The sequence below is a fragment of the Rhipicephalus sanguineus genome, unplaced genomic scaffold, assembly GCF_013339695.2.
Source record: "Rhipicephalus sanguineus isolate Rsan-2018 unplaced genomic scaffold, BIME_Rsan_1.4 Seq332, whole genome shotgun sequence".
Taxonomy (NCBI): domain Eukaryota; kingdom Metazoa; phylum Arthropoda; class Arachnida; order Ixodida; family Ixodidae; genus Rhipicephalus; species Rhipicephalus sanguineus.
The window spans coordinates 1-60,001 of NW_023615036.1; the positions used below are offsets into that span (position 1 = coordinate 1).

The window sequence follows — 60,001 nt, forward strand, 5'->3', positions numbered from 1 at the left end:
TCACTGCCCGGGGAAATACAACTCGCAGGATGTGAAACCGATCACGAAAACTCACTATCTCGTCGCGAAATGCAACTCATCAGTAGAGAGATGTCATAGGTGATAGACAGACTTTCTTTAGGGGGGGGGGGCAATGTCCTTCCCTGCTCTTCGGCAATCGTGAACTTGGTTGACCCCCGGCGAGCCCGACCTAGATATGTTGGCGTGGCTTAAGCATGTAAGCTGTACAGTTTAGAGCGGGAGCAATTATAAAATATTTCTTAGAGAAGCCTATTTTTGGCTACTGCTCCTCTTTACATTTATTTGCGTCACCGGCACGAAACCTTCTGTTCCGAGCTTGCTCTAGGACCTGTTGTTTTGCACTCAGCTACTCATTTACGCAGACCCTGTCTCTGTGGCGGTTAGGTGATTAATAAATATAGCCATATTTATCCTCATAGAAACACACATCGTAAGACGAGCACTCGCGCGAGAAGTTACAAATACAACATGGCGCTTGTATTGCTAGCGTTCATTTGTCTATGTGATTTGTCAATTTCATCCTGTATTACCAAATATCTCAAGTAGAAATGATTCAATAATGGACCCTATACTTCAGACCACTGAATTTAGTTCTCTATGTGGAGGGGAAGGCGAATTTGAATTAAGCTTTCATTTGGCATGGCAAATTTTCATTCTACGAAGTATTTTACAATTATTTTTTTTCGGTTGTGACCGCCATCTACCTCTTTAAGTGCAATGAAATGCGGTGTGGCAAGCATTCCAGCAGTTCGCTCCGGATTACTCAAAGTACTACACGCGCTCTAAATTACTGCACCAGTTGTTACTATAGCATATCAAGAGAATGACGCTGCCTACCTACGGCACCATTCGCTGTCAAGGTAAACAGCACACGAATGGCAGCGATACTGGTAACGTTTTCATATGCCAAGGAAAATCGGCAGATGACGAACCACGCTCTCAATGAGTGCCCAAAAACAAGAAGGTCTATGCACATCTCATATTTCATATATTTTCGCATTATAAATAGGTAATTTTAGCAGTAATTTTGTATGCAGCGTCGAGAAATTGCTCGCAAGCACAGTTCACCATCCACGCCAGTTGTATTCATTGTATCGTTGACTTAAAATTGTTGGTGCAAATTGTGCTGTTTCCCATGAGCAATTGGTAAAAAATAAATGAACATTTGAAACAGTCAGTCATGTCTATTATTGTCTATTTACGGATGTTCAAATTTTTGAAGGCATTTCACGTAAGCTATTCAAGCATGAAGTAATTCTGATTAGAAACGTATGTTCAAAACATAAACTTCTTTACGTCCACGACGGTTCTTGAAACCTGAGCATTGAACTTAGCAAAGCCGAGCATGCCATTTATCATCTGAACTACCTTAATGTCGTGCGAACTTATCCTTAGGGCTGTCATATTTTTAAAATGACACACTGATATTTTAACTAAAATGTCGATTAACGAACCTATCTAAAGTGCAAGCGTTTGCTAAAATTTGAGGTGCGCACGTCAAAAGGTATACCAGGGCTCGACTTTCGAAGCATCACATTTTCGTCGCGACAAGGTCAATACAACCTGGTTTTCTATCACAAGGGCAGCGGTTCATTGTGGGCCCTGTTTTACGTAGGTGTATTTTCTTTTGCAAAATTTGAAAGGCCATGACACCTAATACTTCGCTCGAATCCAGTGTACAAGTGCAGTGCTGCCATATGTCAGAAGATGGGCCCACTGCTTGTGTTCTTCGGTGATTCCCAAGAAAGAAACAACTTGTTTCTCAACGAACTTGTGGTGTTTCTCTGGAAGGACTTTTCTTTAGAGGAAGTCTGAAACAGTTCCCAAATTCATACTACTTATGTGCGAAAGCAACATGCGGCTTATGAAGGGCGACATATTAGAGTTCTCTGGATAAGTGTTCTGGACTTATTATTCTTTAATGTTATTCTTGAAGTTACGCGATCATTTCTGACCGCGCACACATCGACATTTGCCGCTCGCGGCGAATGACCTCACATGGACCGTCACACTCAGCGATTGAACACTCGCTATTTCGACCCAGCTATGGTTGTCATTCGGGGACAGCGCTCTGTATATTTTGTACATATGTTGGCGAGAACTTCACAGCAAATGTTTCAGCAAACTTCTCTTGAGACTATCTAGAATAATGTAACAACCACATCCTTTCTTAATCTTTGAAGAGCTTACACAGTCACGATGTTTGCAAAGTCGTGACATAAACGCTCGGAGTTTCATTCTGCGTCATATGCACGCCAAAACTCCGAGCGCGTATGGGCCATAGATATAGGGCAGGCCCTCCTGCTCACCACTGGTCTACTAAAGATGAAGAAGAGCGGGTCTGAATGCGGAGCGAGTTCGAAAATAAAAACAACAGTGAAAGCTGGTACTAACCATTGTGATTAACGCGCTACTAAGCACTATGAACCGCTAATTACACTTAATGACGGTGATCACGCGACGCGCAATGTGCGGAGTGTGAAATAAACGCTGCGATAAACCCAAGCCAAACGTGCGTGTAACCTCACTAAGAAACACAGTAAGAGTGATACACCGTCGGGATTACTCCAGTGATAAACAACGGGGTCACACACGTGAGCAATGACTCAACTTCACAGAGTGCTTGGGCTGTCTTTTTTTCAGTCCCGTATTTGCTACCCACAGCAATCGCGTAGCCCGTGGTGGGACGGGGATTGGGTTAAGGGACTTGTTAAAGGATGATTGTTAAGGTAGCATTGTATACCTGCACTGATTACGTACAGTTTATTGTGCCACAGAAAGTATGTTAGCGATATAAAATATGCGCGCGCGTTATTCTGATGTAAACAAAAACGTTCGATTGATCTACGCCATTTTCTTTTTAATGTCCATAGCCACTTGAGGACTGTTCGTACTGGTCCTTCTTCAAGGACATGTGCCATACAACTGACTTGACGGCTGATACACAGCTTATCTCCTTTCTGCCCTGTAAAAAGTATAACCCATATACACAAGCAAAACATGCAGAAAGGCGCTGCTTATGAGGGCTTATTTTTAGCAGATGTGTAAATTATACATCAAGTTGACCACATGTGCGACGTGAGCAACGCCCGATGTAGTGTTTCGTTTTCAAGACATTAGCAACAAAATTATGAAAGTGGATGACCTACAGACTGCGCGCGTCGTGTTTGCCTTCTTGTAAACTTTGGAAGGCCTTGCCCTGGCATTTGGGACAGCGACAAACGTGGTGCGACTTTCAAAAAATTCTTGCCACGAGCACATTGACATTTCCAAAGGATATATCTGAGCTTTTAAAAACAGCATTACTGACAATAGGTGATAATAAGGTAAGGAAGCCATCCAATCACGACAGAAGTTGAAGAGAACACTGTGGTTTCAAGTTGTCAAGCTCGCATTGATAGAGCATGCGTCGCTAAAACTCGAGCGACATTGCATTTTCAACGATTTCTAGGGACGTCATGGAGTGGGGGGCGTAAGCATTTACACAGCTGATAGCGACACATGCTGGCATCTCACATCAGGAAGGCCAAACCTACAGCTCACACAACAATGTTTTTTTTTTCCAAAAAGTTTTCAACTCTGGCACTACATAGACGCGGCAAGTTCAGTATTTCAGGCAGCTTAGATTGGATATGCCGCGCGCTCATTTGCTATTATTATATACATCTAGCTGATATTAAATATATCTGTTTCAATAAAACTCCTATATTTAATGATTCCTTTCTTGTAAATGTGACGATTTTCACTGATTATACAAGTGAACAGTGATACCTTGCCTTCTGGTTCGAGTAGATTACTCTATATAAAATAGTAATCATCAAATAACTGCAAATAAACACACAACAGCCGTTGTGCGCGACGTATTTTATGGAGTGAGCCAGACTCAGAGTGGTGCACCTCATTAAGGGCAATGTTCAAGCGCATAGCCAATGTTATCATAAAGTAAGATTAGCCATTGCCGGTATTATGTGAGTAGTTACGGTAGGCTACTCACAGAAAACTTTGCACAAACTCATACACATTCAATATTTTAATGTATATCTTTCTGTTATTATGGCTTTGTACGGTACCTGTTACGTCCCACTGTACATTACTGGAACTTTTCTTTTATGTTTTGGTCATAAAGATGATTGTATTACTCTGACCGAGAATAGCGGTCGGAAAAATACATAGCATGAGAACTAACAGACAATAATCCCAAGGAAAGCATAGGGGGTGTTATTTGTAGAAATTAGGACATAAATGTGAAGTAAGTAAAGTGGGCAAAAAGATAACTTCCAGCCGGCAGGGACCGAACCTGCGACCTTCGAATAACGCGCCTGATGCTCTACCACTGAGCTGCGGCGGCAGTAATCCCATCGTCCACTTTATAGGGTATATGTGTGCATTTAAACCTGAGAGTGTTAGTCAGCGCCGATCACAGCCATGGCGGCGAGTGTTCCACACTCGCCGCCACACTCGCCGCCGAAGCGTTATTCGAAGGTCGCAGGTTCGGTCCCTGCCGGCGACTAGTTGTCTTTTCGCCCACTTTACTTTCTTCACATTTATGTCCTAATTTCTACAAATAACACCCGCTATACTTTCCTTGGCATTATTGTCTGTTAGTTCTCTTTAATATTGTGCCTAATAAAGAAAACATTGGCCGCGTATCTGCGTGCTCCGCTGCAAATGCTTTGTAAAGACGATAGAGGAGGCACTGCGTCTACGCTGCGTTAGAGTTACTGTATATGCTACCTTTAGGTAACATCTAAAGATAGCATATACAGTAAACTACGCTGCGTGAGATAAGGACGCCATCTGCCAATACATAGGGAAACATGAGCTTGTGCAGAGGGTTTCCTTCCTCCGTGGCAGAGGGTGTTTGTCGGCGCGCATAGCCTGGCATTTTCAGCGCAGCCGCAGCCGCAGCTTAAGAAACTGGGGTCTTTAGAATTATGTATCTATGTATTTTCTATTAAAGGAATACACCACCTAATACTTACCTAGTGATGTTGCGCCTCAGATATGCGTAATATTTACTTTTTCATCGACAACGTTCACAAGTATGAACAGCCGTACTAGTTCATGATGGGTGGGCAGTAAGCAAGTGGTTCAACTTTGGCCGAGTGGCTGGATCGGGTGACAGACAGACAAACAGAATGACAGGCCAAAATTTCGGCGTTTAAGTTCCCCAAGAAAGAATATCGTCTTTAAAAACGAGCCCTTAAATGTCAGCATTTTTCCTTCATTCTATATAGCATGAGTACTATTGACTCCACATGAAAATGTGAAGCACCAAGAGTAAACAAACGTGCGCATTATTCATCAATTTACTTGCATCAGATCACTTATCCTTGCGAAAAAATTTCCCTAGTAATGTTTATAGAAAAATTTGTCAGGCCGGTGTTTTCATTGTTTTCGGTCAACGCGTTATACATAGCCCTTCCTGTTCTTTCACCAAATAATTGCACACATGGACGTCTTTATATCTGCTGGCTGGTTTAATCCGCGCTCTTAATAATCACGTTAATAGTACCAGGATGCATAAACTTCCATCCCGTCTTGCACATTCCCTTTGTAAGTCTACAAATGCGCGCACAGCTTATGTGTACGTTGTCTTGCTGTTGAAAATATAAATTTTAATCACGTCTCTGAGCGCGCTTGAAGAATATACATTGACTTCCGTAAAGCCCAACATATTTATTAAATTACATCACAGGTTATCACTGAGGCAGCCGGTGCTGAAGATTGCCGTGGGTAGGTAATGAAATCATAATAGTACGCGAAACAAGGCATCACAATACAATTTTTCTTTCTGAGAATGATTTAAAGCACGACCGGTTGTTGTTTGCGGTTATAGGGACCACCACGTGGAAACACATTGTTTTGGCTTGTTTGATATAAGGAATCTACTAAAATTCATAGGGGAGACATTTGAGCTGCGCAATGTGCACGTGTTCACTGCCAATCAACTGCCACTTGAGGAATTTGGTCACGTCACACAAACGGCTAAATGGTCAGCCAGTGCGATACATCAAACAAGAGAAGCCTATTAACTGCGCAATTGCTTTCGTGCGACGTTCGCTTCAAATCCGAGCGCACTGCGAGGAAGCGAAGTCATTCCATCATACGTACGACCTTGAGCCGACGGATGTGTTGGAAAGGGGGCAGAAAAGCTGTTGAACTTAATCAAAACAGCTGGTCTTCGTTCGAAAACACATCTCACGTGAACGAGCCCATATGGAATGTGCACATTTGGCAGCGGAATATCGAAAACCCACAGACTGCCGCAGTTTTCAATTTGAGGCTTGTCTTTAGACTGAACAAATGTAAAGTTACAATGAGGTTTCAGTCCATGAACGTAGGCAACGGGCAAGCGACTTGTTGCAACCCCTCGTGCATTGCACTCAGGACTTCACTTGACGACAACCCGGATGGCCTCAACACACTTAACGACGGGGATGGCACAAATAAATAATTTGCGCTTGCGAGTAAACAAGGTTGACCCGCTACTCCTTGAGCTAAATATTGGGAAATCGAATGCTCGGGATCATCGACTGACATGCATGCGTACGTTCTCGTGCAACGAGACACCGGGAAACTGAACGTAATTAGTACGCGAATGAGTTCTCCGCCTACCCGCGTCGCCGTTGGGGGGTCGCATACGGCCCTTTCGCGACGCTTTGTTGCTTCGTCTGTCTCCTCCTCTCACTTTGCCTCCAGGTGTGGCACTGCTTGTGGGGACAAGCTCCACGAGGACAATATGACAAATGGGGCATTTACCTTTACGTGTCAAGCGGATAAACAAATAAACCTCTAATTCTCAGTCACGCACTGTCTTTGCTGGAAAGTGAGATGGCGGGCATTCGACTGTTTACAACGCTAATAATATTCTAAGCCGTCGCTGTTCTTTTCGCAATGTTTTCCCGTCAGGAGTACACTCTTAATCAGGTCCTGGCTAAATGCTGACTATATTAACTGGCCGTATTAACTACAGCCCTAGAGATCGTTCAGAACCGTGCAGCTCGTTTCGTGCTTTCCAATTACAACCGCTACGCCAGTGTCTCTTCAATGAAAGCTACCCTAGGTCTACCAACACTTAAGTCACGCCCTAAGTACTTCCGCTTAAACCTATTTCACAAAATCTTTTACACGAATCCAACACTTAAAAATGACCTTTTCTTTCCCCCAGATTATGTATCACCACGGTTCGACCATCGTCTCAAAGTTAAAATTCCCATATGCCGCACTAACACTTGCCACGCTTCTTTTTTGCCGCAGACAAGCAGTGACTGGAACCACCTTCCTGCCTCCATTGCTGCAATCGAAGAATCTGCCGCCTTCAAAATAGCAGTTATAGATGTATTGTTCTCAGACCACTCCTCTCTGTAATGCCTTCGGGCCCTGAGAGTATGAAATTAAATGAATAAATAAATAAATAAATAAATAAATAAATAAATAAATAAATAAATAAATATCCAGGAAACTAGATGAAAAATATCCGGTTTCCTGGCTATATGTAACACTTTAAGTGGGACCGGTTTAAGAGTGTATCTGCGGTGGGAAGGCTATTCCACCCAAATATGCGTCGTTCCATCAAGCTTAAAGGGGCCCTGCAACACTTTTCTAAGTAGCCGTGGAATCGCTTCACTAAAGGACCTTATTGCCTCACGAATCGACCACCGCAAAAAAAAAAAAAAAATCCGTCCAGTACGAGCGGAGTTACAAAGATTTGTCGTACGCTGTAGTTGCTTTCTGTGTTCTCTCAGCCCGACGAAAGCACTGGGAGCTAAGCAGGGCGGGATGGTGCGGAGGAGGAAGGTACGTCACGCGCGCCTCGTGACTTTGCCTTTTTTTTGCCTTTTTGCCTTCTTCGAACGCGCGGCGAACTTTTAGTGCGATCGCGCGAACGTGCAAATGGTTGGCTCCCGCGGCGGCCGCAGTAACTACCGAGCGCGCCATGTTGAAATCAGCCAATGGCGTGGAACTTGAGTCAGCGGTACAGTGGTTTTGAGTAAGTGGCATCATTTGTCGAGAGAAGAGGAAGCGATTTTTAGCTGACTTTGAGAACGTATTGTAAATCCCAGGCCGCGTGCTGCGCTATAATGCTTGTATCGCGTGTTCTCGGGAGCCTCGACTACTGATGGCAGCGTTTTCCGACCATGCTGAAAAAGTGTCGCAGGGCCGCTTTAAGATAAACAGCGCAAAAAAAGCATGGCGACGGGAAGAAAACGCACAGGACATGCGCTGATTCCCAACTAAATTTTTATTGACATGACAGCATCATATAAGTACTTGCGGTAACAATAAGAAAAAAGAACAGGAGAAAAATGCAGTGACAAGAAACCACGAAAAACATAAGCAATCACAGTGGCCTGCTGCGCAAACCCCCGCATTCTAAGAAACAGAGCTCTCGATCAGATAGTGCAACCGATGCTTTGCTTACGCACCAGCTCTTTCCTCGCACCATCTGAGCAGCCTCACTGATTACGCGCGCTTCCTCATCCTTTATCTTATCCACAACTGTGGTCCTCTGAAACTGCGGAGTGCACTCACACGTGCTCACATGCAGGGCCAGGAAGCCATCTTTGCCATTACGAACGTTATTGGCGGGCTCACGTGAGCGCTCGTTTAGGCACCGGGCCGTCTGGCCCACGTAACACGCCCAGCAAGACAAGGGAATCCTGTACACCCCACCTTTGACGACACATTGTTTTCCGCGTCTCTTTACGGGACAGGTCCTACTCGCCAGCTCGGCCAACCTTGTAGGGAGCACGGAAAACAATTTTCACATTAATGCGTTGTCCTGTTTTCTTAAGGCGATGGGACACAGAGTGCATATGCGGTATGACTGCCACTCTGCCCCGCTTTTCAGCCGTCGTTTGTTATCTGTCGCCGCCAGTGCCCGCACGTTTCCTTTTTTTGTCCACTGCCTCAGCTACAGAAATTAGCAAAGGGCGCAGGGTACCCTGCTTCTTCTAGGCGTTTCGACTGTGCCAGGAGACTAGCTTTCGAGACGTGTTGGCAGGACCTCTCCAAGGCGTTCGAGAAAAACGACTCTACAACGCCACTCTATACTAATTTACTCTGAACCGATGTGAACGGAAGGATAGGCTTCTAGGAACGGGGCTCGTAACGCCAGCACGTGTGGTCCTCTGAGAATGAAATCCTCAGATCTAGGAATCAGATGCTGTCTATTTCCGGCACCTCGTAAGTCACCACGAGCGGACAGAGGCACCCGCGAAACGTTTCTAAAATCTGCATGACCTGATAATGAAAAATCAGTGAATCACATTGCATATATATCAGATAATCATCCACATCTAAAAGGATAATTTGGTAAGCCGTTCATTCAAGGCCTTGTCAAATTTTTCAAACAACAGGCCGCTCAGAAAAGGGCTTTGGAAGACACGATGGGGACGCCTTCTTTTGGAATGTATGTCATCTCATGCCATTCTACGGAAGTTGACGTAAGCCACAATGATACGAGGTCTAAAAACCTTTAGAAGTCACACTCGCAGTGTTTTGAAATGGCAACACTGCAAAAATGCAAATGCAATCTTTTATGCACATTAGGGAATCTTTGTTAGGAAGGGAGTTATGGGGGTCTTTTATATCAATCGAGAAGTCCTTCAACATGGTGTCCGATTGCTGCTTCAGAAATTCAACGACTTCTCCAGAATTTTTTATTCTGAAAGGGTCATCTACTAGGAAAAACGTGAGCTTATCTTGTACAAATCGCTCTAATGTTGCGGGCCGTTTTACGTGGGCCAGATGGGCAGGTACTTACCTAAATGAGCGCTTACGTGAGCACGCCAGTAACATTCGTAATGGCAAAGATGCCTTCCTGGCACTACATGTGAGCACGTGTGGGTGCACTCCGCGGTCTCAGGAGACCACAGTTGTGGATAAGATAACAGGATGAGCAAGCGCGCGTAATCAGTGAGGCTACTCAGATTGTGCGAGAAAGGAGCGGGTGCGTCAGCAAACCATCGGTAGCACTATCTGACAGAGAGCTCTGTTTCTTAGAGTGCAGGGGTTTGCTCAGCAGGCCACTATGATTGCTAATGTTTTTACCGGTTTCTTGTTCCTGCATTTTTTTTTCGTTCTTCTTTCTTATTGGCACCGCAAGTACTGATGTTATGTCAATAAAAATTGATTTGGAAGTCAGCGCTTCTCCTGCGAGCGTTCTTTCCTTCGCCGTGCTTTTTTGCGCTGTTTATCTTAAGTATATGCAACCAACTAGCCCAGTCAGCTACTCCACCAAGCGCTCAAATTGTTTATGTAGAAAGAATTCTTGCTTGTACAGTACTCACGGATCCAAGCGCGACACCAATTTTTTAGTATAACAACTTGTATGCGCAATTTCTCGAGATAACCACGTCATGTCGCGACGGATGGGGCCTCTAAAGGTAATGTTGGCTCTGATCTACGCGTTCGAGTCGAAATTACGTCGATATGACCGAACTGAAGTCGGTAGAAACGAAAACATGTGCAATACTTAGCCCTAAATTGTCCTATTTCAATCCGTGAGTACTGCACATGAACTGGAATTATTAGTGGCGGTGTTACGTTGCTACCGTCAGTAACAAGTCTGTATTTTGCGCTGAAGCTCGTACATTTTGTCACCGTTTCTTTGTGATAGGTTTGAGCGTGAGCGATGGTGGTAATAATTTAAACACCAAGGACCTCGTCCAAGGTATGCTGTACAGTGGCGTCAAGTTCGTTCCACACTGCAAATAGTCTTTGCAGGTTGCAAAGAAATACATTACACTGTTTGTTTTATCACTCAGGCGTTACGCTTTTTTTCCTCCGTCGGTGCATATGTTGATGCTTTTCCTGAAAATTGGTTGATTTTTAAGAGATGTGATGAAATCTAATGTGCTGCCATCACCGAGTTTCGTGCAATAATCACCAGAGAGAATTTCGGCGCTACCGTCGTTCAGCTACCGTGAGAACAATGCTCAGCACGGGCCCTCGCCTATGAGTTCAGACTTTCTTGTTTATTTCGTTACTACCACATGTCGGCCCTTATTTTTGAAAGTCCTAATGTAGTCATCTTTTTTTATCAAAAAAGTAACTAATACGATGCGAATATATGTTTATTGCTAATTCCACCGTTATAATCTCTTACATTGGTAAAAACAAGCGATTCACAGAGCAATAAAGCGACATGGTGTCAGAACGATGACCGTTAAACGAATTTATTTTCTAATCACCACTTCCATGATGGCTATACAGCCACGACCCACTCTTTGTAGCTCCTGAGCCCTCTACAGTATTTTTATGCAAAACTGGGCGCGGAAGTCCACGTGTAATAATGTCCGATGTGGCGATGATTGTTCTTCATCGAAGAATAAGCCAGCAAAAGCCTTCGCCAGTCTTATTACCTTTACCAAGCGTCAATCTCGGCTTGAATGACTTTCTTCGTGGCGCAAATAGAATACAGGACAAATGTAAGCACACTCAGACCTTACTCCTGTCTTTGACTTACGGCACGAAGAATCCCTCTTAAAATGTGTCACTAGGAAGCCCGCATTGCATCCATCGTGAAATCAATCGCGGTCTAGTAACGTGCAATATAGTGGCGCAAAAGTGCAGCAGATCAAATGAGAGAGAGAGCGAGAATAGGAATAAAAGAAAGGCGGGGAGGTTAACCAGGGCTGAGCCCGGTAGGCTACCCTGCACTGGGGGAGGGGGGAGGGGGAAGGAAAGATAGAGAGGAGGAGAGAAAAGTCACTCTTTCAGCCGGCGTAAGAGTTCTGCGTTTGACATCACAAACGGCGAATCAGTCCGGTGTCCTTCAGAAAAACGCAACAGCGCTTTCGTTGCCTTTCGGAACTGTGATCGGCAGCCCCATGGTCCCAATATTTTCGCGACAGTGAAAGCGCTTCCGTCCATTTGATTTAGTGCAGTGCTGAGGTGAAGCCTCTCGGTTGCGTATGTCGGGCAGTAACACAGAAGGTGCTCAATCGTTTCCTCAACGGCACAGTCGTTGTACTCGGCGTTGTCGGCCATCTCTATCTTAAATGAGTAGGCGTTGGTGAACGCTACACCCAGACGCAGACGGCACAACACTGTATCTTCTTCCCGGGAAAGACCAGGTAGTAGCCGCAGTCGTAGAGAGGGGTCGAGAGAATACAGTCGATGGTGTGTGAACTGTGATGTTTGCCACTTTTGCAGTGTCATGTTCTGATCAAATGAGATCAAATGAGGGTTTGGTAAAAATACACATAGCTGATTGTACAATTTCTTTACTGAAATAACGCAAAATTAAGGTTTATTCGTGAGCACGTCCATGACGGACGTGTGAATGCGACTTCAAAGGAACACGCAATGATCTACCTACAATGCACGCTATAAGCGCTATGTCGGATACAGCGACAGGCTTCTACATTCATTGTATAGCGCATCCATGTTGATTGCCGACATTGGAGAAAAAAGAGTGGGAATTTCAAAGCGTGCTGTGATGAAATTGTCTAAAGTAATAACTTCTAAAAGAGAATATCTCATTGCGGACACATTCTCCAAAGCACAATTGGACCTTTTATGCCTCCACTCACCGGAAATCACCTGTCGGTCGGCGGAGCTCATGCTTCGGAAACATTAATTATTTTGCTGTCGCCCGTTCACTGCAGGAAAGAGCGCTAATGAAAGGCCAGGAAACCGTAAAAAAACGTTATCCCCGTTATCTATGTATATGGCCGCACGGATATTTCATTCAAAGAACAGCTGGGTGTGTTTAGATTAGAACGTCGGTGCATGTGCGATGACCCCCTTTTATTTCGCTGGAAAAAATATATTTTGTTATACGAGACCCGAGGACCACAACACCAATCTTCGTTTTGCGACAAGGAAAAGCTTGCTTTCGTCAAATAAATTCGGAAGTCTCCAATGAGCCAGAACAGGTTTTTGCGCATTGAGCGAAAATGGCATTTTGACGAGATCCTGCAAAAAAAAAACTATTGTACCCGCAGCACTCCACATTTCTCTTGGCATACTATGAATAGCGTGAGTTTACAAAGTGCTGTTATCTTGTAGTCTCGAGGTAGTCATGTTAGAAAAAAAATCACACCATCTCCCGCTAAAGGGGACCATGAGGCGATGCGAAGCAGTGTTTCGGCATGTAGAGCCCGCGTTCCAGAGGTGGAGTGGTGACGGGAAAGGGGAAAAGGGAAGTGGAGAGGGGGAAATGAGTGGGGGAGGGGAAGGAGAGAGGGACGGGAAGAGGTGATGTCGAGAGGGGGAGGGCAGAAGGGTAAAGGGGGAGGGGAGGGAAGAGGGGGAGGTGATGTGGAGAGGGGGAGAGGAGAGTGGGAAAGGGGGAGGGGAGAAAAGGAGAGAGGGAGTGGAGAGGGGAAGTGGAGAGGGTTTGCGCATGCGCAGTAAGGGTGGTCACGCCGCACACCACCACCACCACCACCGGATTGAACTCCGCTATAATATGCTTCACATCTAAAAGAATCGCGAATATCTCACATTCTTCAATATTGTCCTAATTTCCGACTTTCTTTCTCCGCTGGTATGACAGTCAGTATGTTCAAAATTGTCCTCGGCGTTCCCCTCCGTTAGGTTAACAATTATGCGAAATATGATTGTGGAGTGCAATGTGAAACGCAACCTAAAAATCCTTGAGTAAGGGTATAACTCTAAAGATGCAATATTTTGAAAATGAAATATAAAAAACAGCCGCTTCCGATTTTCTTAAAACAATCAGAATTAACGCCAAGCACGTGTTTTAGCTTAATCTCTAAAAATACATGTTACAATATTTTTCTAAGATTGACGTTACAAAGGCGCTCAAGTGGCCAATACGGCCACTTGAGTGCCTTGACTCTTCGATCCATGGAGGGCCTTAGATAGAGCATATAACAGTATTTACCGCTGTCATGCTCTTTAGGTGGTAAATATCGTTTCTCCTGTTCACGAAACAGCAAATTGACAGAAAAAAATAAGAACTGCTTTAAAGTACAAACTTTCGCATATGCGTGTTTCTACGCGTCGCAGTAGTACTCCTAGATAAAGCAATTATCGGAAAACTTCCAGATGTCTACTGGTGTTGGCTTTCTATGTGCAATTATTCATTCATCTCTAATGTACACAGGGTGGGAGACAGGCTATAAAGGATGAGTGGGTCCAGGCAGATATTATCCTGGAGACGCCCCCCCTGGATCTCCGTAGTCCTGTGTCTGGCATAGAACGCCTGAGAATGAGGTTTCCTCTTCACCTCCATCTGCAGAGGTGAAATGACTCTTGAGTGAGCACATGCTAAGCTCCTGTAAGGCGGTTTACGCAGGAACACCATTTTTGAACCCACAGACTCATGTGGAGATTTTACGGCGATTTGCTTGAAGAAGCTAAACAGTTCTGACACAAAGTGTCGGTTTCTCGGGTGGATAGCGAGGGCGAGAGACAAATAAATGTAATGCGGAAAGGAAGAGAGGCTAGCCGGAAGATCAATATCCGGTTTGCTACCCGGCACTGGGGAAGGGGTAAGGGGAGACAGAAATGTGAGGAAGAGAACAATGAAAAGGGGAGGGAGATAAGAAGGAACACACACACAAGGAAATGTAATAATCGTCCAACAAGGCGAGTCACTTGCAGAAATTCGAGAATTCGTCGCTTTCTGGTCCGAAGCTCTAGCTTTCTGCTGTTACGAAATGGATTGCTCAGAAAGCAGCTGGTCGTCGAGGTGCGCAAGTACTGCTGAGAGGGACTGTCTCCAGAAGCCACATTCTCCAGGAGCACCGAGGCAGGATATGTTCGATGATTTCTTCGCTGACGCAATAGTATCAGGCAGCACTCTCTGCAATTCCGAGGCGGCAAGCAAAGACGTTTGTAAATGACTCTCCAAGCTACATGCTGCAGAGAGCGGTCGTCTCGGATCGAGGTAGACCGGATGGAATTTTCAGTCGTAGGCATGAGTCCAGGTGATAAAGGCGGGTGTGGAGTAAACCGGCCGTGTTCCACATAGATCTTGCAACATCACTCTTGAGCGTGCAAATCTTTGTTACTGCGTGCCTTTTTGACAGTGGAATGGGTATCGTCACTCCATTTTCGCGAGATTTCTTAGCCGCATCATCGTCACGATGGTTGCCGATGATGTCGCAGTGGCCTGGTAATCACTGAAAAGTTATATCATGTCCGTTGTCTATTGGTTGCTGTTACAGTTGTCTTACTTCCAGCACTAACTGATCTTGTGGTCCGCAATGTAGAGCAGTTAGAAGGCATTGCAAAGCTGACTTTGAATCTGTAAATATGCTCCATTTCAGTGGTTCTTCACGTTCAATCCTGCGAAGCGCGCTGAAGAGAGCGGAGAGAGCTCCTTCTGGCATAGGGCCCATCAACAAGGCGATATTCAAATCTCTCATACTCCGAAAGTTCCGCCTTTACGTAATAACGCTTATACGAAAAACGTTTTCTGCATCTGAATGACTTCGTTAGGTATGCCACAGATAAAAAAATTGCACCTAATGACTGCAGATAAGGAAGGCTTCTTTGTTGTAGCACCGGAGAAAATGTTCTCCCAGAAAGCACTGGAAGCCGTGGCAAAAAACTTTGATCCAGCGTCCATAAAACCTGGAAAAGTTATGCAAAGAGCATTGTCGTTGTTAGAAGCAAACAACCTCGAGAAACTTGCCACAGCCGTTAAAAAGTAAAAAAAAACCTTCACTTGGATAGTTTCCTGGCGGCAAAAACCCACAAAGAAGACATTCCCTTTCGAGTAATTTTGACCTTTCTGCAAGCTCACCTAAAGGTACCGTCTATCTGTGACCCGTTCAGCATATCAAATTCTGAAGAACTTGTTAGTTTTCTTAAAGTCTCAAACCCAAGCAACCGGAACTTTCTTAGTGTTGATTAGAGCACTGCACGGGCCGGATTTTACGGCCCGGGCCCGGCCCGGGCTCGCTTTATGAAGCCCGAGCCCAGCCCGGGCCCGTGGTTCCAAGCGCGGGCCCGGCCTGGGCCTGGCGTACATGACCGAACCCAGCCCGAGCCCGGCCCGGGCGTACTTGACCGTACCCAGCCCGAGCCCGGCCCGGGCCCGTCTTTCCAAGACCGGACCCGGCCCGGGCCCGGGCGTTCATTACTAAACTAATCCAGGGCGCGCTTGTTCATGACCAGGCCTGACCCGGGCCTGCTAGAGGATGTTTGTTGTTGATGATGATTATTAATGGTGCCGTGCGCTTTGTAGCGGGCGATCGGACGGAAAATCCGGTGTGTACATGCATCGAAATGTTGCTTTTCCCACGGTGGTAGCTCAGCGGTTAAGCTGTTTCGCTGTTAAGTCCTAGGACACGGGTGCGATTTCCGCGGCCACGGCGGCCGCAATTTGGTGGGGGCGAAATGCAAGAACACCCGTGTATATACTTATCTTTAGGTGCACGTTAGAGAACTTTAGGTGGTCGAAATTGATCCGGTGCCATTACGGCGTGCCTCGTAATCATATCGTGGTTTTGGCACGTAATAACAAGGAATATAAATTAAATGTATCGTATGTGTCAAACTCGAATAAAAGACCGAAATCTTTATGCCTCCCATGGGAACAACCGTGATGTGGCCCATTGTTAGTGCTGTTAATATATATATATATATATATATATATATATATATATATATATATATATATATATATATATATATATATATATATATATATATATATATATATATATATTATATATATTGTAAAGGCGTTTATTGACGGCGGGATCGACGGCGACGATGCGCAGCGACGACAGTAACGACAGAGAGCAGACTCGCAGACCCTCACGAGGAAGAGCACGAGGGGCGTGCTCTCCGAGAAGAGGCGAAGAGGGCGACACACTAGAAGGCGCTCAAGAGGATGGCCCATTACAGCGTTCCATTGCTTCTGTACAATTACCCCGGGTACGCAAAGGGAGCCGCCCGGCGACCTAACAGCTGGTCACTATGAGCGGGTCATGGTAGGGCTTGAGGCGCTCCACGTTCGCAATGTCGCGCCCTCGACGGCGCATGTCCGAAGATGGCTCAGTGGGTTCAATCAGGTAGTTGACCGGGGACGTGCGTTCGACGACACGGTAGGGGCCTTCGTATTTGGGCAGCAGTTTGGAAGAGAGGCCAGTTGCAGCGGTCGGGACCGAGAGCCACACGAGCGCTCCAGGGAGGAACGTGGACTCAGAAGTGGTGGTGCCACCGCGAATGCTCTTCTGCCGCTCTTGTTCGTGCGTTGTAAAGGTCTTCGCAAGCTCGCGACATTCTTCAGCAAGCCTGGATGTGTCCGAAATAGGCGCACATTCAGATCGATCCGGCCTGTAGGGAAGGATGGTGTCGATTGTGTGCGACGGGTGCCTGCCGTACAATAAGAAAAATGGCGAGAAACCAGTAGTGCTCTGAGAGGCGGTATTGTAGGCGTACGTGACGAAGGGCAGAATGGCATCCCAATTTGTGTGGTCGGCTGCGACGTACATTGAGAGCATGTCGCCGAGCGTGCGGTTAAAGCGTTCGGTGAGGCCATTCGTCTGCGGGTGGTAAGCAGTAGTTTTGTGGTGAACGACGTTGCACTCTTTGAGAATGGCTTCGACGACTTCCGACAAGAAGACACGGCCTCGATCACTGAGCAGCTCCTGGGGCGGACCGTGACGCAGCATGAATCGGTGGAGCAGGAAGGAGGCCACATCGCGCGCTGTAGCCGCTGGGAGGGCGGCGGTTTCGGCGTATCGCGTTAGATGGTCAACAGCAACGATGGCCCAGCGGTTACCAGCCGAATTCAGAGGAAGTGGTCCATACAAATCGATGCCCACGCGCCCAAAAGGACGGTTAGGGCAAGGTAATGGTTCTGGACCTGCTGGCGGCACGTGCGTTGCAGGTTTTCGGCGTTGGCAATCGAGGCAGGAGCGAACGAACTTCTGCACGTAGCGGTACATCCCTCGCCAGAAGTATCGTTGTCGAATGCGGTGGTAAGTTTTGGATACCCCAGAGTGCGCGCATTGCGGGTCAGAGTGGAAGGCCTCGCATATTTCAGAACGCAGACTGCGTGGTATCACTAGTAGCCACTGGCGGCCGTCGGCGTTATAATTGCGTCGGTGCAGTAGGTCGTCACGAATGGCGAAATGGTGGGCTTGACGACGCAACGCGCGAGTGGATGGTGTTGCCGACGGATCCGTCAGCAAGTCGATCAGCGAGGTGATCCATTTATCCTTGCGCTGTTCGGTAGCAATGGTATGAACGTCGATTGAAGCAACAGCTATGTGAGATACGGCTGGTGAACGTACTGAGGTTGAGCAAAGTCCAGCAGAGAGAACTGGCGCGCGATTTCCTCGCGCACGAATGACTTCACCTCTGCGAGCGAATGACTTCACCATCCGAGCAAGGCGGAGTGGTCGGATATGGTCGACAAGCCAGCGAGCTCGGCGTCGCGGGATGGAGAGCGACGGGTCATCGACCGCTGCCGGCGCAGCTCCTCGTAGCTCTGGCAGAGCGTGATGACCTCGGTCACAGTGCTGGGGTTTTTGGCGAGCAGCATCGTGAAGGCATCGTCGTCGATGCCTTTCATAATGTGCCTCATCTTGTCAGATTCCGACATGGTGGCGTCGGCTTTCTTACACAAATCGAGGACGTCTTCAATGTAGCTGGTAAAGGTTTCGCCGGCCTGCTGAGCTCGTTCTCGCAAACGCTGTTCGGCCTGCAGCTAACGAACGGCAGGGCGGCCAAACACGTCGATGATGGCGGTCTTGAAAGCGGACCACGTCGGGGAATCGGATGCGTGGTTGTTGTACCACATGCCGTCCACACCCGCGAGGTAGAAAACCAAGTTGCTCAGCTTGCCTGCTTCGTCCCTTTTATTGGGGACACTCACCCGTTCGTAAAGCGTGAGCCAGTCCTCCACGTCGGTGCCATCCGCGCCGGTGAAGACAGGAGGGTCGCGGATACGGGGGACACCGGGACAAGCGGTCGGAGCAGGAGGCGGCGTTTGCTGAGCGGCATCTTGCGGCATGGTAGATGGCACGGTACGGGATCGAAGCTCCAGGGGCATCAGATGGAGACCGAAGCTGTGGGGACGGTACAGCACCTCCACCACTTTGTAAAGGCGTTTATTGACGGCGGGATCGACGGCGACGATGCGCAGCGACGACAGTAACGACAGAGCGCAGACTCGCAGACCCTCACGAGCAAGAGCACGAGGGGCGTGCTCTCCGAGAAGAGGCGAAGAGGGCGACCCACTAGAAGGCGCTCAAGAGGATGGCCCATTACAGCGTTCCATTGCTTCTGTACAATATATATTGTGATGACGAAGGGCAGCAACGGGCTTGGGCGCATGCTCGGGTAGCGCGAGGAAGAGAAGGACGAAGGCAGAGAATAGAACAGCCGGCCTACGAACGTGCGTTGTTTCTTGTTTCTCTGCATTACAATGGCGCAGTCGCGAAACACAGAGCCATCAGAAGACGTTAATCCGCCTGCCTCTATCATCCTTCGAAGCGGTCGAGTGCTTTCGGACTCGCAGCCACTACATTCCGGGGAAGGCGTCCAGGCCTCCACGGCGGCTCAACCACAGGGTGGCGACTCCGAAATGACGCGTTTCTTGGACGTGTTGACGCAACGCCTCACCAACATGGCAAGCAGTTCCACTACCGCCATTGGATGCGCCGCACCTGGGCCGCTACCTGAGACTGCTATTCCGGAATTTCACGGGTTTCAGCGCGATCCGACCACCTGGGTCTCGACCGTCGACTCTGTCGCCACGAAATACTCTTGGCCAGAGTCTAAGAAGAAATCCGTCGCGGAAGGGCGGCTTCGAGGAGCTGCACAAGCCTGGCATCGTCTTCAGGGAAGCAAGTATGCCTCATGGACTACTTGGTGCGCGGCCCTCACGTCCACATTTGCACCGCTTCCGGGAGCCTATGACACTCGCTTCATGGAGATGCGGTCGCGCCGGCAAGCCCGGACTGAAGACATTGCCGCATACATCTGCGACAAGTTATGCCTCCTGCAAGCTTGCGATATTGCCTGGCCCTCTGCGGCAGCCAGGCAGTATGTCATCGATGGCATATACGATTCGACGCATGCGGTCATACTGCCTGTGCAGACAGTCCATCAAAGCATCGATGCTTTTATCCGACAGGCAGCAGAGTTGCAGGAAACTGCAAGACGCCGCGCTCCTGCAGTCTCTCCACAGGAACCCGCTACCACGCGGTGCGGATGCTTTTCCTGCGGGCGCTTTGGGCATAGATACAAGGACTGCCCACAAACGCCACGCCAAGCCATCCAGTTCCAAGCGCGGCCACTTCCAACTGTTCGGGTCCGCGTCGACGGCATCGGTGAGCTCATGACACTCGTGGATACTGGAGCCCAGCGAACGGCGCTGCTTCGCCGACACGCCCCAGTCACCCTCCAGCCTTGGACAGAGCCGCCCCTACGGGGCCTCGGCGGCAGCGTACTCCCTGTAGGTGCGGTTGGCCTGCAGCTTCACACCGAAGCCGGGAGCAAGTTACTTTCCGCCGTTCCCGTCTTCGAGGACCTACCCGTTGACATGGTTCTGGGAGCGGACTACATCATGTCAGGTCAAGTGCAGCTCACCATACAAGGCGACGGCGTCCACATGCGTAGATTGACCCCGAGTACTTCTCCGGATAAAAGCTCCCAAGGTGAGCCAGCAACGCTGCACTCAATCTCAGCCGTGCTCGAAAGGCACGCATCACTTTTTGCCGATAGTGCTGCGCAGCTCCCTGGCACTAGCTTACTAGAACATCGTATACCGACTGACAATCATCCGCCGGTGTCTGTGCCGTTACGGCGATATGCAGAAAGAGAGTGGGCCGTGAATGCCGAACAAATAGAAGAAATGCTAGCCGCTAATGTAATCAGGCCGTCTTCTAGTCCATGGGCTGCGCCTGTCGTTTTAGTCCGCAAAAAGAACGGTAGCCTACGATTCTTCGTGGACTATAGGGAGCTAAATAAGCACACCATACCCGACTCATACCCGCTGCCGCGTATTGACGACGCTATTGACACCATACGAAATTCAAGATTCTTTTCATCTCTGGATTTGAAAGCGCGGTATTGGCAAATCAACGTCGCCGAAGAGGATAAGTGCAAGACGGCTTTCCGTACGCCTTTTGGCTTGTACGAGTTTAACCGTATGCCTGTCGGGTTGCGAACCGCCCCAAGCACGTTCCAGCGGGCCATGAATACAGTACTGGGTTCGCTGAAAGACAGGGGCGTAGCCAGAAATTTTTTTCGGGGGGGGGGGGGGTTCAACCATACTTTATGTACGTTCGTGCGTGCGTTTGTATGTGTGCGTCTATATATACGCGAGCAAACCTGAAAAATTTCGGAGGGGGAGGTTGAACCCCGCCAACCCCCCCCCCCCCCCCCCTTGGCTATGCCCCCGCTGAAAGCCTAAGCCTGCGTTGTGTACCTCGACGACATCCTTGTTATCGGTGTAACTGAAGAAGAGCATCTACGAAATCTCCACGAAGTTCTGAAGAGGCTGCATGACGCTGGATTCCGCCTTAACCGGGAGAAATGTCAGTTTGGCATCATGACAATATCCTATCTCGGGTATACCATATCCCAGGACGGCGTGCAGCCCCTTCCTGAAAGAATTCAAGCTGTGACCAACTATCCCGTGCCAACCTGTATTAAACAGCTGCAGGTATTCCTCGGAATCGTGTCGTACTTGCGAAAGTTTGTCCCCAACTTTGCGTCAACAGCTGCACCGCTCATGGACCTGTTAAGGAAGGGACACAATTTCAGTGGGGACCATCTCAGGACGACGCCTTCCGGACCCTTAAACATCAATTGACCCATAGCCCTCTCATGTGCCACTTCAATGAAGAATGGACTACAGAGGTACACACCGATGCGAGTCAAACTGGTATAGGGGCCATTCTCATACAGCGTGACCGGCACGGACGTGAGCACGTCGTCGCCTACGCCAGCCGCAAACTGTCTGACGCGGAGCGCCATTACCACTCCTATGAACTAGAGTGCCTGGCTGTCATCTGGAGCGTTGACGAGAAGTTCCGGCACTACCTGTTTGGCCGACAATTCACTATTGTCACGGACATAGGCGTGCGCAGGGTTCCCCATTAGGGGGGGCGAAGGTTCATCGAAGCGCCCCCCTACCCTACTAAGTCAATATATGGGGCAGAATTTGCGCCCCCCCCTCTTAGGTGACTAGAAGGGTCAATGTACAGGGCAGATCTTGCGCCCCCCCTCTTGTGTGATTAGGGGGGCGGCCGCCCCCCCTGCCCCCCCTGTGCGCATGCCTATGGTCACGGATAACTCCGCTGTGGCGTGGATGTTCGCTAAACAGCACCTCAAACACAAGTTTGCGCGGTGGATAGTTCGGCTGCAAGATTACACTTACAACATCCGTCACCGCGCAGGAGCACAAAACCAGGTTGCGGATGCCTTATCGCGAAACCCAACCGAGGAACGCTCCCTGCAAAACCGCGAAGACTGGATCATATTCTCCCAGGAAGAAGTTTCGAATGCCCAACGCATCGACAAAGATTTAGACACCATTATGAATTCCCTATCAGACACGGGACGCAACGCCAAATTTGCTTTACGCGACGGCACGCTGTATCGTCGACGTTGGGTCGAGGAGCAAGACGAACGCCACCTTTTGGTCATTCCTACTTCCTTACGTTCGAGTATTCTGCGTGCCATCTACGACACACCCGAAGGAGGCCACATAGGCTACCGAGCAACATTGCGCAAAGCACAAGAGCGCTTTTGGTGGCCGAGAATGAACAGGAGCGTGCGTTCGTAAGTTGCAAGCTGTAAAGTGTGTAAACAACACAAACGGCGTCCGGGCTGTCAACCTGGATTACTAACACCTATTACGCATCCGGGGACAATTTTTCACACTGTGAGAATAGACCACATCGGGCCTTTTCCAACATCGGCAGCAGGCAACAGATATATTATAGTCGCTGTGGACTGCTTGTCAAGGTTTATAGAGGTCGCTGCCGTGCCTTCCCTTGCCGCCAGTTGCGTCATAAGCTTTCTGCTGGACCACTTCGAATGGAGACACGGCCTCCCTAAGAAACTCAGCCCCGACAGGTCGACCACTTTCCGCAGTCGTGAGCTCCGTACCTACCTTCCGGCAAGCGGGAGTTGAGCATCATTTTCGCGGTAGCCTACCATCCACAAGCCGAACGGCCTGACAGAGAGGTCGAACCAGACGCTACAAGCTCGACTGGCACCGTATTGTACGAGCAACAAGCCGGTGAGGCCGACTGGGACGAGCATCTCAAAGCAGCTGCATACGCAGTTAACACGGCGTTGCAAAGTTCAGCCGGAACCTCTCCCTACGAAATCGTCTTACGGTCAACTACCAAAACTTGGCGCTACACACTCCTTGGACACGCCTGTACAACCTGGACGTTCTGCTGCACGAGGGACACTTTGCCGCAAAATACGAACCGAGGCGCGCAAGAAGATAATGCATGCCCAACGGGAGCAAAAGCGACATTACGACCGCCGCCACCGTCGGGCACCGCCATACCGTATCGGCGATGAGGTGTGGGTGCAACGAGGTACACCGTCCCTGCGAAGAAACTATGCGCGAAGTTTGAAGGGCCCTTTATTATTACGCAACAACTGGGCGAGAACACTTGGCGAGTGCGGTCCTCGGATTCTGACTCGCGCGCAGACAAAAGGAGGCGCAACAATTTTGCCGTGCATGTGTCGCGTATTAAGAATTGTGTCCGTAGAGACGTCTGAAATGCCGAAATCTGCTTTTCTTTCAGAGGTGCACCTTTCGCAGCGTGGCCGAGTGTGATGACGAAGAGCGGCAACGGGCTTGGGCGCATGCTCGGGTAGCGCGAGGAAGAGAATGACGAAGGCCAGAGAATAGAACAGCCGGCCCACGAACGGGCGTTGTCTCCTGTTTCTCTCTTGACAATATATATATATATATATATACATATATATATATATATATATATATATATATATATATATATATATATATATATATATATATATATATATATATATATATCGGACAGAGTGAGCGACGCCAGCCCCCCGCTCGCGAACGAGTTGGTACGCCACTGTACGCGATCGTCCGGAAATCGTCCGCGATCGTCCGTCACCGCCGGGCGCGGCGCGCGCGCTTCGACAGATCGCTGATATCGGCATTGCGGTGCGTTTGTGGCCGACTTAATTGATTTAACGATCAGAAGCGAGTCTGAGGATGCTGCTTTTTGGTCGGGCTTGGGCTCTGAAAGCAACGACGATGGAAACAAGACCGGAAGACCGGTCAGCTCTGCTTTCTGCTTCGGACCGTCTCCGTTCGCGTTTCAGAACCAGCCTACCAGGATGAAAACTGTAAAAAATGCAAGTGCGACTACAAAACCAAGCAGAAAACAAGAGATTGCTGCAAGACACGCGACGTTGAGCTATGCTAGCATAGCTCAACGTCGCAGTTCCTCGATGTAAAGCTAGCTTTACATCGAGGAACTGCTTTGCCGCATGATACGCCCAACTGTAATGCTTTCAGTAAGATTTTCGTTGCGAAAGTCCTGTTCAATGAAAAAGTTTGCATTTTTCAGAGATGGTGCCTGTTAGATGGTGACACATTTGGATACCTTAATATTCCTGTTATACTTTTTTCTTAGAAGAGAGAAGGGTCTCTTTACAAGCTCTGTTCAATTTTTTCCTGCAACCTTGAATCTGGCAATTTATGTCACTCGCGTAACATATATCTCGTTAATGAAACTTGGATTCGTGAAAAGTTAATTCATTCTGCGTTTCGTCGACATGTATTACACAAAATATTAGGTGCGTTAGTTCCTTCCGCAAGAAAGATTTCGTGTGACCTACAAAAAACACCTATTTTCCCCACAGTAAGGAAAGAGTTCAGCAACACTATGAACTCTTGTTCTGGACATACATGTATGTATTATGTAACACTGTTTACATTATGTAATACATCTTGATCGCACATGCACCGAAGCCTGTGGCCAAGTCAAGCAACGCATAATCATTGTACACTTCCCCTCTTACATATTCTCAGAGAAAAAAATAAATGAAGAAAGAACAATAGCTTATTTGTTTCGAATATTCCGAGACATCTCAGTGCTCTATAGTAATCAAAGGGGCAAGAAAAGAAAAGATGTTTGACTGACAACCCGTGAAAGCATCTTTTTTCTTGCAAAACTGCTTCACTGGAAGTGAACGCAGAGCCACAGAGCATGCGGTTTGCGCGCTTTTAGTTTAGGAGTAGATGAGTGAATACAACACGTTTCTGGAGGCAATCAGGAAAACTTGACCACAGGTTACCTCTGCATTTGATATGGCAACGTCGACATAGCCCTTGAAAATGTACTTTGGACTCGGGGGGGGGGGGGGGGGGGGTCGGCCTCAGGGGGGTTACTACCCCCGAACCAACTGAAGTATGCCACGAGAAACCTGCTGAGGTGCGCCAGTGAGGTACGTATTTTTTAAGCTGTGTATGAAGTGAAACAGCCTACCAGGTAGTAGCACTAATTACGAATTCAGCCTGTGAGAACGTTTTTTTTTTACAATTAAAGAGATCTTTTATGCTTGTATCATGACTGGTAAGACAATGTGTTGTACATGTTCACTGCTGTTTGTATGCTATATACCGAGTGCCTTTCTTTTCCTATGTGTTTTCTTTTATTGCGATAGCAATTATAGGGACTCTCGGCGGGTTTTCGCCGTCGCCGTCATGTTCGGTATATATATAGGGTTGAAACTTGGGCTAGTTGGTCGTACATCATAATGGAACGAGAGCGCAACCACACACGGACTAAATAAGGTACACAAAACGCAGCGCTATATATATATTCGTGTGACATTCCAATACATATATATATATATATATATATATATATATATATATATATTGGAATGTCACACGAAGAACGGCAAGCAGCTCAAAACTTGCAACGAGCTGCTCAAGCACAAAGGACGCACGAAAAGAACACACACAGGACGAACGCGAACTATCAGCGATCACAGCTCGACACTTGCAGCGCGCTGCTCAAACACAAGGAATGATGCTGGAAAAGAACGCACAGGTATACACAGGTCGAGCGCGAACTGCCGCAGTTGTTTCTTTGCGTTTGAGCAGCGCGCTGCAAGTGTCGACTATACACAACCACCTGGCCCCTACTTCGGCTCTTTTAGCTAGCATCTTACTCCTTTCGCAAACGCGGCCGCTGCAGTAAGCGAAGTGACCGTGCTTCAACGCTTTGCGGTGAAAGCACGACTTACAAACCTCGCCCCTCACGATATAAGCGCGCGAGCACAGGCGACTAAGCCCTGTAGGTCAAAGTACCATCCCAACTGGGGCTAGACACAAGCTGGGCGACGGCATTTAAAGCGCGCCCTTTGTGCCCTCTCGCGGGTGATGGTGAACACGCTGAAGCTCCTACGATCTTTGCGCAACGCCAGCGGTAAGTAGTGTATGTAAATAGCTTGCCGTTAGTGAAATAGAGGACGTATGCTGCGTGGCGGAATTGTCTATCGCAGCGCGCTGTGTAGCCAGGGATCGCAGGTTCGAATATATATATATATATATATATTATATATATATATATATATAATATATATATATATATATATATATATATATATATATATATATATATATATATATATATATATATATGTATATATATACATATATATATATATATATATATATATATATATATATATATATATATATATATATATATATATATATATATATATATATATATATATATATATATATATATAATATATATATAGATATACCTTTACATGGTTAACCTCCCTGCCTTCTATATTTCTGCTTCCTTCCTTCCTTCTATACCTTTACAACTTCCAGTGCCTCGCTACCTATCAAAAAGCGCTGTTGTCTTCCGAGACTGTTGCACATTACCTAGTTTTCTGCATATCAGTTTTCAGACCTACCGTTCTGCTTCCCTTGTCCAATTCAGTAATCATGCTTTTTGCCACCACTGAAATGTGGCCACCATAACCGGTAATTGAAACCACAGCATCATGCTTAGCAGCGTGAGACCGTAGTGATTAAGCACGCACGGTGGGTTACGTTGCATACGTTCACGTCACCACACACTGATGACATGTCCGAAGTATTATTTATTAAATAAATAATAGAAACCTCACAATCATTACAGAATATGTGAGAAGCCAAGTAATGGGCGCAGTTGTTCACTAGCTGTCGCTGTCCATCTCAAACAGACTCCTCAGCCTTTTAACGGGGATGCCAAAATCGGTGTCGTCCCAGCGGGCCTCTGAGAGAAGCCTGCAAGCCTCCTCAAGCTTTTCTTCATCTTCCAGAACTGGGTACAGCAAGAGAGATTCGCACAGCCGGAGCGCAGTTGCCATGCGCACTTTGCTCCAACGATGCTCCAGAAACTGAAAGAGCTTGACGAGAACTTTCTTCCTGACGTTTCCTTCAAACTGGATCCAGGTGGCAAGAAAGCTTGACAAGGCCTCGAGTTTCTGAAAAGACTTTGACCTAAAGTGAAAAGAATAGACGTTACGACACTTGAGAACATTATTATTTGTTTTTATATATTTTATAATACCTCTAAAGGTCACTGAAGGGACATTACATGGGGGAGCAGACACATGAAGCAAACTGACGTTCCCTTACACAATGTCAGACAAGATTATGCAAAATAACAAAACCGAGCTAAACACACAAATAAAACAAAATACAAAATACCTTGAGCAAATAAAAATTAGAGGAGACATACAAAAATGACAGCAGCAGGCTTCTGTGAATTCAAACACTTTCTCTGTGCATACCAAACACCCATCTGACTGATTCAAATCACTTCATCTAACAAAGAAAGAAAGAAACATTTACCATAAAATTCGAGCAAGCACCCCCCTCCCTTTTCGGGGAGATTTGAGATATCCGCCAATGACCAAGCAAGCACCCCCTCCCCCACCCCCAATCTCCCCTCCCGCCATTATCAATGTTTCATTCACTGTTTTTATTCGCTTAACGAGGGCGAATAATGACAGTGAATGCATGCGTATTCAATAAGGCATTTTGCAGGAAGCACTCGCGGCTCTTCCGCCGCCATCTATAATTTTGACCTGACCTGTGACCGAGCAAGGCCCCCCATCCCTTCAGGTCTTGTCAGATTTGAAGGGGCCGCAGGGGGGAGGGGGTTGCTTGGGATTTTACGGTATAGTACTATTTGAGCCACGGTATACAAAACAAACACACCTCATTTAGCCATTATATTTTTGTAATGAATAATACTGTCGACGACAAACTTATTTGCAAGGCAGATGTAAGTTTGCTTGACAAGGTTCAGAACTTTATTATTGCTATAAAGCCAGTGAAAGATAAACACCTTTCCTAGAGACATCCGGTAACTCATGTATGGAGTTAACCTAATGGAACTTATGTACACTCTTTGCAACTACTACAGGGAACAACTAATGGGCATTCAAACTGGTATTTCAGTAAATATGTAAGTCCCACCTCACTTACTGCTATATTCACTTTACAGGGGTCTGAGGTTTAGGAATTCACTAAAGGAGCTATCTATGTTTCAGAAGATGAAGAAAAAGAAAAGTGGCATCTTGACATTGCTGATGCAAAACCAGTTAACACGCTAATGGTACTATTGATAGCTTAGCCATTATTGAGCCATACGTAGTACAATAACTATCAATACTACCATAGACCCTGTCGGTAATGCACAATCACTAGACATACCTCTTGTCTAACATTCCTACATAAACTTGACATCATTTCGCTGCTCTAGATTGCACTGACCTGAGTTTTACTGAAAGTCAGTTACCACAAAATTGCTGGCAATATATTGCTGTAAAAGAGTTATAAACTGTTGGTGCTAATAGACAGTTATAGTTTAGCGTTAGCGTGATAGCGGGGGTTAAGGGAATAGCGTTACCGTGCAGCAAACGTTGGTTGCGGAAAGAGTGTTTTAGTTTAGCGGGATAGCGTTTACGTGCCCAAGCCGGGACGGTGGCGCCACCTAGCGAAGGCTGAATGCATTAAAAAAAGTGAAAAGAACAAAACCGAGAATGCTCGCCTGTGTCCCCGCACGATGCAATATTACTCCTCTTTTTGGTGAAAACAAAAGTAAATAAATATGGACCAAGCACCAAAAGCGAAAATTTTCATGTTGCAGACTTGTTTACACCGATCTTCTAGATAGGCCTAGGGACGTTCGAAATGGGAAGCGATCTCAAAAACTACGCCAAGTTATCCGCAATACCGTGTCGTCGAAGCTACCTGAAGGCAAGCGAAGCCATTTCGCACAGTCGTTTGCTACGAAAGAAGTGGATCCGTCCACATCAACGCTAAATTCAGTTCGAAGCGGGCGTCCAAAACCGCCGCCATGTTTTACATACACTACGTTAACCACGCAAACACGGTAACGCTAAATCTGAAAAATAGCCTGCGTACGGTAAACGCTACGGGTCGTTTACGGTACTGCGCATGCGCACTTCGATCCCGCTATTCTGGTAAGCCCGCTATTCCGTTAAACCCGCTAAACTATAACTGTCTATTAATAGCAATCTACTGCAATACTACTGAGAGTATTATCAGTGGTTTTGTGGTGAAGTATTGTAATACTTTTAACAGTCTTTTTTACATTATTCATAGCTTTAAAACATTACCTGTGTCATCTACAGTACATGCACTGATAATTTCAAATTGCTACTTTGAATATAGATGTGGTGTTATCAAATCACGTGGACCAACATTTGTTCATCATCTTATATCAGTGACCATTTCTTACTGTCTCCTTGCGGTTGTTTCAACCAATGCTCGCAAGCAAGTGGCATATTGGAGCCAAGCACCAAACCCCTTCTTCTAAAAGTGTCATCATTGCAACTCTCAGTTACATTATTCTTGTGTGTGTTTCTTTTTCGATTTGGTGATTCTGGGCACTCTGCTCTTCAAGAGGATCCCAAGGTTGTTCATTTATTAACTTCTGGGGTTTTACATCCCAAAACCACGACATGATTGCTAGAGACACCGTAGCGGAGGGCTCCGGAAATTTCGACCCCCTGGGGTTCTTTAACGTGCACCTAAACCTAAGCACACGAGCCTCTAGCATTTCACCTCCATCGACATGCAGCCGCTGCGGCCGGGATTCGATCCCACGACCTCCGGGTCAGCAGTCAAGCACCATAACCACTAGACCACCACAGCGGGTGGCCTGTCACCGCGGTGGCAAAGACGCAAGCAAGAAATTATGAATTTTTTAATGCACAGTGACTAGTCTTCGCAAAATAAATTTTGTGAATGCTGTGCAAAAAAAAAAACCATTGTAATCGCATCTGCTTTCTGTGAAGCTATCAGCTGCATTCACCTTCTACTGCTTCGAGTTGCTCAAAAGAGGGTGCATGCAAATAGTACTGAACCTTCGCACATCTTTTTCAGTAAATGCAATTCTTTTTGACGAACTAATTTCTTCAGTATTTTGCAGAGTTGTTTATCAAGTGTCTACTGTGCACATAAAAATTTTTCTCATCCGAAGTTGGAGAAAGTTCGCGGTATGTCTTATACAAAGGCACATGAACTGATGTCCCTTTGTGTGGAACTGATGAGAACTGATAAACATCAAAATCGCGTCGATAGTTACTCATAAGGCATATCAGCAACCATATTGGTATTTCTATATGCCATCTACCGCTGCCACGAATATCAGCCAGTGTTAGTTACTGTTTCATCTCCACTATCTCTTTGCATTTATTGGGGACCATGAACATCGAAAAAACCTCTGTGAACCCCTCAGAAGAAAGACCTCTGATGCATCTTGTGTAAGTATTCAGGGACGCTGTCTGAAGATGCCAAAACTTACCTGTGTGCTTTAAGCCAGGCCTCCCGCTGCAGCACCTCAGTAAATTCAGGTGGAGCTCCTGCGAAGGCACCAGAAACTGCGAGGTGGTCCATGGCTTTGAGATACTTCGCCAGTGCCCTGTTCACGAATGCTTGGTCTCTTAACAGTCCAGTGAGGAATCCATACACCGACTCTCCAAGTGTGCGGTCCTGTCTGACAGTGCCAAAGAACGACAGCAGAGTTTCCTTGCCAAAAATGAACTGTAAAAAGAAAAAAAAAACGCAATGCAGCTCCACTACTGTGAAACCTGAGGAAGTGCGCAGCACAGGCACCTAGCGATTCCCGTTCGTAGAGTTCCGACTGCTCCATTCACCAAACCGTCAATGACACCACTTTTTCCTCCTCAAATGCTTCTTTCTCCGTGGCATGAGCATCTCAATAGACAGTTATAGTTTAACGGGTTTAGCGGAATAGCGGGCTTAGCAGAATAGCGGGATCGAAGTGAACATGCACAGTACACTAAAAATCCCATAGTGTTTACCGTACGCACGCTATTTTTCAGATTTAGCATTAGCGTGTTTGCGTGGTTAACGTAGTACACGTAAAACATGGCGGCGGTTTTGGACGCCCGCTTCGAACTGAATTTAGCGCTGATGTGGATGTATCCACTTCTTTCGTAGCAAACGACTGTGCGAAATGGCTTCACTTGCCTTCAGGTAGCTTCGACGACAGAGTATTACGGATAACTTAGCATAGTTTTTGAGATCGCTTCCCATTTTGAACGTCCCTAGGCCTAACTAGAAGATCGGTGTAAACAAGTCTGCAACATGAAAATTTTCACTTATGGTGCATAGTTCATATTTATTTACTTTTATTGTCACTAAAAAAAAAAGTAGTAATATTGCTGCACGCGGGAATACAAGCGAGCATTCTCGGTTTTGTTCTTTTCACTTTTTTTTAACGCATTCACCCTTCGCTAGGTGGTGCCACCGTCCCAGCTTGGGCACGTAAACGCCATCGCGCTAAACAAAAATACACTTTCCGCAACCAAAGTTTGCGGCACGGTAACGCTATTTCCTTAACCCCTGCTATCACGCTAATGCTAAACTATAACTGTCTGATGTTCACGCCTTGTGGTCTCATGTAGGCATCACTGTCGAAGCTGCACTCGCGCACCCCTTCGTAATGCAAAGTGGTAGCAAAGTGTATGACCAGCAAATTCATAATATAATCAAAGTTTAATTATAGGTTCATTCATTTTGCCCACACCACTCTGAACCCTTTCCAACAGGGAGCGAGAAGTTAAGAAATTGTGCAGCTTGAGTACACAGGTGCAGACACAATGCAACAATAGAAACAAACAGAGAGATGCCAGCATGGTCACATGTCTCTGCTTAATGCACTCTGTTCACTAAGTTTGAGATGTCCCAAACCACACGTGCAGTCGATTTCTGAGGTGTAAAGACACCCTGCATTGTGTAGACACAAATGATGTGCACAGATGGGATTCAAACACTGCCTATGCTAGCATGTTGAGTCGTCAGCTGTGCTACTGCTTTGTACCTGCACGTTTGCACCAAGCCAGCACCATTGTCAGCGGGGATGATGAAAATCGTGAACCGGTCCTACCCATTTCCTGTCCCTTTTAAAGTGAACGGTGTGGTTCAGAGGATGCCACTGCTGCTCCAGAGAGCGGAACGAATGACAGGCTGCAGCACCTTGTAAGTTGGTTCAGGTGGTGCACGAGAATCAAACGGACCCAATAAATGAACCCAGTGATGTGTGTGTCGCTTGCCTCCATTGTTGGAATGTTAAAACGTGAATGTGAATATATTTTGCATGGTTTAAGGCAACTATGACCACATGCTTCGAAACTCAGTAGTTGATGTCGAATATCAATCGCTCTCCTTTGGTCAGTTTTCCCAGTTCCCACTGCTGCATTATATGCCAGTTCGTCATCACAATAAAAATATTAAGGATACACAACCTTTTTGACTCTTTCCCTCTCCACTATTATTTTCCTTAAATATATATATACCCTGCAAGGGCTACCAAAATTAGTGGCTATACCAGATTAACTTACGAATTGATCGGACATGCCGCCCACACTGACGAGGAAGCCCTTGAGCAGGGGCTCGCGGTATGAGTCAAGCATCAGCATCTGGCTCCAGTAGGGGAATGTCTCCTTGGCGTGCCGAAGGTTGATAATGCTACACAGGTTGGCAGGCAGGATCTTGCGTGCTTCATCTCGGTGGGGAACGTATGGAATGTCAGGCACACTGCAATGATCGAAACAAGAAAATGGGTTGTATGAGTGCGCAAGGAACCAGCGCGTCGCCCCACTTAGCACATTTACTTGGCCCTAAAGGGCTATTCACATGGGAGAGAAATCCTGCTCCCCACTGGTAGGAGAGTCCACCAATGCAGTTTCAATCACACCACTGTCAGGTGATGTGGCCCCTCAGAGCTCCCCGAAGGCAAATCGCGAGCTGGGCTAGTTGGTGGTTGTTCGTAGTGGAATAACTTACAGTGCAACACAGTTAGAAAATGGAGAGAAGAAAAGAAGGACACCGGTGCTGATGTCCTACAGCGCTTGCGTCCTTCTCTTTTCCTCTCCGTTTTCTAACTGCATTGTGCTGCAAGTTATCCCACGATGAACACCCCGAGGGGACGGGGGTGTGTCTGTCTGAGAGCTACAAATGCTCCCGATGCAATGAAAGGCATCTAGCATTCACATGTGAAAGTGATAGGCTTTGCTGGTTGATGGAAGAAAGGCTCACCAGAAATAACATGAAGGATGGCTCTGCCATTATACCCAGGAGTTACCTGTATGAATACGCTAAAACCTCTATAATTCAAACTGCGTTATGAAGGAATGATGACTTTTGAGGGCTCATTTTTCTTTGTTAAACACAATATTAATGAGAACTAACAGAAAATAATGCCAAGGAAAGTATAGGGGATGTTATTTGTAATAATTAGGATATAAATGTGAAGAAAGTAAAGTAGACGAAAAGATAACTTGCCGCTGGCAGGGACCGAACCTGCGACTTTCGAATAATGCGTCCGATGCTCTACCATTGAGCTACGGCAGCAGTCATCCTCCTGTCCACTTTATGGGGTATATATGTGAATTTAATCCTGGGAGTGCTATTCAGTGCCGATCGCAGCCATGGCAGCGAGTGTAGAACACTCTTTTTCTGCCTTTTGGCGTTACGTAGCACATGATCTCTTTACAAGCTGGCAGCTGACCAATAATCCCTCGCATACTACCTGAAGGCATCAAGTCTGCCAGAACGAGACCCTCGCTATGAATGAAGGAAAGATGACATTTGAGGGTTCGTTTTTCTTTGTCAAACACAATATTAATGAGAACTAGCAGACAATAATGCCAAGGAAAGTATAGGGGATGTTATTTATACGAAATCCCACTTAAATTGGGGGAAGTCCTGCAGTTCTGCATCTTCTCATGCAAATTTGGATGAATAATTTGAAGCAACAACCTTCACCAGCTTGGTTAATTCAACAATCTTGGGTGTCATGTGGCAATACTTTATACCAATTTCACTGCGAACCCGGGGAAACAATGGCCATTTGGAGGCACAAGGCAATGACACATAGCCATGCGGATGACTGATAGATGAAGTGCCCCAGCCTCCTTAATGCCGGTAGAAAGAGAAATGGCCCAAGTATGCCTCGCGGGCAGCTAGGATGCAAGCCCATGGAGAAGTGCTTCACTGCACCACAGCAATCATACCCGAGTTCTTCAGTCATATGAGTTGCAAAAATCCCCATAGGCTTCACGCATAAAAATCCGGACAGACACGTCATTGGCCAAAATCGCAGAGGTGTGCTGACCTTGGCGTGCCCTGTAGGCAAAAAAAAAACTAATATACAGCAGACTCTCAGTACAAGAAAATCTCTTGAATGGAACTGCTGCTTAAATGAAAGAACTGCCTCTAATATGATTTGTTTTGTGCTTGTCTTCTGCACTCCTATTCATCTCTCAGTAAACGAAACTCCTGTTAAACGGTACATATTTTCCTGGTCCCTTCTGGTTCCACTTAACAAGTCTACTGTAGATGCCATTTTCTTTGGCTTTGCATCGCAGAAGACTGCATGCATGGTGAGGCGACCAGTGGGTTTATGTTTGCCATTTACTTTTTGCAGATGACACTAGGGCCATAGAACTCAACACACATATTTTGAAAGTGCTTTTTTTTTGCCCAACTCTACTCTTGCCATGGTAAATCACACAACAATCACGCAGACCGTAGCGATGAAGCGTGTTTTCTGTTGTCGTTCCCAGGTGGCACGTCAGTTTGCTATCCTCCGCAAACTTCTCCATGGGCAGGTCCGGGTTTTAGAAAGCAGTTTCTCAACTCCTATTATTGAAGAACTCTGGGTCATTCATCACACGCGGACAACATGTCACCTGCTCCTTGCAGCATCAACAGCGTGCCGTGACACGACAAATTACCCAATGTTCCTGCATGCCTGCAACATCAGTGTGCACCAGTGTGCTTGCAACATCAATGTGCACCATGCTAGCCTTCATAGTTTCTTTCTTGTGTTGTGCACTGTGGCATCGCCTGTTCTGCCCATTGACAGCCACCATCTTGGCATTCTTCAAAAGCTCAGTTTTACTTTTCTGGTCCAAGCATCCTCGCATATGATGGCCACATAGTAGAATGAAAGAAAAGAAAAATAATAAAGGCTGGTCTGAAGAAATTCACGATGTATGTGGACCTTTGATTGGCTGTTGTTCCGACAACATGTGTGCTGATTCCAAATATCTACTGGATTTTTTACAATCACTTTTACTATGCCTCATGGATGCATCAGATATGGGCACTTAGGCCAATTTATGTTACCTCATGCCTGGAGCAGCATATGCATTTCACAAACATACAGAATTCATTCATCCAATAGTAAGTTCATGTTTTCTTGGTTTTGCCTGTGTTTTGATGACATGAATTCCGTGTGACCCAACTATTTCACGCACTGGTAAGTCTTCTAACAGAAAATACATACTCCACTTTCACAAAGCTTCTAATATACCGCCTGATCTGGTGCAATTTGTAAAAATTTTAATGACCCTCAAATGTCCATTTTTTGCTTGACCTGTAACATTTGGAAATAGTTTTTCCCGCACCATTGAAGTAATCTTATTATTACGCATTGTTTTGCAATGTGTGCATAAAATATGCTGATGATGATGATGGTGATAACGATGAACCCAAAGAGAGTGGTGGCCTTTAGTAAAGCATGACCTTTAAAATTTTTCTTAAACGCTATGAAATAAGAGGTTCATTTGATTCACCTTCACCAATCCAAACTAGCTTACGGCAGCACGTCACATAGCCAAGATCTTTTTTCGGGGGGTGGGGGTGGGGGGGGCCAAGGCCTAATTGTTCGAAAGAAAGTCTTTCCATGGCAAAAAGAAAAAAAAAGTTGCCCGGCAATATAGAAGGCTGAATGAATATCGAGGGGTGGCACCTTGCCCCCCCCCCCCCCTGCCTACGTGCCTGGCTTACAGCAGTGCATGAGAAGTTTAAAAACTGTGCAGCTCGAATTCAGTGGTGCATGCACAGTGCGACACCAGAAACGTATGACAAGGTGACAACATAATGCAGGCCTTACCGTATTTACACGATTGTAAGTCGACATGAATGTAGGTCAACCCCCTCCAAACAGAACGGCAAAAAAAAAACACATGAGCGCATTTCATAAAGGAAATTTATTTATGCAGTCTAACTATACGTTGACTGAATCCATAGTTGCAGTCAACGCCCGTCCTGTCACGCACTTCTCTGTCCTGTCCTCGTAAAAAGTAGCGCTGAAATATTTTAAGTAGGAATGTGTCACCAACTAGCCCCGCAACGTGTTTTGTAAAGTCAAGACGAAAAAACACGAAGTCCGGTGCGCGAAGCTGGCTTTACGGCAGTACTTCACAGCCATGTAGGGAAGCTAGTTTCGCAACAGTGCGTGGGGATCATATTTAGAAAATTTTCCGCGAATCGTTGCTGATAGCGCTGGTTATACACAAGAAAATACGGTATATGTTACAGGTAGAGCCGGAATGCAAAGGTAATGTCGTAACCATGCCACAGCTTCCCTGATTTCTCCTTTGTCCCGCCAAAACTGACGCTACTAGTTTCTGTTTCGATTGTAAGTCAGCCCCCCAACTTCGGATTTCAAATTCAGGTAAAATGGGCAGACATACAATAGTGTCAATACGGTACTTTTGTTTGCCTTATGTATGCCATCCACATAACTTTGAGATGGCTAACCACCAGAAACAAACGACGAGGTGCCGTCACAGTGGAGGCCTTATTTTTGCCTGTGCCGTCCACGTACACTTTGAGAGGTGGCTAGCCGCACATATGGACAGTTTATGAAGCGTGAACACACCGCAAATTGCATAGAAACAGTAGACGCACATACAACTCCTACACCTGAATGCTGCATCTCAGCTGTGCTGCTAATTCACACGTGCACAACTGCACCAAGTCTGCGCTGCCACCAAAGAGGGCGCAGGAAAACCGTGAAGCAGCACCACATTTCACCTGCACCTTTTGAAACGAACGGCATGGTTCAGAGAATGCCACTGCTGCACTGCTGAAACAAATGGCAAGGTGCGGCATATCGTGAACTGGTTCACACGGTGCAGGTGAATCGAACGGACCTAAGCTGTGGCCATGTGTCTTTGCAAGTAAAAGATTTTCTCTATGGCTAAGACATTTCCCAGGCATAGAACAATGCTTCCAAGTGTTCCAGAAGGGTAATCTAGGATAAAGGTAAATCATTGTTAGCACATCTTCAAAGGCTGCATTCAAAGCAAGTCTGATGAGATATTTGTGAAAATGAATTACTAGTGCAGCACGTGGTCTTACTTGTACAGCAGCTCAACGAAAGTCGTTATCGCCAGGCGGCACACATTATCCACAGGCTCCACACTCTGTTGAGCTAAGGCACACATTAAGGACTTCACCTGTGCTTCAGGAACGGAACTGGGTGCTACTGATGCAAGGTAGCAGATGAGCTCCTGCAATGCACATAGTTAAGGAATTAGCTGTGTTTGGAATAAAAGTGACAACAATGACAAGTGCAAGAAAATTAAGCATTGCTACAGACAAAGCAACCAAAGATTTCAATTCTGGCATCAAGTTCTCCCCTCACAGGCTGATTCAAATGTCGAAGGTCGTCAGCTCGCTCATTAGAGCAGCCACAGGTGTTTTTGGTGAAGCACATGTTACCAACGGTGACGTCATCCAGATGCCAAACGTGTCATCATCCCACAAGCTTAGTAACACACCATTCTTATGTCGTGCTGTGTCACAGCAGCCTTGAAATACTTCAAACACTGAAGCGAGTCTAACAGAACTCGTTGCTGGGCTAGTTGGTGCATAGATAAATAAAGGAAAGCGGTGCAACATGGGACAAAGACGTAGACAAGGCAACATATACAAGCCCTTCTACATATTCGCTTGTCTACGTCTCTGTCCCGTGTTTCGCCGCTGTCCTTTATGTAACAGAAGCGAGCCTGTGAAACTGATCATTCAAGGAAAATTCGCGGTCAATGCTTTCACCTTTTTCACAGAGTACTTCTGATCGCTGTAAAGCAAAATAACCCTACATTTGATCTAAAATGATCAAATAACCTCGTGGCCCCGCCAAGAAGTGAAAAATGGCAAAAGTACCGTACATTATGGCAATCACCTTACACACGGCAACACTGAATTTCTTGGTATTTTTGAAATATATCGGTTACCTTTTTTACTTGGTAGCAGTCACTGTAATGCAATTACTTTTTTTCTCTTGGCTTAGGCTTAAGGAATGTGATGTCCCACAGACACTCAGGCTATGAGAGATGCCTTAGTGCAAGGATCCAAACAATTTAGACCAGCTGGGGTTTTTTTAGACCAGCTGGGGTTCTTGTTTGACACTTTTTTTATTAATGGGTGCCGCTTCTCTACTTGCCGACCAGCTAGCGGGTTGCCATCTGAATACAAGAACGTCAATAAGAAGCCTCCGCACGATGGCGCAAATACCACTGTGCAGTTCTACCTTGTCCGTAAGCGTATTGCCGTTTTCGCAATACCGGATCACCAGAAAAGCAGCAACAACGCTGGTGGCGATATTTTTTTTGTCGACTCATCATGTTTACATTGAGGGCTTAAAACTGCAATGATTTTTATATTCTACTTATCCGCTGGCGTAAAGCGTTCGTTAGCAACATATTCACTAACGCGCAATCTTTTGAAATTTCTTCTCCGAGAGAACTAGTGCCGTCGAGAATTGTCTCAGGCGTATTGTAGTGGCACAAAGCGTTGCAGAATACCACTGCTATTCACACTATTGCCACTCATAGCTCCGACTAGCTCGTGATTTGCAACAACAAAAAACTTTACGGTGACCTAAAAAAAAATAAAAACCAATATATCTTAGTCAAATAGCAAGGCGGTTCCGTATCAGTCACAGCAAATACATTTACAGGTTGTTTCACGTAACTATAGAACCAAATATCTAAAAAAAGTGGTGAATCGCGACTGAATGAAACCAGTAGAGTATGGTTTACCGTGATGTGGCGGCCATTATATGTTTTATATTGCGCTTAATTGGTTGATTAACTGAGGTCAATCATGCAGCATTTTTAATATTCATTGATTCATCACGTCGTAGAGGGCATTCCAAAACGACCGGCCCAACTTTTGGTGGCGACTTACATGCTGCGTGATGATTTTTTTTTTTCGATTTTAAAAGAAAGCGCACGAAATATCAAATGAAACCACGTGACTGCGCCGCTCGTGCGCTACCGTACTGCAGCGCTCTCAAACGTGCTTCGAGCAAAACAACCGGCGCGCGAACTGTCAGCACATCGAGGACGACGGCGTTTCCTTGCCGTGTGCGGTCGTCGAAAATGTTGACGCACTGTGAAGCCGATGCCTAAAGCCGCGGCCGGTCATTTCGCCATGGCCCACGCGCCAGCTGTTTCGCTCGAAGCAAGTTTGAGAGCGCTGCAGTACGGCAGCGCACGAGGGCAGTCACGTGGGCATGTTTCGCGGACTCTCTTTGAATGGGATGCAAACGGAGGACAGCAAAAATAGCACTCATGCTGACAATCAAATTATGATCAAAATAACCCCTTGAATAATTGAGCAGGAAGAACAAAGATACAGCACGCCAAGACATCTTATGCTACGTAAGTGCTTGTTCTACGGCATCTAGCATCAGCACCTGTAGAGCGACAGTTTTTAGAATCTCATTTGCATATAAGTCAATCTCATCGTATGTAAGTCAAACTTACATCCACGAGGTCTTTTAAATCGCTGTCGTGTGAAAGCCGCGAGACACAAAGAAACCCCATTCTTGCATTCGTCAGACTTCGTAACGAAGCACCACGCAAGGGAAACTTCGATCACGGCAGTATATGAGCATCAGAATTTTTGCGAAAGGTGCCGTACGCGTTGGAGTACATAGAACAGTACAGTGTTTACGAGGAAGTATCATGGCACCGACACAAGTAAAAAGAAAGACAAAATAGCGAGAAAGCGAAGTTCGACTGCTCGTAGACGTTCGCTCGCTTGTTTTTGACGAGATCGCGCGAGCGCCACCACGTGACTGTGCTCCACCAATAGGGACGCGCTGAGCTCATCGTCTGCCCTCGCTGGAGCACTCTGGCACATATATAAAAGAATGTCACTGTCGTTAGTTTTATTCAAGTAGCTTAGTAGTTGTTCAGTAGCTCGGTGTTGTTTCTATAGTATACAGTATCTTGTATCTTAAGATACACGATACATTATTGAACGTATCGGAAATACAAATACAGATACTCGTCTTGCGAGACGTATCGCGATACAGATACAAGATACTTAAGGAGCATCTCATCTAAGATAGTATCTAAGATACATGTATATTCGATACTGCCAAGCAATGCCTGCGTATCAGCAGTCGAGCACCATAATGACTAGTCCACACTGGCGTACGACCATTATAGCACAATAGTTCGAAAACTCACGTTGCCCAATAGGAGAAGACCACTGGAGCGAGACAGTATAGCCTTGAAAGTATCTCTTTGACAGCCTTACAGTACAGCTTTTCTTCGCTTAGCGTGCCGCATTCACCGTCACGGGTAAGGCGAGGCCACGCCGGCCATGCATGCGCCAGCGAAAGCAGACTGCAGTCACAGGAGCGGTTATCTACAAGTTTTATTTAAACCTCCTTGGTTATCTACACATTCTATGAGCTGGTTTAGCTTTTATGAAGTGTCATGTCTGTAAACAACACACACAAGCAAATAAATAACGTACGAAAGATACGCACGAAACCACCGCGCAAAAGTGAGCGATGCCACGTTGACCAGACAATGCGCCGAAATAAACACAAGCCCACATTGGACTGAGTGCATGCGCCCCCCATTCACGGCGCTCGAACAAAAATATGAGGCAGACAACTATTTAGCCAAGTGCCAGATAAACCGTAAAGTGAATTTCTAGTTTACTTTGGCATATATAAAATAAGAGTATTCGAAAAAAAATTCCGTTGAGTTTTTGGTTTTCATTATGAGTCACCTCCTCACCTAGACGCGCTTCAATCGTACGGCGTGCGTTGATGTCTGTGGCGATAGGTTTTCGGCCATTTTTCATTGCAAGTTTCACTATCGACATAATTTGACTTTGCCATGACCTTGAGCACACTCTTTCTCCTTTTTACAGCGAAAGGTGTTATCAGATCACAATGGCACTAGGGTAGTTCTCCGCCACTGCCGTTGCCTGCGGTGTCCGTGATTACTATCGCGCGCAATAAAAAACAATGAAATAAATAAAAATACCCTTGGCCGAAGCCTAGGCCGAACCAGGCCCCTCCCACCAATTCGCAGGGCAATCAATAAAGTTAATTGATCTGATTCAGGATCGAATAGGATTTCAACCCGGGCCCTAATTGTGGCAGTCGAGTATTCTACCACAAAGCCACGGCGGTGCGTTTTTTTTTATTTTCTTCGAACGCGCGGCTTACTTTCAGTGTAATTGCGAGCGAGCGCGCAGGCAGCTCGCGGCATCTCGCGGCGGCCGCAGTAACTATGCAGCTCACGATGCTCAATTCAGCCAATGGCCGTGGACTTCGTGTTTATGGCGCGCCGTAATTTAGGTTCAAGGCATCACTTGTCGAGAGAAGAGCAACCGATTTCTAGCTGACTTCGAGAATTAATCGTAAATTTCAGGCCGCGTGCTGCGCTATAATGATAGGCTCACATGTTCTAAGCAGCCTCGGCTACCGATCGGCAACGTTTCCTGACCATGCTCTAAAACTGTTGCGGGGCCCCTTTAAGTTTTATAGTAGCGTTAAGATACTGTTATTGTTAAGCTAATTACGTTCGTGTTAAAATAGTATATTGTGCCAACGTAGTGGTGTATTGAAGGGGTACCCACAAAAACATTTTGGCCTCGCTATTTTTCGCTGCAATGTGTGACCCATTTGTCATAGCACAGCCCAGCGTTTGCTGCAGCGCGCGATATATAATTAATTACAGGCTCCTCGTTGCCGACCAGTCTCATGCAGTTTCGGTTTCAAAGAACTCCAGAAATGACAAGCCGCCGGGTGCAAGTATCATCACCTAGCGTGTGCAACGCTCGACCACGTCAGCTCACAGAACTGCGTCGCACTTCCGCGCGGTCCGCAGCCCAGACACCACAAGGAAATGAAGTCCTTTCGAACAGGGAACGGGAAAGCACGCAGTGTCGCCAAACACAGAACTTCCAACGCGTGCGCTGCGGCTTGCTTGAAAAACGTTATTGCGGGGATATTATAGGGAGGAAGTTTGAGGTAGCCCGGAGGGGGCCACCCCTCACAATCACTAGGCGGGCCCCTCATTACAGGAGCCCATTGGCGACCGCCGCGACTTCGCGCTGGGTCGACCAGGGCCTTCTGGGTCTGCAGGTCGGCACAGCCAAGCAGGGTTGCCTCGCAGTCCTCCCGGGGGGTGTTTGGTTTTGGGGCGAGGTTCGAGGTTGACTAACATGCCCACACCATGTGGAAGATGTTCGAAGACGTATCCGCACAGTACGGGCATTTTCCTGTACAGGCCGGATCAAGATGTTTTAAAACTGCCGCACAGCAGTGTTTTAGTGTAAAGGCGGAAGAGTGTGCGTTCCTCTGCCTTTGTAAGGCCCTCACAGGGTTTAGGATACATTGCGTGGCCGAAGTGGTAAATATTGAGAAATTTATCGTTAAGTGAAGGCCGGATTGGGTTCGGGATCCACTTCGGAAGGGTGTGAAGGCGTTGCCCGGAGAGTGAGCACGCGGGCAGCGGCGTCTGCCGTCTCGTTGCCTTCGCTATACGGACTCGCGAGCAGCCGCCGAAAAGTAGTCTGCTGGCGCAAGCGCGGCAAAATAAAAATGGCGACTATGACGTCATCATAACTTGTTGTATCGGCTTCAGCGTGGTGACGTCGTAGTAGGGGGGTCGCCTTCGAATCACTTTCAAGGGTGTCAAAGTTGCGAGGTGCGGCGTATATCTCTGGATCGCGCACGCGAACTTCAACATTCATATAAAATACCTTCCAAGCTATATTCGCTGTTGATATTTTCCAGATGATATACGCGTGTTCACGGCAATCGATCCCGCAGGCTATCTCGGCCGCGAAATTTTGTGTTAGTGCCTTTTTAAGGTAGTCGTGGTAGCCTGATATTCAATGTGCGAGGCAAAATTGTGCGAGTGCGTGTTGTATGCGAGTGTGTGTGTGCCCGTGTGTGTGTGCGTGTGTATGTGTGTTCATGCGTGTGCGTGCGCGTGTGTGTTTGTTCGTGTGTGTGCATGGGGTGCCTCACGTAAAAAAATGCTTGAGACCAGTCCCGTCTTTGTGGCATTGTATAAAACTAATGATGAACCATAGACAAAAAGCTGTGCGGGCGAGGATAAAAATTCCCGCTGAAAAGCAGGAGCGGTGTGGAGGCTGGCCCCCTGCAGGTCCCGCCGCACAGCATCTCGCGGGGAAGCGAGAGCTGACACGACGCTTTCTGCAGGGGTGCAACGATCCCGGTTGTGTCCGTCCAGGGTTCAGACTACATCGATCGTTGCTGCAGTCGACACAACGGTCGGGCACTTAACCGGCTCGAGTAGCTGGCATTCGAGCGAGCAGCCCTCGGGCAGGCACGGGATCGCTCCTCTGGCCCCGGACCATCAACCGCCACTTCGCAGGACAGCGTGGGCGCTCACACCGACTCCATCGGCGATGGGTCACGTTCCAACGACGGTACGACGCAACCGTCTTCCAGGATTCGAACCCACAACGCCTTCCATACTCAACAACGAATAGGTCCGTGCCACGTGGGGCAGTCCTGATTGCATCGTCACAGGTCTGGTGGTAATAGAGAGATAAAGATCACGTATATACCTGTGCATACAGTGGGTAACTATGCTGACAGAGAATGCAATTAAGGTCAGGGTAGTAGCCAATCGAACGCAAATACTTTTTTGGGACATGGCTGAAGACATAGTTCCAAAGTCAAAGTATATTCGAGGAACGAATGACTCGATGGCCCAGGTTGGCCTCCCATTGTTCAGGGAACAGAATGTGCCGCAGGAGTTTTGCAATTGCGTGGTCGTTATAACTCCGCATATGACAGCCGTCATATGCGGAGCGTAACTGACTGGATTCCAAGAGATGGCAAACGCGTGAGGGGGAGACAGAAAATTAGGTGGGTAGATGAGATTAAGAAGTTTGTAGGTATAACGTGGCAGTAGAAAGCACAGGATCGGGTTGATTGGCGGAACATGGGAGAGGCCTTTGCCCTGCAGTGGGCGTAGACAGGCTGATGATGATGACAGCCGTGAAATGGTGCAATTTTTGCTGCGTGGTAGAGACGTCTTTGCACTGCTTGTCTAACGGATTGCAATGCCTGGGGTTCCCCATATTTATACGAGATAGTCTGGTGCATAATTTACGCGAGCAATTATTGATCTGTCGAGGAAAAGTAAACTGCTCAATATTCGAAACACGATTGGTTCCGTTGTATCTCTTCCCGTTTTGCTTCTCTCCGCGGACTCTGTGTGTCTAAGTGTGTGTTTGTGTGTGTGAGAATCTGCGTTGTGTGTGTGTGTGTGTGCAAATGAATCGCAATTAGTTCGGCACGTTGACTTACGTAAGAGTGCGCGCACATATGCGTGGTATAGTAAACAACACGCGTGAGCGGCGATCACGAGTCCGGTGACTCTTTACTGGCCATCGACGAAGAAATCGTTGAAGAAAGCAAAGAGACAGAGTGGGTGTTTGGGGTGGGGCAATGCTGTGGAGGCTAAAAGAAGCCCGAACAGCGAACCCCTTGTGCTCCTCCTCCCTGCTCTGAACTTTGAAGCACAACCGAAGAAGAAGCCACGCTCTCCGGCAGTCCCGTTTTATTCGCCGGTGGTCGTGGTGAAAAACCACCACCATTTGCACTATTTGTACTATTTACAAGATATAGATAGAAGCGGCCTTAAAGGAACACTAAAGAGAAACAGGGTGTGTCCAGATAAGACCGAACACGAGGTCCCGGTCACCATTCCCGATTGTGATGAAATTTACTGTAGGTCTAGTCATTACACCCAGAACAATAGTTTCCCAGTTAGTTTTGCGAAAAAAAATTTTGTTTGCCTGAAAAAAAAAATATACAACTTTTGGCCGCAAAAGACGCTTTTCCGTCAAATTCGCGATTTCTGAATTTTGAGCGCACCTAGGGAAAAAACGGTGCACTTCTTCGTCACAACATTTATTCCTCTTAAAGAACAAGTGAAATACAATCTCATGAGTCTATTATTTCCCTTGCTTGTTGAAGCATATTTGAAGAAAAAAATCACAAACTTGGCAAATCGCACAAAATACCTCTATTTCAGGAATTTATTGCTGCAAGCAAGTTAAAGTGAGGATAATAAAAATCGGTACATAATAACTTTGATACTTTTGCTATCTTTTAAAATAATTTGCGTGGTTTTATCGCGCTCCGTTCTACTCGATAATTGGGCTGAAACGTAAGTGATTCACCAAAAACGCCGAACTTTGAAAATGATTTTCTCAAAAAGGCCATTTTTAATTTTTTTTTAAATCCCTCTGATTGAAGTCAAGGACGTCACCTACCATTGTGCAGGAAAAAAACGTTGCATTATTTTGGTTGCTAACAAGTTATAGTGCGTCAAATGTGACCATGCCAGCCTAGCGGCCGCGTCGTTCGTTATGGGCTGAAACTCGGATATAAGATGCTAAAAATACTTGTACGTGACATAATCACAAATCAGCAGCTCCACACCAACAAATTAACAGTCCGGTGTCATGGTTCAGCAAGCTTTGTCTTGCGATCAGCCGCTTGACAAACCCGCAGCAGCGGCCGCTCGATGCTGCGGGCGCTGACATTACATGGGTGCCGCTTCGACTGCGGATGAGCTCCTCTTGAGCGCCAAACTACGCTCAGAGGACAAATGAGAGAAGGAATGCATCACTGTGAAAGTTAAAGGCTGTTAAGTGCCAACAAATGTCATAGTATGCAAGGAAATCTCTGCCGGAGCTGTAATTTCGTTAAACTGTTGCTAGTCCCAGCGTGTGTGGTCGTCAAAACTTCGCTTCTTGTGTACGTGTCTTTGAAGGCTGGGTTCGTCGATTTTCCAAGCTATGTACTCACAGGCCCAACACCAGACTCTTTCCTAATCTTTTCTTCCTTTTCAGTTTTGTCTCTACGATGACACTTGCTCTTAGCCGCTGTACTGTGCTGCATACTGCGATGGGTGCGGCGTCAATCGCGCAAATTATGATGCCGTTATAGTGTCGTTATTGTAGTTTACCTTGCGTGGTGCTTCGTTACGTCTGAAGAATGCAAGGATGGTGTTGCTTTGCGTCTTGCGGCTTTCACACATAAGCGAGTTGAAATGTCTCGTGGATGTATGTTTTACTTACATACGATTCCATTGAGTTATATGCAAATTAGATTCTAACAATTCTCACACCATCGGTGCCGGTGATAAATGCTACAGAACAAGCATTTACGTAACAGAACATACCTTGGCGTACTGTATCTTCGTTCTTCCTGCTAATTATTGAAGGATTTTTTAAATCATAATTTGATTGTTAGCACAAGTGCTTTCTTTCTGTCCTCTGTTTGCATCCCATACATTACGTGGGCATCTGTATAGGTTTTTCCGTCCGTTTACTGCAATGTGTTTTTGTAACCAGCTGTTAAAATATGGTCTGTGCTTTATTCGTATTTTTTAACTATCTGCGTTATTCCTACTATTTACATATCTACATCCCATTTTAGTTTCCTGTTATGTCAAGGCGATGTTGAGGACAATGGCAAAATTATCTCACCGTGCCAGGAGTATACAGTAACAAAAACTCTGGTTACAATTCACTAAAATAGCGAAATTGAGTTAATAATGGAAAGTATAAGAACACGTTTTAAACATGTCAGGAAGGAGATTCAAGAAACATTATAATACCAAGTACTCCATCTTTCTCATGAGCGTCCTCACGAGCCGTTTTATGTTATTTTCATTAGGTGCTGAATTTTCTAGTGTCTTGCCTTAACATCTAAGTTTACGGTACATAATTCTCAATTGTCGCAGCTTTTCGGAGGCGCCTGTATCGTTTATATAGAGGGTTTCAGGTAACTACAACCAAATATTTACAGAAAAGTGGTTAACCACAACTGATTGAAACCAAGGACATGGTTTTTCGACATGTGGCGCTCGTTTGTGTATTTTTATATTGCACTTAATTGATTTATTAACTAAGATCAATTATGAACCATTTTTAATATTCACTGTAGGGCCAAGTGTGTTTCGTTACGTTGTAGAGGGCATTAAAAAAATGACCGATCCAATTTTTTGAGGCAGCGTACGTGCTGCGTGATCTCTGCCAGCGTTTAAAGAAAGCCGGCGAAATATGATCACATGACTGCTCTCGTGCGCTGCCGTACTGCAGCGCTCTCAAACGTGCTTCGAGCGAAACAACCGGCACACGGACTGTGACGAAATAAGCGGACGCAACTCTAGGCATCGGCTACACAGTGCGGCAGTATTTTTGTCGACCGCACTCGGCAAGGAAACGCCATCGTCCCGAGAAGCGGTAGGCTATGGTCCGCGCGCCCGTTGTTTCGCTTGAAACACATTTAGCGAACGCTTCACGCCAACCGATAAGTAGAATATTAGAAGTCATTGGAGCCTTATGTCCTCAACGTATACAAGATACCTCACAAAAAAGTATCGCTACCAGCGTTGTTGTTGCTGTAAACCTGCCGGGTGATCCGGTATTGCGAAACCGGCAATATGTTTACAGACATAGTAAGACTGCACAGCAGTATTTGGTATTGTGCGAAGGCTTCTCACTGACGTTCTTGTACGTCGATGGCAACCCGCTAGCTGGTCGGCGAGCAGAGCAGCGGCTCCCATCAGTTACAAAAGTGAGAGGCAAAAACCACTAACAGCGCAGCGTACAAAGAGCTGTCATGTTTAATAGTAAAAAAAATCTCCTTAAGTTGTTTCAGAATTAAAGTAGTATACTTTGAGGAAGAAAGACCGAAGTTTTGGGATACGAACAGATGTTTCATTAAAATTAAACAAGGTTTGTCGCAGTTAAGTAAATTTAGAGCGAACATTTTTGTAAATAGGCGTTTTCTCCTTCATTATATAGATCTATATTAACAAATGTGTATATGTATCGAAGTATCTTAAGATACAATTGGGAAGTATCGTATCGGATACAATAATTCCGGAAATATCTTGTATCTGTATTTCAAATACTTCTAGCCCGAGTATCTTGTATCGTATCGCGATACAATTTCAAAGTATCTTTGCCCAGCCCTGGTTTTGGACTCCACAACATTACCAACCCCGAGGCACCCTCTCCGTCTCTTTTGTTTTCTTCAGCGCTTTGTTCCTCGATGGCAAATAAACAATCTCCGAACTCATGACCGCAGCTCCCATTTGCTCTTGTCTGCTTTCGCACATTGCTTAGTAGTACACATCGGTGCGCGTGCTCTTACATTATCATTCATTCGCGATTCATTTTCACACACACACACACAAACACACACACACACACACACACACACACAGAACACACACACACACACACACACACCGGAAAGAAGAAACATGGGAAAAGAGGCACGACAACGGGACCAATCGTGTATCGACTACTAATCCTCAATTGCAATTATAATTTAGATTACTAATCGAATCAGGTTACTAATTACTTGCGTATATAGTTGCCCAAGGTCGTGTGTAAAATTATGCTTCAGGCTTTTTCGTTTACACGTGCGTGATTAACAGCAGGCTTTGAAGTTTATGCATATATTGCAATCCGTTACACAAGCAGTGTAAGGTCGGCTTTACCACGCAGGAGAAAAGACGCCATTTGACGATTGCCATATGCAAAGTTATAACGAGTGCGCAATCGCAAAACTCCTATTGTGCGTTTTGTTCCCTGACCAATGGGAGAGCCAACCAGGGCCATCGAGTCATTCGTTCCTCGAATATACTTTGACTGTGGAACTATGTCTTCAGCCGTATCCCACAAAAACGTATATGCGTTCAATTGACTACTACCCTGACCTTAATTGCATTCTCTGTCAGCATAGTTACCCACTGTATGCACAGGTATATATGTGACCTTTATATCTCTATTATCACCAGACCTGTGACGATGCTGTCAGGACTGCCCCACGTGGCACGGACCTATTCGTTGTTGAGTATGGAAGGCGTTGTGGGTTCGATTCCAGGAAGACGGTTGCGTCGTACCGTCGTTGGAACGTGACCCACCGCCGATGGAGTCGGTGTGAGCGCCCACGCTGTCCTGCGAAATGGCGGTTGATGGTCCGGGGCCAGAGGAGCGATCCCGTTCCTGCCCGACGGCTGCTCGCTCGAATGCCAGCTACTCGAGCCGGTTAAGTGCCCGACCGTTGTGTCGACTGCAGCAACGATCGATGTAGTCTGAACCCTGGACGGACACAACCGCGATCGTTGCACCCCTGCAGAAAGCGTCGTGTCAGCTCTCGCTTCCCCGCGAGATGCTGTGCGGCGGGACCTGCAGGGGGCCAGCCTCCACACCGCTCCTGCTTTTCAGCGGGAATTTTTATTTTCGCGCGCGCCGTTTTTGGACTCTGGTTCATGATTTGTTTTATACAATGCTACATAGACGGGACTGGTCTCAAGCATTATTTTTTCTTCAGGAACCCCATGCACACAGACGCACGAACACACGCGCACGCACACGCATGAACACACACATACGCACGCACACACACACGGACACACACACTCACATACAACACGCACACGCACAATTTTGCCTCGCACATTGAATATCAGGCTACCAAGACTACCTTAAAGGGGCACTGACACAAAATTTCGCCACCGAGATAGCTTGCAGGATCGATTCCCGTGAACATGCGTATATCATCTGGAAAATATCAACAGCGAATATAGCTTGGAAGGTATTTTATATGAATGTTGACGTTCGCGTGCGCGATCCAGCGCTATACGCGGCACCTCGCAACGTTGACACCCTTGAAAGTGATTCAAAGGCGACCCCCTTACTTCTCCGACGTCGATGCAACAAGTTATGATGACGTCATAGTCGCCATTTCTATTTTGCCGCGCTTGCGCCAGCAGACTACTTTTCGGCGGCTGCTATGGCCGCGAGATCGAGCGGAGTCGCCGCCTGTCGGCTACTGGCTGAAGCGCGTTTAGTGTGGATTGCTCCCTGCGTCGTCTGCTAGCCAAGTCGTGTTTGCATGTGCGCGTACGCCCTGCTCGTTCTCAAAGGGCGGTTTGTTCTGTTATGTTAGCGCGAGTTTAGCTGCTCGTACGTATACCTAACATGGTGTACAGAAACAAATTGGCTTGCTCAGCTGCATGCGCATTGTATAATAAGATCAGTGAGTGCGACTTTCTAGAGGGCTCTGTTGGTGTCGTACCCGTCGTTTGCCAGAATCATTTCAGTGTTGGTGCCGCTTTCTGGTTCAAGCATAGTCCCAAACATGAGGAGCATTAAATAGTGTGTGAATGCAGCGTTTTAACGACTCGTTGGTAAACAAAGACGAGGCTCTAGACCATGCACTTTCGCGTTGTTGTTAGGTGTATAACTGCGGCACTGTAGTTCATCGGCTATGCAATGAGCTTTAGTTGTGCTTAAAATGTCCTTTTATTGTACGGTTGTGGTCCCGCTACAGCGAAATATTTCTATCAAGGGAAGTCTGACATTTCGGTACTCAAACTGTCCGCTAAAAAAAAACAGACAACGGAATGACACAGCGGTGATAAAACGGAGTTGCCACGCGCAATTTTAACTTGGGGCGAGATTTATGCAGAACCACCCGTGTGCTTAGATTTAGATATGCTTTGAAGAAGCCAAATGTTCAAAATTAATCTCGACGGCGTGCCTTACATTTCTTTCATGTATTTTAACGCAAAACCTCATCCTTTTTTTCTGTACATTATCTTGAGCGTTTGTGTGGAGTTGTTATAAATTGATGGAAGGCAGCGGACATTAGTTCAAAAAAAGAAAAGACACTTATACCATAAAATAACCGGACTTTTGTTGCATCACTGTCGTGCACGTAATCAATCGATGAAAGCTCTGTGCTAAACTCTTACCTCTTTATTCTGTTACTGGAGCAAGAACAAGAGCGTGCACGTTAAACGTCTCCGTGGCGCTAAAGCGCGGTCAATCACGTAACTTTCCTGAATACACTTATCAACTGTCCTAAATTTCATGGAGAACTGAACAATAAAAAAAATGCGTATGCGTATTCGCGCGGACAGCTTAAAGGAGTACTGACATGAATTTAAAAATTTTTCGGATTGTTGCTCTAAATGAAAGCACGGGTGTCGATAACCCTAAAAAGAGTGTCTTGATGCCTGGGGATGCATTGCATGTATTTTTAATACCACTTCTTTCAACCAGCAGTTTCGGTTTCGGTTTCGAGAGGGCGGCTTCATAGTGACGTGTCAAGTCGGCCCGTGACGTCACGGACAGACAGCAACCCACGAAATATGCACCTGCTGTCCTTTACTGTCAGTCGAACGTGGTTCATGATGAGTGAACTGTCGTCCAGTGCCTCCGACAGCGATTTCTGGGATTTAGGCTGCATGCAGGACCCAGATTTCGCAAACGAAGTGAGCCGACTTGAAACGTCACAGGGCTCTCCATGCGGTGAAGCTGCCTTGCAGATGCTGGGAGATGAAAACTTTAAAAATCAAACTTAAAATATTTATACGTGTTTCCCGGATGCGGTGTGGGGAGAGCGTTAACACTACATGCCAAGGAAACCAAAAACGTCCGTTTTGTTGCACTTCAAAATCGTGTCAGTACTCCTTTAATAAACTCATTGCATAGGAATATGGGCTGGTATACAAATGAACTAGAAGTAAACACTTAAGTAGTTCAGTCGTGCTACAGCAGTGCGTAGTACACAAAACACAAGCTAAACACGTACAGAGAAAGCAACCAAAAACGTCAGATAATGGGTAAGCGCAGAGTGTCATCGAGGGCGAGCATCCCTTTCGTCGGCAGATTGCGCTTCTCTCACTAGTAATAGTAATGTTGGATGATCTTTGTGCATCGATTCAACAATGAAGAGCGTATATATTACCTATAAGCTGCAATCAACGCATTTTATTCGCGGACAATCGGCCCAAACCACTCACAACCAAGCGCCGCTGTGTGCATTTGTATACGCGCCGCGGACGGCCTCTCCACACTAACGCGGCGACGGTGCTACCACCTATAGGTCGATCTCGCGGGACGGCAGACGCCGCTGCCCGCGTGCTCACTCTCCGGGCAACGCCTTCACACCCTTACGAAGTGGATCCCGAACCCAATCCGGCCTTCACTTAACGATAAATTTCTCAATATTTACCACTTCGGCCACGCAATGTATCCTAAACCCTGTGAGGGCCTTACAAAGGCAGAGGAACGCACACTCTTCCGCCTTTACACTAAAACACTGCTGTGCCCGGCAGTTTTAAAACATCTTGATCCGGCCTGTACAGGAAAATGTCCGGACTGTGCGGAGAAGTCTTCGGACATCTTCCACATGGTGTGGGCATGCCAGTCAACGTCGAACCTCGGCCCAAAACCAAACACCCCCCGGGAGGACTGCGAGGCAACCCTGCTCGGCTGTGCCGACCTGCAGAGCCAGGAGGCCCTGGTCGACCCAGGCCGAAGTCGCGGCGGTCGCCAATGGGCTCCTGTAATGAGGAGCCCATCTAGTGATTGTGATGCATGGCCCCCTCCGGGCTACCTCAAACTTCCTCCCTATAATATACCCACAATAACGTTTTTCAAGCAAGCCGCAGCGCACGCGTTGGAAGTTCTGTGTTTGGCGACACTGCGTGCTTTCCCGTTCCCTGTTCGAAAGGACTTAATTTCCTTGTGCTGTCTGGGCTGCGGACCGCGCGGAAGTGCGACGCAGTTCTGTGAGCTTACGTCGTCGATCGTTGCACACGCTAGGTGGTGATACTTTCACCCGGCGCCTTGTCATTTCTGGAGTTCTCTGAAACCGAAACTGCATGAGACTGGTCGGCAACGAGGAGCCTGTAATTAATTATATATCGCGCGCTGCAGCAAACGATGGGTTGTGTTATGAATAATGGGTAACACATTGCAGCGAAAAAAACGCGAGGCCAAAATTTTTTGTGGGTACCCCTTCAATACACCACTACATTGGCACAATCTACTATTTTAACAAGAACGTAATTAGCTTAACGTTAACAGTATCTTAACGCTACCTTAAAGCTTAAAGGGGCCCTGCAACAGTTTTTGAACATGGTCGGAAAACGTTGGTGATCGATAGCCGAGGCTCCTGGGAACATATCAGCCAAACATTACAGCGCAGCACGCGGCCTGAAATTTACGATTCATTCTCGAAGTCAGCTAGAAATATGTTTCTCTTCTCTCGACAAATGATGCCTTGAACCTAAATTACGGCCCGCCATAAACACGAAGTCCACGGCCATTGGCTGAATTGAGCATCGTGAGCTGCATAGTTATTGCGGCCGCCGCGAGATGCCGCGAGCTGCCTGCGCGCTCGCTCGCAATTACACTGAAAGTAAGCCGCGCGTTCGAAGAAAATAAAAAACGCACCGCCGTGGCTTTGTGGTAGAATACTCGACTGCCACAATTAGGGCCCGGGTTGAAATCCTATTCGATCCTGAATCAGATCAATTAACTTTATTGATTGCCCTGCGAATTGGTGGGAGGGGCCTGGATCCCGCCTAGGCTTCGGCCAAGGGTATTTTTATTTATTTCATTGTTTTTTATTGCGCGCGATAGTAATCACGGACACCGCAGGCAGCGGCAGTGGCGGAGAACTACCCTAGTGCCGTTGTGATCTGATAACACCTTTCGCTGTAAAAAGAAGAGCGTGTCCAAGGTCATGGCAAGGTCAAATTATGTCGATAGTGAAACTTGCAATGAAAAATGGCCGAAAACCTATCGCCACAGACATCAACGCACGCCGTACGATTGAAGCGCGTCTAGGTGAGGAGGGGACTCATAACGAAAACCAAAAACTCAACGGAATTTTTTTAACACGAAAGTGTTCTATGCCGGGGTCCACCAAGACTTCAGTGACGTATTTCCGTCACGGAAATGACGTCGAAAAATTTACACGATCAGATGTCAAAGAAAAATGTTCCGTCAACAGGCATCGAACCCATGACCGCTCGGTCCGCAGCAACAAATGCCAGGTACGCTATCCACTGCGCCACGGTCACAGACTATGGAGGCTTTACAAACGCGCCATTTATATCTACCACTCTCCCGGTCAACGGGGTGGTGTTGGCCTTTGGGAGCGGTAAAGAGATTCGTCATTACTGTGGCCTCCGCGATTAACAGCTGCAACACGTTACACGTCCGTCCCATTCGGCGCGTTTTCAATAGAAGTTCAATTTTGTCAATGCCTTAACACACCGCGAGGTGGCGATCTTAGCGCAAGCGTCATAAAAGCGTCGGCCTCGCTCATAGCATCACGCTAATCCAAACCAAAAATAGCTCTGCGACGCGCGCCTGCCTCACCTGGCTGTTACACCGCGTTCCCCGCTCACGCGCTCGCCCCGAGAAAAATTGCGGCCGGGGGGGGGGGGGGGGCGGCAAGACGCGCTTTGCGTTTCCCTCGAGTCCGGCCGTGGTGTTCACACCGCGGGATGGCGACCAAGTTCTGCGTCCAATATGCGACGCTCTTCTTGCTATCACACCTCGTTCTCTGAATACGCTTTCACCGTTAACTACTACAACTACCACAAGGTTTTGTGTAATCATTTAACATGGACGTTAGTCGTCGGGATAGAGATGTACCTCCAATCATCAAAGTGGGTGCATCTACGTTAAACAGTGCTATAGCTGCCAGGCATCAATGTGCATCGTGCAAACTCCCTTATATCAATGTACCGTAAACATTCAGTTACTTCTGTAAGGGCACGCTTTACTTTTGTGTTATTCCGATTCCTATGACGGAGGGACCAACCATCTTTTTTCGAATACTCTTATTTTATATATGCCAAAGTAAACTAGAAATTCACTTTACGGTTTATCTGGCACTTGGCTAAATAGTTGACTGCCTCATATTTTTGTTCGAGCGCCGTGAATGGGGGGCGTATGCAGGCAGTCTGCTATGTGGGCTTGTGTTTAGTTCGGCGCATTGTCTGGTCGACGTGGCATCGCTCACCTTTGCGCGGTGGTTTCGTGCGTATCTTCCGTACGTTATTTATTTGCTTGTGTGTGTTGTTTACAGACATGACACTTCATAAAAGCTAAACCAGCTCATAGAATGTGTAGATAACCAAGGAGGTTTCAATAAAACTTGTAGATAACCGCTCCTGTGACTGCAGTCTGCTTTCGCTGGCGCATGCATTGGCAGCGTGGCCTCGCCTTACCCGTGACGGTGAATGCGGCACGCTAAGAGAAGAAACGCTGTACTGTAAGGCTGTCAAAGAGATACTTTCAAGGCTATACTGAGTCGCTCCAGTGGTCTTCCCCTATTGGGCAACGTGAGTTTTCGAACTATTGTGCAATAATGCTCGTACGCCAGTGTGGCCTAGTGGTTATGGTGCTCGACTGCTGATACGCAGGTTGCGAGATCGAATCCCGGCCGCGGCGGCCGCATTTTTCGATGGAGGCCAAAATGCTTGAGGTCCGTGTACTCAAACTTAGGTGCACGATTTCCGGAGCCCTGCACTGCGGCGTCTCTCATAATCATATCGTCGTTTTGGGACGTTAAACCCCAACAGTTATAGGTATTGTGCTCGTGAGCCGTTTGTTTGTTTATTTGTTTATTAATACTGTTAACCCTATAGAAGGGTCATTACAGGAATGGATCAACAATCAGATACAGTTCAATAAAAAATAAACACGCGACATAAATGTGAACATGATTTCAAGGGCACTACAGCATGCTTGCTTCAGAGATATGCAAAAAAGAGAAAAAGAAGAAAACAAAACAAAACAAAAACAACGCAAATGTACTCGTCGAGACCACATCGTAACGTTGCGTCATCGTTGCGTCATTGTTTCATCTGCAAAGTGTTTGGTTGTATATTGCGAGTACACTATTTGTCTAATAAAACGCGCTTGCTTCCCCAGTCTTTCTCGTTGATCTTTATTTTCTCTCGCACACGCAATCGGCGAGCCATAAAGACGCAATAAAATCGTGTAGTTATCTAAAGCATGTAAAAGGTCAGTAACTAAAATAAATTTCAATTTCGCGCCCTGTAGTGCAAATGCGCGACGACGCTTGCGCTACCGGTTGTGACGTCATATTTTATTATTTTTTATTTTTTGCTCGCTGTTCGTTGTCCCCGCGATATGTTCGTTGTCCCCGCGTAGATGGCGACGGTGGCAACGAGCCGCCAACTACTTGACACGTGGTCTTCTATGAAAGTGTCGCTGCCTGTTTAGATATACCTTGGTCATGACGCGCGCTAAAGAACGGACTCGGCTTCATGCCCCCTTGACATGACTACCTGCGTAGCTTTCGGCGCTCTCGCTGGTACAGGAAATGAGAGAGAGAGAAATCGCTAATAGCATGCGACAAATACCTGTAACTCCGCTCGTACTGGACGGCCTTTAAATTTTTTGCGGCGGTCCATTTGTGGGGCAATTAACTCCTTTAATTACGCCATTCGATGGTTACTTGTTAAAGTGTTCAGGGCCCCTTTAATGCTTCACTACCTCAACTATTTGGGGAATGTAAACGATAATCGTTATGTTTAACTTCGTTACATTGAATCAGCCGAACATTTAACATTTACATCCTTTCGACAGCGTTCTGCTTGCATAGCGCGCAAACATTTTTAGTTGCTTATTTTGTAAGATGCGCTTCGGGAAATTCCCCTATTCAATCGTGTTTTCATGAAGTTGGTTTATAGGTCCACTGTACTTCAAGGTGGTACTGGCTTCCCCCACGTTATTCTCATTTGCTTTTCCCTCTGGGGCACACGCACACACACGCGCACAGTGCGGAAAGAAGAAACATGGGAGAAGAGATACGAGTGCACGCGTGACGGTCCAGGGCTTAAAGTCAGGGGGGGCCCAGGGGGGCCCGGCCCCCTCTCGAATTTTTAAGCAGGGGCCCGGCCCCCCGTTCGGTAGGTCAGCTCTAGGTCTGCAGCCCCATTCGATAAGCGCTGGAGCTTATTTATTTTTTACCAGTAGTAATTTGTGCGGGGAAATTATAACTCCCCAATTTTTCGAATAATGATTTAATCGCGATTATTCGGTTGACGTGGCGTCAGCAAAACACAAAAAAACACGTATTGTCGTAGAGCTGAATGCAGTTCCCCGAGACACTGCACACCACAGGTTACCACCATGCTCGAATAAGCTCCTTGGCACAGCATACTGTTTCACGAGGCACCTGAGCGTGGAGCTACCTCATCGTGAATCAATGAAGGTTGACCATGGTCTGAGCAGGTTACCAGTCAATCTTCATTCCTTTAGTTGTGCATAACGAGCCTGGTATAATGCCAAAGACACATGCATTTTGCCTACTTTTTTTTATGCAAGTAGGTATGAAAGTAATATAGCGTTGTCGGGCCTGGAGTTTCTCAATGCCGTGAGTCAACTAATGTATTTTCTGCGTTGCAGCTAGAGTTATCTGCTTTCAGCTCATATATCTTTAAGGTATCAGGCCAAGTGTCGGAAAACATTTTTTAAAAGCGATAATCACAAGAGTCTATTAGTCTACATCATAAAGCACACCTTTTTAGCACGTGAGCATTGAAAGCAAGTCCTATTTTTTGTTAATTTTTCATAATTGAAAATTTCATTAAAAATGGGCCTTACACGAACACTCCTAAGTCAAATTCCTCTCAATGAAAAGCTTACTTTTTTGTAGGGACATAAAAGAAGCTTTGTTAAGTGCAATGAACCAAAACAACTGAGATAAGACGAATGTTAAATACATAGTGATTGAATAACCAAAAAATTATCCACTAACACTTGGGGCACCTTCGTGTAACGGCCAGCCATATTGAATCTTGTGGCACGATTTTGCTTATTAAAGTTCATTGCACACCTAAGGAGGTGTGCTATATTTCAATGAAAAATCATTTTTAGCAAAAAAGTTGACTTCGCGTATGGAAAAATGCCAAAAACGTAAGTTCTGAGAAAATCAACAAAAAAGATTTGGAACAGGTGCAGCGCTTCCACAAGGCGATCAGGATCCTAAAATCCTCAAGATTTGTAGCTAGTTCCATCCTGTACCTTGCTCTCGTCTGCCTATGCTCGAACGGCACCTTGCCATTTTTTTTTTCTAGCTCGCTCTGCAGCATCAGAGCTTTGGCGATGCGGTGCCAATCATTTGTGAGGCAAGCTTTTGCAGCGTAGAGGCCCAGGCTCGATATGCTGACTTGCTTCAAAATATCAAATATGCTTCTGTTGCCATCATTGAAATGACACACAGTGTCATAGAAAGCAAATTTCATGACTGACGGTACATACAGGTACATACGTGTCCTTGAGTTTAAAGAAGTTTAACTATTATGATCAAAAATGATGTGTTGACAATGCTATTAGAGCATTATTACATGTTTGCACTTGATATATGATTGTTAAATAACCAACCAAATATTACGTATCAAGGTAATCTTATGGTGCACACAAAACTGACACTTTCAGTTTCGGTTTCGTAGATGACGGGTTTTCTAACATTTTCGCTTGTATCTTTTGAAACAAACTGCATAAACAAAAAGTTTATGCAGCAAAATGATTGGCGATAAATTGTATATCTAACATAACCAAAAACTAAAAAGTGACGTTCTGAAAAAAAAAATCGCTTTTTCCACTTGGCCTCATACCTTAATCCTTTACATCCAGAGTTACTTTTAAAAAATCTTATCCAAAATGCCAATTTTTTTTAGTGCTTGATTGCATCCGCACATTGAATAAATGCCGGAAATACGCTAGGAATAATACATTTATTTGTATAACCTTCATAAGCGTTTGTTCAGTTCTAGACAGTTGCGCATGCACGCACACGCGCGCACCGGGTGTCCCAGCTAACTAGTGCCAAGGGTTGAAAGATACCATATTAGAGGCAGGCGAGTGAAATCAGTTGCCATATTGCTGACAGCCACCTCGCTCTCTACAGAATTATTTTGTTTTGTAATTAATTATTTTGTTAATTAGGGTTATTTACTAAATTGCTATATTGACTTTAGGCAAGACACGGGATTTGTACAGTCAGAGAGCGTCTTCACAAACCCCCACTGCATTATCTGCAATAAAGAAAGTCTCACGTGTACCATTTTCCAAGCTGCAAAGAAAGCCCTCGAAATACAAAAAATTGCACATGTGACCAGCGCGCGCACACACACACACACACACACACACACACACACACATTTGTCGCCGCCCTATGTGGGCGGGCCCCCCCTTCAATGAAGGGAGACTTTAAGCCCTGACGGTAGATGACTTCGGTCCGAAATCGGTCACACACCCCTTTTATGCGGATAAAAGACACCCGTGATCCAAAATACGGTGAGTCCGCAAAAAAGCACCTTCCAAAGCTAATTATGACCCTTAGGGAAAACGATAGGCGTAAACTTAATGAAAACAGGAGCGGTGTGGAGGCTGGCCCCCTGCAGGTCCCGTCGCACAGCATCGCGGGGAAGCGAGTGCCGACGCGACGATTTCTGCAGGGGTGCAACGACCCCGGTT

The 60,001-nt window shown here is 46.4% G+C and overlaps 1 protein-coding gene across 1 annotated transcript; it reads right to left on the minus strand.

Moving 5' to 3' along the window:
* Positions 1–27,091: 27,091 nt before the first annotated feature.
* LOC119377053 (tubulin-specific chaperone D-like) lies at positions 27,092–37,887 on the minus strand. Its single transcript, XM_037646677.2, has 4 exons — positions 37,709–37,887; positions 32,896–33,091; positions 30,834–31,072; positions 27,092–27,493 (listed from the first exon to the last, which is right to left on the minus strand). Exons 1-4 carry the CDS (start codon positions 37,792–37,794, stop codon positions 27,187–27,189), a joined length of 828 nt encoding a protein of 275 aa, XP_037502605.1. The 5' UTR covers positions 37,795–37,887; the 3' UTR covers positions 27,092–27,186.
* Positions 37,888–60,001: the final 22,114 nt, after the last annotated feature.

Bases quoted from the DNA above. Each gene is read 5' to 3' on its own strand.
- LOC119377053 (XM_037646677.2), bottom strand. From the start codon at position 37,794: ATGTGTGCCTTAGCTCAACAGAGTGTGGAGCCTGTGGATAATGTGTGC. The intron at 33,092-37,708 runs GTAAGACCACGT...CGATCATTGCAG, and splicing joins TTCGTTGAGCTGCTGTACAA to TGTGCCTGACATTCCATACG. The intron at 31,073-32,895 runs GTAAGTTAATCT...TTCTTTTTACAG, and splicing joins GCGGCATGTCCGATCAATTC to TTCATTTTTGGCAAGGAAAC.